Here is a 72089-nt window from a genome sequence, read left to right on the forward strand (position 1 = left end):
TCACTCCCAACCACAACTACAATTGGCAGACATGGACCCACCAATCTATATAATGTGTGTTATTGCACTATTTTGCAATCCAGAAAAAAATTCCTATGGAGGATATCTAACAGAACTTGGAGGTCTTGCTAGAAGGAAAGTTACTAGATGCAGGAGATAGCATTGAAGCAGAAGCAAAAGCCATTCTTTGTGAGTTGCAATTAGCTCGTGGGAAAAGTATCTAATGCAAAAGAGCTAGTTGATGCTATTAATAATGGAGAAAGACAGTATCTTCAAAGGCTAGAAAATATTATTACAATGATTACTAATCTTCTTTCTGAGTTTAGTTGGGCTCAAATATTTCAAGATCTTCCTAAATTTGGTTGGGTTAAAAAATCCCATGATCCAAGACTTCAAAGAGTGTCAACTGAATTGGCTTGTCAAGTTGCTTCTCAAAGGGTCATTTTTTAGGGACATCCTCAATGTGTCAAATAATTTGTAATCTTACCTTTTTGCCATTTTATATAAAAACAGGCAACTCCTTCAGTCTTTTCAATGAGGGTATAATATTGTCATTTCACATGTATACTAAAAAAATATGCATGAGAAATATTTCTTTTGTGAAATTACATTAGTAGACACTCTATTATTATGTCATGGATTAAGATCTTATTCTGTTATCTTTAGCCATCAAAAAAAAATTTTTTTTAAATAGATTGTTTGAGTCATCAAAGCTTTAGAGTGTCATATAGACAATATGATTTGTTTTTGAGAAGTAATTAGTAACAGGGGATTATTTCTACATAAAATTTGAACCCTAATTGGTCTAGTGTCCAACAAACATTCTATAGTTGGACAAATGTATTAAAAATTTGGGAAGAAGAACCATGTTAGTCTAGTGTTGCATATGCCTAAACATAGGCTGACACAAAAGAATGTGCTGCCCCCCCCCCCTCCCCACCTGTGCATTGAAGATACTCCCGGGCGCCCTTCCATTGGCCCTATGCACTGGTTTTGCCTACACCAAATTGAAATGATTATTTCTTCCCAAAAAACTGTAGGGAGACAAACCCAGAGAAAATCACTAAATTAAAATTAATGCCCCACACCCCAACAAAATGAAAAATCATGCCCTATTCGATGCCTTTGTGACCTATCATTGCGAAGGGGCCACCCGAGCAAGTAGCTATCTAAAGGGAGGAGGTTAGCCATACCACCGGCTTTCCTTGAACTAGTGGTTCAACAAATGATGTAAGCGTGTCAACCTGTACCAAAAACAGAAAACCAAAACCAATATTGTATCAAATTACCGGTATCGAACCGTATTGAATTAACTCACTGCGGTATTGATATGAGGTTCCTGTACCGAGACACTATTCGGTACAATATCAGTATGGGATATGACTTAAAAAACACACTATACCGTACCAAATACCAATACCATACTGAATAGTAGTACCAAATACCGAACTGAACAAATTTGGTATGGTATCGGTATGAGTTTCCTATATCAAATCACTATTTGGTATGGTATTGATATAGGGTATATATGGCTTGTACCATATCGATACTGTACCGAATATTGATACCATACCGAATTGACACCCTTACTTAGATTGATACTGTTTCAAGGGGAAAAGATCTGGGCGGCATATCCAGCGTTCATCAAAATTAAAATGACATTCCAGGGTTGCAACCAACTTTCGGGAATGGTGATTTTCTTCCACAAATTACAATTAATCAATCAAACTAAACTATATGAAATCTTTCGTAATTAAAGAGCTGGAGAGGATCCAAATTCGATTCTGTTTAGTTACCTTTTTTGTTTTGGTAAGTAAGATTTTGTTAAGTTACTTCTTCCCATCTTTAGCTCTTTCCACATGCATCCCCTCTTATTAGGAAAATCTTCTAGCTCCACGTTCTCTCTTCTTTTAACTCCTAACACTTCTCGGGTCTGGATTCTTTACCCACATGGGTAGGTCATACTTTTGTCCGAACTATCCACAATTAATCAAAACTGTTTATCGAAATCTTAAGACCGTTTATTACATTGTTCGATTTTGATTTTAAATTTGAAATCACAATTCGATTTTGATTTTAAAGTTTCAACCGTTGGTAAACCGTTTAAGTCTACATACATTTCAATAAAAAAAATTTAAGTTTACAATAAACAACTATTAGGAAAAAAAAAACATATAACAGTAAACAATTCAATTCAATGTTACAATTTAATCTTATAATTCACTAAAAAATTTAAAGGTAAAGAAGTTGTTTGGATAAAAAAATTAGAAAACATAAGATAATGGTTAAAATTGTTTATAAATGGTTTGAGTTTTAATATATATATATATATAACCGTTTATTAAATAATTCGATTTTGGCATATCAATTTTTTTTTGCATAAAACCGAATTGAACCATCTAAATCGAAATTAACACCCTTAGGTGAGGCTTATCACGTCCCGTTGGTGTAGCCCAAACCAAGCAGAAACCGAGGTGTGTGTGTGTGTGTGTGAGAGAGAGACAGAGAGAGAGACGTGGGATGGTAGGAAAGATATTTAGTCAAAGTTACTTTCAGTAATTAAAGGGATTTTAATCCCCCTTCATAGGTGAAAACATCCTCTACCGCGGGTGCTACGAGCATCCGATGGTCAAAACAACATTGGGGCACGTGTCAATATCGTCTTGACAGTCCGATACTCGCCGCACCGCACACGTGGCAGACAATAATCCCTCCCCTTCATAGTATTGAGTAGTGTGTTAAGACTATGACTTAGTTTACTTAGACTCATATATAAACTAGGACTTCTATATGAATTAGGACTTCTATTTATATAATAACTAGGATTTCTATTTTGTTATAAATAAAGAAGGCACCGTGCCCTAAAGGGACAAGTTCATATTCCCTAATTGTACATGGTAGTTCATATTGACCTATCTCTTCCCATCTTTCCACATCACCAAGTTCTCTCTCCTTTTAAGCCCTAATTCTCTTTTTTATATTACATAAATAGCATCCATCTTCCTAACCTATTTTCTGGAATTAGAAAACTCGAGAAGATAATTAACACCAGAGATCATCTAAGTCAGATTAGTAGTGATGATAATGATCATGATTATCCATCAAAAGTGTTACCAGAAAATATTATTTTCAAAGTGTTCACGTTGCTCCCAAAGAAATGACTCCTCAGGTTCAGGTGCCTAAGTAAAAAATGGCTTCACATCATCTCCAATGATCCATATTTTATTTCCAAACTACCTCTTCTCTTCTCCATATCACAACCATTTCATGATCCAACTATTCTTCTCCAATCCTCCTTCGACATGGAAGGAAATTTGTTAAACAAATTCCAGTTGAAAAATTACTGTTCATGCTCCCTAGGGTTCCCTACCCGTTTCAATCTAGTATGTTTCCAAGACTTTGATGAAGTTATTGTTTGCAATCCAACAACACATGAAATCATAACAGTACCACCACTTTACCTGGATGAGGTTTTGGATACATTGTATCCATAGATGAGTACAAAATTGTTCATTTGATTCGTCCTTTCTCTGATATTGATCCCAATTCCCCAACAGAATGTAGGGTTTTCACGTTGGGGACGACGATGGGGAATGGCTCTCCTTCATCTTCTTATTCTTTTCCTTGGGGTTGGAAACAAGTAGATAATTCCCCATACAATGTCAAGGATGATCAACCTCCCGCTTTCGTCGATGGAGCTCTTCACTGGTTGATCGATAAAGAGCATAAAGTCATGATGTTTAAGTTGGTGAGTAAAGAATTTGCAGTTATCCCATGTCCGAATTGGTATCTTGATGAACCCAACTTGGAATATTTCCAATTGGTGGAGTTAAGAGGGATACTTTGCATTTCATGTTTTCATGATCAAGAATAGAAAATGGACATATGGATGCTGAGAGATTACCATAATAGGAATGGTATTTTTGCGTGGGTAAAAGAGTATAGTATTGATTTGAATATCTTGGATGATCCATATCGTAGATCTGATTATGGGTTCTATGTTCCAAGAGACATACAAGAGGATGAAGGGAATATTAAGGTGCTTATTGAGATGCGGAATAAGGAAGGATTTTTCTTGTTCTATTACCATCTCGAAACCACAAGTTTTAGTGGATTTATTCGCGAGGAAGGAAGAAAATGTTCAGAGTATTCATTCTTCAGTTTTTTTACAGAGAGCTTGCGTAGACATGTATTACAAGTATTGTATATAAAATGCACTCACTGATCTTCATGTATGATGTTCCTAGGTTGACACTGAAAGAGTGGGTTTATTCGCGAGGAAGGAAGAAAATGTTCAGAGTATTCATTCTTCAGTTTTTTTACAGAGAGCTTGCGTAGACATGTATTACAAGTATTGTATATAAAATGCACTCACTGATCTTCATGTATGATGTTCCTAGGTTGACACTGAAAGAGGGGTGAATCAATGGTTCAAAAATTTCCAAACTCTAGATTGGCCGGGGGCCCGGGGCAATTCCGTAATTACCAATCACGCAAACAACGACAACGATCTAGGAACTTATCCCTGCTTCAATCTGAGATGCAACTCAGACAAAGGCAACAAACTCACACCCTAAACAAGCCCCAACTTGCTAGGTTTATAATTTTAAATCAATGAAATAAAATCGCAACTCAATACATTACTGATCTAGAATTTCTCAACAATAAGCTAACTCTAACTCTAGAATACAAAATAGGGATTTCAAGTACGGATTACCTCAGCCTGTGTAATCCAGTTGATGATTTTTTATTTGATGTATAGAAGAAGAACATGCTTAAACCATCAACATAGCAGCAACAATACTCCCATTTTTTTCCTTCAAAGTGTGCTATATCTCACGCGCTCAATCTGTCATGCTTCTCTTCATCTATAGACAGCTCTCACTATTTCTCACTTCTCTTTTTCCTTTTTATTTCTTTGCTGCCTTCAATAGTAGACTAACGAATCTGCAACATGGAACTTTAAAGAAAAGCTGCAGAACTCACTCTCATTCTCGATCTCTTCTTATCGGGCTCTTCTCTTGATTCCATAAAGTCGCACGCAAAAGGAAACGAGTTATATCATAATCCAATTTAAATAACAGTTGCACTTCTATTCAATCTTAGACTCAAGCTTGGAAAACAATTGAATACAATGACCTGCTATCCATCTACTTCATGCGCAAAAATCTCCAAACTTCCCAACTAAGTTGTCCATCTGTCTTTAAGAAAAACAGTTATTCTGTTGTATAGAAGGGTCCCACCTTCTTTTTAATTTTTTTCTTTCTTTTGGACAGTAGTTGCTGTCCATATCTTAAAGGAGTCATAGTGACCCTTTAATTCTTCTTGGGTAGTAGTTGTTCACTCACAGGAGAAACCCATGTCAGAATAGGATTTCTATTTCAACTTAAAAACATGTTGATCCATTCGACTCCTTAATAGAGTAAACTTTAGTTGATGCACACGTATGAATGAAGAGTTCTTGCTAATCTCATCGCCATCTTCAACTAGGTTGCTGTCCATCTCATATTCGATTTCACTTTGAAATTGAACTAATCCAATGGGTTCCATTTTGAAATTGAACCAATCTAATTAAATTGAATTAGGCCAATGAAATTGAACCAATCTATTTAAATTGAATTAGACCAAGGAATTGATTGTGTTCCCTTCAATATAGACTCCATCACCATACAATCGCCAACAATGACAACAATTGATCCGATTTCCCAACAATGTATAACTAGTCATTGACTGATTTATTTGGCTTCCTCTTCATTAATGTTAGTTCTTTCATTCATGGTAACTGGTAAGGGTCATTCAAAGCTAGAGCTAGAGAGAGCAGTAAGGACAAGGTCTGAATATTGGGTAGATATTTGTTAGAATTTATATTTATTTTATTATAATTAAGTTTCAAAATGAAGTTTTTCTTTTATGTGTTTTATGACTTGTAATGGTGTGGGACCCTTAAGGTCAAGGTAGTGGAAAATGGTCAATAACACCCTATGGGTGCCCTAAATTCCATTCATGACCATTACCATGAGTAGAGAGGTGGCAAAGAGAATTGATTGAGATTAATTTTATTTACGAAATTAATTCTTAATTCATGCCATAGGTTATTGCCAAATGGAGGTAAATGGTCAATGTTATTATGTGGGTGCCTTAAAGTCCATTCATGGCCACTACCATGAGTGGGGAGGTGGGCTAGAAAATTGTCAATAACACCCTATGAGAGCTCTAAATTTCATTCATGGCCATTACCATGGGTGGGGAGGTGGGCTAAGGAATTGATTGGGATTAATTGAATTTATTGAATTGATTAGGATTAATTCAATTTATTGAATTAATTCCCAATTCATGTCCATATGACATTATTCTCTAATTAACTTGCCATTAGTTAAAGATTACTCTTAGGGAATCCAAGAGGGTGCAAGGGTTGGTTTTGGGTCTATATAAACCCAACGAAATACCTTGCAGAGATACACATTCACACATTGACACTCCATTTATTTCTACTCTTTGCAACTATAGAAGTCTTTTTCTTTCTTCTATTTTCTCTAAGTCTTGTGTAAGGTTAGAGGGGGCTATTGTGTTGTAGCTTTTTGCTCCTAAAAGGGACTAGAAGAATTGTCTCATCTTCTAGTGGAAGGTTATTTTATCTTAGAGGTAGAGATGCATAACAACTCTTGGCAGTAGAGGGCATCAATTACCTTAAAGGCAGCACTACAAGTGTGACTCAACCTCAATTCTGATCGAAGCTTCTTCAGTTGCTGTGGTGATGATTCAACATCTATTTGAAGTCTATCCACGTCTCATTTCAGCCAAGGATCAATACTACAACATCATAGTAGTTTCTACTGCAAAAACTTTATATTGTAATTTGTTTTATTTTTGTAAGAAATTGTAATTCATTTACCCAACAATATTTCGAGAGTGGATCAGGTTCACGTACGAGAATGTACGAGAACGTTCCTGGTCCATGGATTTAGAATCAATTTTCTCTCTCATCATTTAATAGATTCTAAATCAATGGATCAGGGACGTACAAGAACATTCTCATTCGGGAACCTGATCCGTTCACAGATTTTTCGCTCTAAGAATTTTTTGCCTAGCTTTTTCACAATAAAGTTTATGCCTAGGGGACTATGTGGAATAAAGTGAATCCAGTGTATAACGCACTAGTTGCAGCCTCAACCTCTGCTTGAAGAGTAGGCGCCAAGAGTGTAGATGCTCGGAGGATCGATTTACATGTGTTCCCTCCTTTTCTGTCACCCCCACCCCCACCCCCACCCCCACCCCCACCCTTCCTTTTCCAATGAGAAAGATCCTCTCCAATTTATTGGGATCCTAATTAGGATCTTAGGCATGGATCCCAATACATGGTGCATATCCCCTGGTCCTCTCAGCCACTGGATCACTAAATGAGCATCAAATTAGTTGGAAAGGAGCGGAATCCTGATTCAAGGTGAACAAGACATCTGCATACCTAGGCATCACCTAGATGCCTTGACAACTATGCTCCATAGGGGTAGATGGAAAAAGTGAGAAGTACCCAATAAAACCCCTAGTTGTGTGGGTTGTAATTTTGGCTAGAGTATATACTTATATGCATACAAGAGCCCTCTTAGAGCTATGTTTCCAATCCTTTTTATGGGCAGTGTTATACATGGACCATGTAATACTTGTTTTCCTTCTCTTTTAGTTTATCCATATGAGCTATATAGCCTTCTCTATATGTGAATTAATGAAATTAATATCATCAGAACACATTTTCTAATATTATATATGGATTTTATGCATGTTGATCATATAAGAAAGTCTAGAATTAATCTAGTCTTTCACTAAAGCATTTATTATAAATTGATGCAGAGAAGTTCTCAGTTTCATGATAAAAATATTTGGGTTACGCACTCGCAGTCACAGCAATTGGCATGCATAATGGACCCACCAATCTATATAGTGTTTGTTTTTGCAATATTTTGCAATCCAATACAAAATGCCTATGGGGGATATATAACAGAACATAGGGGTCGTGCTGTTGTAATCGAAGGGAAGTTATAGATGCAGGAGATAGCATTGAATCAGAAGAAAAAGCCATTCTTTGTGGGTTGCAATTAGCTCGTCAGCAAGGTATCCAACGCATTGGTTTGGTTTCTAATGAGAAGGAGCTAGTTGGTGCTATTAATACAGGAGAAATACATGCTTTTCAAAGGCTGGAAAATATTCTTTCAATGATTATTGATCTTCTTTCTTAATTTAGTTGAGGTCAAATATTTGAAGAACATTCTGAATTTGATTGGTCTCAAATGTTTCATGATCTAAGAACTCGAAGGTTATCAACTGGATTCGCCCGTGACATTGCTTTTGAAGTTTTACGTAATGGAGCTTTTTTAAAAGAAAACCCTCGTTTCAAATAATTTGTAGCTTTATTTTTTCACTCTTCTAAAAAAAATATGCAAATATGGCATGACTATGTACTTTCTTTTTATGAAGACACCATGACTATCTTTATGCTTATAAATATATATATATATATATATATATACAAAAACCTAAAAATGCAACTCATTCTAATGAGGGTAAATATTGTCATTTCACATGATTGTTCTAATCCTATAAGGTGTGGAAGTGGTCCGTCCACTGGGAAAATTGATGACCACCAGGTTATCGTTCTTGATAATTAGTTGAAAGTACCTGAGTTCAATAGCCATCTGTAGAGCTTGACGAACAGCGAGAGCTTCAGCGACAGTAGCAAAATTAACTCCTATCCCACATGAGAAACCAACCCGAAATGAAGCATTATAATCGCGAAAATACGCCTCCAATACCGGTTATGCTTGGATTGTTGTTGCTTGTGCCGTCCACATCGAATTTAAGGAAAGGAAAAAAGGGGGAGGACTCCAAGCTACAGAAGTGGTGTGGGACGACATGGGATGAAGGAGGGAGGAACATGGTCCTTGGCATCTGAAAGAGCATTGAGCAGGATTTTTCTTGGATTAAAATCTTCTAGGTGATACACAAAGCTCCAGTATGGATTTTCCAGAGTAAATGCTGCTTCTTTAGGGTGGTGGGGAGATCCATATCTTAAGCCATTTGTGGAATTAAGTTGGGACAATACCATTCAAGGCTATGCTATAGGCTGAACCTACTAAAAAGGTTCCACTAGAAATTGTAGCCCACAAAAATCTGTCCTCAGGGGAGAAGAGAGGATCCCAATCATAGCCTCAGTATCAAAGGGCGATAATGGACATATCAAAATTTGAATCAACAATAAAGTCTTATCGAGCGATGATAGGTTAAGGGCATTTTTACCATAGGCTATCAACCCAATTGGTAGAACTTTCTAACCAAGAACAGAAAAGTAGGACTTGTTTTTCAGTTTTTTGATTTGTTTGCTTTGAAAATGAAGGATAATATTGGTAATTCGTGTATAATAAAAGGAAATTAAAAGAAGAGGTTCTCCATCTAAGCTAGCGATTAGTGTGAAAAACCTTTATAGTTAAATATGGACGGTACGATTGTAAGCCAATTCGTCGATCTCCTGCCGTCGATGTTGGTGCCCTTTTGCAATCCTTCCTTTATCTTCCCAGGACTATTTTCTCTCTCTGGGATGCTACGATTGTAAGCCCCTGCCACGATCGACCAGCGACTTCCCTCTCTTCCCCAGAGACGCTCGGCTTCCTGCGACATCGACGGAGCAGCGACCATCATATATACTAGGACGACGGACGAGCGACGTCGATGGACCAGCGACTAAACCTTCCTGCTGGTTGCTGGTTGCTGCTTGGTGTAAGTAAAAGGAAAAAAAAAAAAAAGCTCCATTTCCATCTCCTGCTTGCTGCTTTCTTTAAATTTTGAAGTGCATTTCTTTTCTTCCCCTGTTCATCACCCTTACTCCCTGTTCGTGTTTTATTTATTTATTTATTTATTAGATTTTTCAGTTTATTCTTTTGAGATCTTTGCATTATGCAGCTTCACAGTTTCATGATTTTCATCTTTCGTAAGAGATTGATAGGTACTTTTCAGTATTCTTTTTGAAATTTCAGAAAATAACCCAAAAAGAATGGAGATTCCAGATTTTATTAGGAAAAACTAGTGTCAGAGAAGTGGAAAGTTAAAGACTTTGAAGTTTTGGGTAATGGAAGAAATGATAAAAAAAAAAAAGTCAGTGATATTATTACAGCATTGAATTATGGTTTATGTTTGTTTTCTTTAGTTTATCTGGTAAAGCTTTGTATATATCTGAGACTCTTTCTCTCTCTGTCAAGCTACACCTTAGACATTCCCTCTTCCAGAATCCAGAATTCCAGATAGCAGGTAACTGCCTCGAAGTCAATACGTTTGATTATTTGACATAAAATTATTTGTTGGGGGAACAAACAGAACTAGTTGTTACTGCTGGCCAGATGACATTGAGACCAGATTTGTTTAAACTTCTATCTACCCTTAATTAAGAGCTTGTGGCCACCTTCTCCAAAATTCCATAGTTTCTTTAAATATTACTTTGAATTTTAAGAGTCCATTTTTTATTAAGGTCCATACGGCTCAGGAATGGTTATGTGAAACCCAGAGTAGTGGGTTGTTTAAATATGAAACTTTAAACTAATGCCCTTGTTTTTTGTGAAAGCTTAAGATGGTTTTCTTTGAGCATAATGGAAATGTGAAACCCGCTCAAAACATGTTTGTGACAATTTCTAGGAACTGAAATTTGCTTCTTTGGCAAGTAAGACCTTCTCTTTCTAGTGTTCAACTGCCCACCAAAAAAGAAAAAAAACTCTTGAGACTCCCCATCACTTGCAATCATTGGAAAAGGAAAAAATCTTGGAAGCTCAAGCTTTTCCCTGATTCCTAATTTATATTTATAAGTTTGTTTGTTCCTTTAATTCTTTATGGATGTTTAGATCTTTTTTCCGGCAATCATCAGGGTGACAAGTTGTGATAAATCATGAGGCTTTACGATACTTGGAAATCCATTCTGAGGATACAGAAGTTCAGGAGAATCGTGTCCTACACTGGATTTTATTGCTTTGCTTCCCTGTTGAGCTATGCCTACACAAGCAATACGTGAGTTATTTTTTAGTGTTTTGCATTATGCGTAAGGAAGCTATTGTATGGTTCTCCCTTTAATTTTGGTTACTTGTTTGTTTTGATTTCTTCCCTACAGAACTAGAGCTGGGATCTCAAGAGCTGACCAGTTTTATGCATCATTTCCAGCTGGCACAGAGCTGCTAGCTGACACTGCAAAGGTATGAGTTAAACCTCAATTTGTGGCTTTGGCAGGTAGCATGCTATTTGTTTTCTGACCTCAAGTATTGGATATGGATAATAAACTATGTTTGTCTGCAGTTATATAAAGCTGCACTTGGAAATTGTTTCGAAATAGAAGAGTGGGGTCCCATTGAATTCTGCATCATGGCTAAACACTTTGATCGCCAAGGGAAACCTCCTTATGCATACCATTCTGTAAGTTTGATGCCTCTCTATGGACAGTGTTACTATATTTGTTTCGTCATCTCGTAGCCATTGTTGAGATGCAATTATAATCCAATGATCTCTTGGGAACAAACACCTTGTCTTCTTGTTGTTTCATAACATCTCTAGCTATGGCCTATGTATAGAGCTTGAGGCCCTACACATGTCAATCAACTTTGGGATCAATTATAGTGTATGAACTTTGATGCAGGCCTAATGCCTCGAAAAGATGGAAGAACAGATTTAAAAAAGGGAGGATAAAAAATGTTATTTAATTGTTTCCCTATCTCATCAAGTTTTCTTGGCGAAAGACAGCAACGCTCTAGTTTTCCATTCATGATTTTGTTTGGACCCTATGAAGCAAACATAAGTTCTTGCTTGATGCTCTTGATCTAGTGCTTGGATCCAGAGGAAGGAATGAAGCAAGGGTTACTTCTTGGAGGGAAAAAGTAACTTCTCAAAGAACAATTTTTTTGGGGGGCACATGGTGTTCTTTTGTAGAACAGAGGCAGGTTTGCAGTTCAAATGTTGGGAAAGGGAGGATGCTTGGGTTTGGGGGGTGGGATGAGAAAAGGATGTTGAAACATAATCTGTTTATGTTTAATCAAAATGTCCAAGTGAATTACTGAAAAAGAAAAGGAAAAATAATGTAGTCTAAGCTGGTAGCAGTATTCTAATTGAAGAATTAGAAGGCAGGCATTCGTTTGATCTCTTAATTATTGAACACAGTTGTCTCCTAACCGGAAGGAATCAAGATCATAAGTGGAGTACACTGAACAGTAGGCACTATTTCGGCTCTATCAATGGTGCTTATTTGTTTTGAAAGAAAGAATTAGATACTATTAAAACTGGGTCAAAATGTCAAAAGCGAAAATAATAAATGGCATTATATAACAGAGTCACTGCCAGTATTTGTTGACACTATCAACGCTCACAATGACCATTGTTACTATGTTTAGAAGGATAGAGGTGGACCACATGTCAAGATAAGCCGAAGCTTTTTATCAACCATTTCCGAAAGAGTTTGTTGGATAGAAATCAGGCTTTTCGTATTTGATAAGAAGCATCCACTGTTCAATTCTTCACATTTGCCATCCTTTTTTTTGTAGTGTTATATAAATACTTGAAATTCTCAGGGTTTTTTCTATGCTTTTTCCAGAAATACATGGCACATCTTCTTTCTCATGGGGAGCTTGATGGGAGTGGCTAGCCATTGATCAAGCATTCACCACATCCAATTATAGGTATGCAAAATATAGTTTGCATAGAACTTTGAAGGCCATAGGAACTCTTTCTTGACAACAGAAGCTTTGCCACAATGATAAGTACAAACATAAACTACCACTGAACCCCAGTTGTTTTGTATTAGATGAGGCTGTGGACATCTTACTCGAAAAGTTTTGGTTTCCTTGCATGCTTAGCAATTTCTTTTGTTTCAAATTGTTGTGTTCCAAGTGCCTGCTTAATTCTAGTATCGCAAACATCAATTACGGCTTCGTTTCCAATATTAAGAATCTGTGGATATGTTGTATGTTCAAGTAATGGGATTAATATTCATTTCATTTGGAGCTTGATGTTTAACGATGATTGTGAACTAAAATTGCATATCGTAAATTATAAGTAATAATTTTTTGGTAATAAATTGCAATTAATTAGTCATAACTCGTCAATCTTTTTGGAACTTTGCGTTCGTCTTTGCTTAGAACCTTCATGTAGCCGACCCCATTAAATTGGGATAAGCTTTAGTGGTGGTGGGATGCTTCTCAGCTCTTTGAAATTTATATCATTTGTAATACAACACAAATACCTTTTCATCTTCACATACAAACCCCTTGTATTCATTTTTTAACTGTAATCCACCCAAGGTTTAATGACTGGCTGGGAACGGTTAGACTCGGCCTAACTCAATCGAAATTGGGATTATTGTTCATTGATTTACAAAACCCTAACCTATCAAATAGAAGAAAAAAAGATGCCACGGAAGATCAAACAAAGTTGCCTCTTTAATCGACTGGATAACCATTTGGAACCCATATCCGACTGGGTACAATGGGTCATAATGTTGGTCCCCGAAATTCATGGAACCATGTCCTTGGAAGCCTACCCTGGAAGTCAGTCTCCAAATACATCATCAGCAAACCCTTTTCCAGCGTCGCTCCCCGGCAGCCAAGCAGCCACCAATGCCTCCACCATGTCCACATATGGCTCTATCATAACGGGTCAACCCGACAAGACGATGACCAAACATTTCACGTTGCTGCACCGTCTTAATCATCTTTTCACCATTGAATAGTAGCCAAGGTTACAGATCACGAGTTGTGAATCAAATTATTATTATTATTATTATTATTTTTTTTTTTTAATCAAGGTGTCTGGGTTAGTTTACGTGCATTTTGACTAATCCTTGAGGAGACTAGTGCAGCAATCCATCGAAATTCATGGATAACCCACAGATGGGTAACCAAACTACTACAAACACACACTGGGCAGATCACGAAGCCAGGAAGAAACACCCTAGAAGTAAATTTAAGAAGTAGCAAGGCAAAGCAATAATCAGTAGTTGGGACCTTTGTTAGTTAATTCGCGTTTAAAACGCGTTTAAAATGCCGTCCCGTTTTTTTGCCGTTTTAAACGTCGTTTGCCGAATTTTTCACAAAAAGTCGATAAAAAATGGGAACGGGACTATTTGAAGTTTTTTTCCGTTTTAAACGTGTATCCGTTTTTTTTATAGTAAAAAAAACGGATTTTAAAAAATATAAACGTTTTAAAATAGAAATGTTTAAAACGGGGCTATTTATTTTGATTGTTATCTAGGTATTTAGAGAATTATTATGCCAATTTATGTCTATATATTGCCCTTTTTTTGACACCATATTATTTAAATATAAACGTTTAAAACACGTATCGTCCGTTTTTTATTTTTATTTTTTTTTCCCCCGTTTTTACAGTATTTGACCGTATTTTTGACCGTCCCATTCACGTTTTGATCCATTTAAAACATGCCCGTACCAAACAATATTTTTTTGCTGTTCCCGTTTTAACTAACAAAGGTTGGGACACAATGGAAAGCTTCAAGGGCATTTGGGGCGGTTGCTGTGGGTGGGCATTTGCTCTGAATGCAGCACAACCTTGTTGGAATCATTGGGTTTGATCACCTTCAAAGCCCATAACGATGGATCTGGCCATGGGTTTTGCAAGGTGGAAGAACAAATTATAAAGATAGATGAGGGGGAGAGAACCTTCATCGGAGAGTAAAATTGGTAGATCTCTAAACGTTTGCAAGATGGAATACTTTTCTTCGCCGGAGGGTTGGAATAGAACCTCCGCCGGATAGTTGCATTTTGCCGAAGCCTTAACATTCAGCTTGCTTCCGGCAAAACTCTCGATTTGGGGGTGAGTTATGTTGAAGATGATCAAAGGGTAAAATAGTCATTATAATTAGGACTGTAAGTTGGATTTTTGAAGTGAGGGTATAATATTCTTTCAAAATATAAACTACCAGAAGACCAATGATGTGGGTGTGTTTGTTATTTTTCAAATATAGAAGACTTGTTCGTGTTAGTTTTAGTTAGAAACACGGGAGGACATTGATTTATGAGCAAACAAAAGGAGAGAGAGAAGATGCTATTTTGGACCATTTCACCTTTATCTTAAAAGTGATCGGTACAAATTGATATTAGGGATTGATTTTGGCCGATATCAATTTAATTTGGAAGATCTAAATCAGTCTGGTTCAATTTTTAAAACTATGATCACCAAGTCATTGGTTCATACTTGGAACATTAATCTTTAGGAATTAGATTTCTTTTAATTTTTTTACCTTTGATTCACTACGGGATGAGCCAGGAATTGGTATATTCAATCCATTACTTAACCCATGACTCACAGTCTCACACAATGCCTAAAAACTCGGGATTGGTCATTTGGGAGGATTGACTTACTCTTGTCTCTTTAAAAAAATCGATTTGTTGAACTTTTTCACCCTCAGATGGTATGATTGGATTCTTATCGAATCGATCAAAACTTACAATTGATCTTGAATTCTTGATTGATCCTAATTCTATCCAAAGGGTAGCATAGTTGGTGAGCAACGAACTTAACATACTGAATACATCACTTTGGAACATGGTTTGGATCGAATCAATATTAGCTTTGACAAATTTCATTCTTAATCGATACCACATCGACGAATCAGTATATAGATAAAAAAAAGTGACTTTAAAAGTAAAATTAAGTATTTTTGTCTGATTTAGGGTGATCCAAATTAATAATGAATCAGTATTAGGACATGTGGTAATCATCTCTGTGTGGAACCAAATCCGATTCAAATCCTCTCCAACCTTGCTGGGCGTCGAGCACACATTTAGCTGGGAATTCCTTCGGGTATGCACTCAGGTGATATGGTGCATTCTCAGGATGCTTTCAGCCACTGGATTTGGCTGGGCGCCCAACATGAGTAGAGAGGATTAGAATCCATCCAAATTTATATCTCGCTCAATGTTCTAAAACTCGAGAATGATTATTGGATTGGTTAAGGTTGATACCATTCTTATATTGGTTTGAATCGAACCATATCAAACAAATCTACGCCTATTCTTTTTTTTAAAAGATCACTTTTATTATGATTTTGCCCTTGGACCATATAAGTGGATTGGGATTGGAAAAATCAGGATTGACGATCGATCAAGGTCAAAAATATTTCAATCCAATCGATACTGATTGTTTCGCTCCGCTTTTATTAGAACCATGGTCTCACTAATATCCTGTTTACCCTCCATCTTTCCAGTGTTTCCCCTTCAATTAATTCCGGGTAAATGACACATAATGCACCTTATGTTTGCAGTGGCATTTTATCTTTGGGTACCTCACTTTAAATTGCACATTCCAGGAATTTTTCCCATATTATGATCCAAGAGTGATTATTATTAGTGATCAAAATTCTCAAGAGCACCAACAACTCCATCCCTTTTAGGATTTCAAATATCATATCTAATTATTTCCTTTTGTTCTTCTCAAAGATATTTTGTTGGTCGGAATAGCTCTCCCTCTCGTTTTTGCTTCTTTGACTGTGTTTTACAAGGGCCATAATCTTCCTCTCCCTCGTAGAATGGGTCATCAATAAATTTCTCTTATCCACCCACCCCCAAAAAAAAAGCCCCCCACATTTTACCATTGTTGCATTTGAAATACCACAATATAATATTCCGTTTGGTATCGTTCTAAAAAAACATTTCTGGAGTTTTTTCGTTCTATTTGAACGAAAAAACTGAATCTTTTGTTTGGTGCACTTATGATCCGTTTCTGTTTTTTTGGAACAAAAAGTGAAAAAAAAAAAAAAAAAAAAAAAAAACTGAAAAAACGAGATTGGACGGAACTCCAGTTCTACCCAACCCACTAACTTCACTCCTGTCTGTCCAATTCCTTCTCTCTATTCCTTGTTGTGTCGCCACCGAGAGGGCGAAGAGGTGGGATGGAGACCACCATTGAACAGACTCTAACAAGTTACATTAATTCATCCACACTTGGCGGCGGATTGGGGTTTCGCCCAGCCCGGGCGGCAAATAGTAAACTTTTGACCTCCCTACCTAGGTAGCTTTGACAAGCTTGTATTTTTTCTTTTTTTGGGTAAAGACAAGCTTGTATTTAATCCGAATGGAAAGCACATTTGAAGACTTGTGGTACCCATGGTTTCAAGTATTGATATCATGTCGGTGGTATTGACCATATCGTATCAGTATTGGCTGAGAATAATTTTCGATTCTTGATTGAGATCAATTGATTACTCATACCATTGATGGAGTTCTCTAATTTGAGCATATACTAATTAGATGTACTTAGAACTTCTAACCGATTTAGATTTCCTAAACAAGTTGTATAGACTATGCGTTACCAGAAAAAAGACTCACCGCAAGAGGTGCTCTCAGCTCTCAATTGAATTAAATAAAAATTAAATATTAAATTCTGGGCACACATCCTGAGGTGCTCTGAGTCATCCAGATCCTACTGGTGCAGCAGAAAATTTTTATACATGCCTTACATGCTATCTAACTTCCAACGTACGGTAGGAGTCGGTTAGGACTTGGGAAAGTGTACGGCTTTTTTGAATTGGGATAGGATTTGGATTCCTAGTCATGTTTGGATACGGAAAAAAAATAGAAAGATTAGGCAAGAGGGAGAGTTACCTTGCAAGAGAGATTGCAATAGATCGAAATCTAAGTTAAGTTCCTTAATTCTCCTACCACATCCAGTCCATTCCTTTTTCATTGCATTAATCTTGCTGGGTATTATTAGATCGACTACTCAAGAAGATGATGATTGGTACCAGTGGTCTTCCAAGTCGGATTAGGGAGGAAGAGGAAGAGGAGGATGATCGATCAATAGTGATACCAGAAGAAGTATTGTTCATAGTGTTTTCATGGCTCCCAGTGAAGTCCCTTCTCAAGTTCAGGTGTTTAAGTAAACAATGGTTTGATGTCATAACCAGTGATCCTCAATTCATGCACCTCCACTCTCACCATTCCAAGTCCAAATCACCTCTTCTCTTCTCTATATCACATATATTTCCAAAGAAAGTAGGAAAAAAATATTTTCCAACACCTATTTATCTCCAATCCTCCTTTGACATGGAAGGGAAGTTGTTAACCAGATTCGAGTTGAGGTCAAGGAAGAATGCTTATTCCTGCAACCTTATGTTGCCTACCCGTTTCGATCTGGTATGTTTCAAATCTAATGGTAGAGTCCATGTTTGCAATCCAAGTACACATGAACTCATAACATTGCCACCAATTAGTAGGTTTAGCCGGTTGGAAGGTGATTCCATTGGTTTTGGATATGTTGAATCTACTGATGAGTATAAAATAGTTCATTTGATTCGTAGAGAATGTAGAGTTTTAACATTGTCTTCTTCCCCATCATCTAAAGCTCCATGGGGTTGGAAACAAGTAGGAAATTCTCCAATTCTTATGGAGCATTCTGAAATTATGGCTTTCGCGAAAGGAGCTATTCATTGGCTGATCAAAGAAGAGCAAACAATTTTGGCTTTTGATGTGGAGAATGAAGAATTTAGACTTGTCCCATGTCCTAGTGGGTGTTTTGATGCACCAATTTTTTATGATAGAAGTACACGTTTATGCAATGATTTTGAATTGGTAGAGTTGAGAGGGCTACTCTGCATTTCACGTGTTAAAGGTGAAAAAATGGACATATGGATGCTAAAAGAGTATCATACTCGTACTAGTACATTTACGTGGGTAAAAGAGTATAGTATTGATCTGAGTACCTTAAATGGTCTATACCGTAGTGGTATTGGGTTTTATGTCCCTATCGACATACAAGGATATGACGAGAATGTTAAGGTGCTTATTGAGACATGGGAGGAAGGAATATTGTTCTATTATAATCTCCAAACAGCAAGTTTTAGTGGATTTATTTATGAGAAAAAGGAATCAACATTTTTCAGTTTCTATAATGAGAGTTTGCGGTCACTAAGACATATACTACAGGTACTGAACCTATTTACTTTGATATGTTATATATAGGTTCTTCTTCATTCTTGGATGAAATCTTTTTTTTTTTTTTTTTTTTCTGACAATTTAATTGTTAAATTCATTTGATTTGACCTAATTAACACATTTTATTTGGATGTTATTGTAAATGTATTTGATCTAAAAGTCTCACATTCTTCAATATTTTTGCTTCTTTTCCATTAGATATGCCACTATATATTTTAGAACTTGGATGCACATCTTTGGAAAGGCTTTCCAAAGGCTCATATTCTTTAATTTCTTCTTGGTGGTTGAAATCATGAGATGACTTTTTAGTATGGTGTCAAGAAGCTGTGCCTAAATTGTATTTATTGATCACATTCTTCAATTTCCCAAAGTCTCATATTCTCTCTCTTTTTTTTTTTTTTTTTTTGGCTAAACAAGTCTCATATTCTCTTATTCATGTAACATTGTGACTAGTAATTAACCTTCTTACATAAATCTTTTAATTCTCTACTATTGCTATAGTTTTGTAGGATCTATCAAACCTAGAGCTAGGGATGACAAGAACAAGGTCTGAATATGAGTAAATATTTCTTTTAGAGAATTTGTTAATAGCTTTTTTATAATGGTGTTGCGAGGGAACTGGGAGAACCATAGCATAGTTATCATGGTGTCTAGGCAACTCAAGGTTTTGGAGGAGGCCTAGAAGCAAGGTGACGACCAAGGCACCTAACTAGGCATCGCCTAATTTCCTCAACAACCATGGTCTAGAGTGGTAAATGAGACTAGTGAGGTGATGCTTAACGAGGGAAGCACTTAAACTTTCCCTCTGATGTGTGGGTTTTAATTTTGTCTAAAGAATATGCTTTTTTGATGTCTTATTTGCATACAAGAGCCCAATAAGGCTTGAAATTCCTTTTGAGGCCAGTGTTACAGATCATGTAATACTTGTTTCCTTTCTTTAATCCATATAACACTTGTTATGTAATTAACTAGCTATAGTCTCTTCTGAATCTAGTCTCACTAAAGCTTTATTTTTAATTCATGCAGAGAAGTATCGAGTTTGATCAAATTAATGGAGTTATTCGCTCTGAATCACAGAGTAGACAGAAAAGGCCCTGCCATTCTATATAGCACGTCCTGATGGACTATTTGCGATCAAGTTTTACGAAAAAAAAAAATTATGGGGAGTTTTGTATCAATAGATCTTAGAGGTCCACTTTTGTTATCGAAGTTTTTTTTTTTTGACGAAAAAAGGGTGCTCCATGGCAATAGTTCCAGACCCAAGCCCCTATATGACAAGCAATGATTTTACAAGACCATCATATGATAATAGGACATGCTGCTCCGAATTTACAACCAACTGACTTGAATGGTGATGAGACAAAGGTTTTCCTTCCTCTAGCAGTACAAGATAGCATTGAAGCAGAAGCAAGGGCCATTCTTTGTCGACAGCAATTAGCTCATGAGAAAGGTATCCAGTGCATTGCTTTGGTTTCTAATGCAAAGGAGCTAGTTGATGCTTATTACTATTGGCTAAAGGAAAACCTTTCAAAGGCTGGAAGAGATTTCTAAATTTAGTTGGGTCAAATATTGTATGATTGAAATTTTCATCTCAAGTGGTTTGCAACTTGCTTTTAAGGTTTTATTTAAATATTGGACTACACATTTTTTAGGAGAGGACCTTAAGTGGTTCATAGATGGGTGAACCACATAATTAAGTGGCTTCTAGAAGCCTACAATATTTATTTATTTTTTCTTATAATTCATTAACTTCTCTCTACTCATGTATATTCCAATTTAATGCTCCTCATTTGGCCCAACAATGTAAATGAGATGAAAAGAAAAAAAGAAAAATGGAGGGAGAGAGAGAGAGAGAGAAGCCTGCGGAAACAGACTGCAAGGGCCAAAGTTCAGGCTGAGCTTGTTAGTGTCAACACATACACAGTCTGCGCAGGTTACAAAGATGCCTGTGACAATGTGGTAGCACCAATACAGGAAATTTTGTTATTCGAATACAGTAAATTATAGGTACAAGAACTCTTAGCCTACTCAGAATATAAATTTCGTTCATAGTAAACATAATTGGTACAACCTTATATACCATGGTATATATAGCACTTCAAAAGAAAAAGGCCTGTATGCTGCAGTGGTGTGCAAGTATACGGCAAAGAACATTTTAGACTGGGAAGATAGCACTACAACCTATCACGATTTGTTCGGACTAACTTCAGTGGGACAGTCTCCATGGCTAGCTGTAATCAGAGAGGTGTAATGTCATCATAATAAATAAATAAATAAATAAAAGAGGTAAAATCTTTGCCGAAGTATAAAATTTATCACTTACCCAGAGTCTTGGAGTTTTGGGATCAGATTTTGGATGCAGTTTTGATAGATCTGACTGGAAATTGATTACTATAGATACTTGAAACTCAATTGAAAATGGACTGCGCACGGGATTTAGACACCCTTGTTCAGATTTCAGCAATAAACATGGGCATTTCATACGAAAACAATGACTGAAAATACATGCCATGTGAACCAATACACAGTTATACCTAGATTAAGAACACTAGATAAAACTAGTACAGGCTGGAGGACTGCAAACTGATGACTACCTGAAACTCAATTGAAAATTAATGCTAGTGTAATTCTGTATCAAAGTTCACCCCTCTCCCAAGGCCCACAAGAAACAAAATTGTTTAAGAAGGTTTCCAGAAGTAACATAGAAATTATCCACACATAACCATCAGTCTCACGTGTGGTCAACAAAGCCTCAACCAGGCCAACTTATATGGGACTATGGGAGTATCAAACAACTATTTCTGAAACTAAGATTTTATGCTAAGATGAGCCAATACTCAGTGATTTTGTATTCTTACTGCAAAGTAAGCTATCATTAATAACTTCAAAACTCTTATCAGATATAACATGGTTTCGGATGATCCTAATGCAAAACAAACCAGAAGAGGTAAAACAGTCCTGATTTAAGGGTTAAACCAGTGCTAAAACAGAATCGAAAACAGAGGCGTAAAATTCCAGATTAGTGAGAACATAGATAGAATGAAATAAAACAATCAGATCCAGCTACAAGTCAAGTTCGAGTTTTCCTTTAGAGGGGTATAAACCTTGCTGCAAGTTTCAAAAAGATCCAATGGCTAGATCAGAAAATATGAAAGATTTCTAGTGACACTAGGAAAGGGGCAAATCTGTCGAGCACTCAAACAAGAACTCTGATTAATGACCAGATTACAGAATCATGAAACCCAATTAAAACTTGATGTATTATATTAAAGTTTGATGTAATAGAACACTGTATGAGGTGTATCGAATATTGATTTCAGCATTCAAACCCATAAAACCAATCCTAATCAAAGTACGGCCATGACAATTAACCAACAGAATCAGGATCTGAAAACAGATTATGAAAGAAGCAGTATCGAGTGAAGAATTCCGAAGCCAGAAATTAAGTCATCTTCAAACCCAGCATTCCTAGTGAGAATAGGACTGGATAGTGCGGGAAGCAACAATGGACAGAATCGCAGGGAAATAAATAACAGAACAGTACCTTAATGAAGATAATGTAAGAACAATGGCACATGGGCTTCCCATCGCAAGGTTTAAAATTGGATTCGCACCAATCACGCCTTGATTCCACAAGGAAGAAAGCACTCCATGCAGAGAGGCAGCAGCAATAGCTTTAACAAAATCAAATTGTGGGCTATGAGAGCCCCTTGGTCTTTATTTATAAGAACTACTAAAAGTAAAGTTTGAATCTGGCTAGGAAAACCCCTAGCCAATACCTATTACAACTCACCATTACTTTTTAAAGTCTAAGTGGCATTTTAAATGGATGTGGACCCAAACTTAAACATTCAAAACAATAATAAAATATCTTACCCAAACTGAACTAATTGAACCACCAGTTCAACCAGGTTTGACTCGAAACAATTTAAACATAAAACAAATGGACTATATATAGAACGCATAGGCCAAGCCTTAAAATAGGCTGGGCCACACTAAGCCTGGGCTTTTTGGACCTTCTAAGCTGGTATATCTTCAGTATTGCATCAAGAGGTCAAAGTTATTTAGTCCAAAATAGAAATTCTCATAACTATATTGAGGTCTAGGCCTATCTTTGTATCATTTTATTTCATCCTAAAGGCACAATGTGCAATAGAATGAAAGGATGTTTATGATGAAAATTGTAGACATTTTCTGCATGGATAAGAAAAAATGACAAGTTCTACTTGCGGATTAAATAGTAATGCATGCACCAAAATATAATCCAACTGAAATAGTACGATTGCTGATGTTAATTTATAATTTTTGAATAAATTAGTCACTAGTTTTGGCCACAAAATGAAATAACCTTGTGAAGACTCTAATTTTAACAGTACTCCCTGGGCGAAAAATACTAAATATCTAATTGGGGTACGTTGGTAGAAACAAGAAATACAAGTCCTTTTGGTTCAATGAAACAGGTAACTTGAGATCTCTTAAATTTCCTCATGGAAGATAATTTCAGTTATCAGGCAAGCGACTATATAATATCAACTGGAAGTCTGGAAGAAAATAAAAGGGCAAAAAAGGTACACAGAAACCTCATAAAACAAGTAACATAAGACATACAAGGTTCTATGATGCAGAAAACATAGAGCAGGAACTAAGACGAGGCATTCAAGAGAGCAAAGCAACAACTCACCCAGCATAAACTGTTGGACAGGTCAAAAGACGTGGAAGTATAACATAGATCGGTAGAGTCATGTTACGGCAAACATCTCCATCTGCAATCTGCCAGGGAAGGAACAAACCTGTGACACTAAATTCAATTAAAACAGAATCTTCTTGAGATGTTATGTTACATGCCTGTGTAGTCTGAATAACAGAAGTCTCAATAAGAATCTTCTCTCCAGCAAGAACAGACTCCACTCGGAGTAAATGGATGTCAATTGAGCGTATAGGAACTGCAGATGCTTCTACTGTCAGCTCACCGTTAATAGGACACAACAAAGAACATTGAGTGGAGATTTTCCCAGATATCCGGAATCCACCTATCCAATGGTCTCTTCATGTTACTACAAGAACTGTATATGGAAAAAACCAACTTTGAACAGATAAAACTAGGGAGGAAATTAAGAATTGAGTTTAGGATCAGCTGAAACTGATAAACAGACCCAAGCATAAATCTAACTAAGCCCCAACTAACAAACAGTACAATGTGGGTTTGGGCAGGAGATGACATACAGAAATTCAAAAACTTCAAATTATAATGAAGTCAAATAGGTATCTTATGGGGATTAAATATGTGACCCAAAAACAACTATAACCAGCAACAAAAGCCATGGGCTATGCAGCTATCGATCTACAACAGCTCAATAACCACACCACAGGGGGAACTATATTGAGGGTCATATCCAAGCCCATAACCTGGCCCAAATTGATTAATGGAGGGATGGTTAGTAGATTTTCCAGGATTGGATTCACATACTTCTGCTCCCACATCAGTGAGAAATGCCAGATCCGTAAACTGTTCCACAGATTTATTTTCCGCACTTTTTAAAATGTTTTGAGGGATGACTATAGAATTTTACTTCGGAATTTGCCTCTCTGGTGGCCGTTTACCCTAATTAGAGATGAAGGAAACCAAGAAGAGGAAAAATTACATTACATGATAAGAGATCAAGGGACAAACCTGATCGCAGTTCAGGAAGCAAAGGATGCTTTTGTGTATCTTGAGTAATATAAAAGATCACCATTTCGGGAGAAACAGGTGCCTCAAGAAGATTTCCTGGAAAAAGAAAGCGGTGTGGATTTGGAAGACAATTGATGAATACTTAATCTAGTTATGCATAAAGACAATGCACAGAAAGAAATGTATTCTTACCCTTTTCACTTTCAATTATGAATTCCATTGTGGCAGATAAAGATTTATGTAGGTACCCTCTGTTAATATCTACAGTTATCAGATACTATTGTAGGAAGTAGTAGTCATCCAGCGTTGGTAACATATTAAATATGTGGAAGACAAACGAAGTAACAAATATAATTAGAAGAGAAGATACCATGCAGAACAAATATTATATGATGATCCAAAGACAAAAAGTAACCTGCTGGTGAAATACACTTTTTAAAGAGAAAGTTTAACACCTGAATGCTGATATTTGCTCCATGGAATGTCTCATAAAATAGTTCAGAATTATCTTTTCCTTGCTGTCTCAAGGTCATGGAAAATGGTATCTGCAATGAGATTTTTAAATTTCTAAATAGTTGTAAAAAAATAGAACATCATAGTCAAAATTACTTAAATAAAAGCTAGATTGGAAGATTAAAAATAAAATCTAATAACTAAAGCAAAATTAAATAGCAGACCCAAATTACAAAGGTAATCCACCAAGTAGCTTCAAAAACAATCAATGGACTACATATCTAAGTGTATCTTCAATAGAAATTAATGCAAAACGACAAGAAGGAAACTAGAACAGCAGGGAAGCTCAAGATACAATACATTAGATGTCTCTCTAGCATCCAGAAAATTTGATGTACAGGAATCATTTTATTTTCATTTCATATAAATTTTGTTTTCAATATGAATATCTACCCCTAATTAACATTATAACATCTCGAAAAATGTACCACAAACAATCATCCAATTATTGATTTGAAACTAAAAGCAATTGAAGTTTACCAATATTTTTCTTCAACATACTACCTCGTTTGTACCTGAACCTAGCTTCCCAGAAGATCTAACTTCAACACTTTTATTCCTGTTTTCAAGGTGGCACGCCCAAATTAGACACTGAGAAGGAAGAAAATGATATGAAAAGAACAAGCAGATAAAGTTCACTCATACACAACCATTTCAACAGAACCCTATCAAAATATAAATTAAAGCCAAGTGGAAATGATTAATGGAAAATAAATGAGGGCGCATGCCAATATTACCTCATTTTCTCCACAAAAAAAGAGTCCCCACTCTATCCATTCAAGATGAAAAAAGACAACATACTGAACCAAATTAAAAGAAAATATTGAAAAGTTATTGGAATTCATGTTGGTACACTGAAGCTAAAAACACAATCTCATGTCTACGGTTTGGTACATCAACTAATCAAGCTGAAGGCTTGATCCCTGGTTGTTACGAAATAAAATTTCACTTTTCACCATTAATTCATCCTCTGATGATTTATTGCCTCTCCACAATTCAGGCGCCTAGGCAAAACCAAATCCTTAACATGAGACTTTTTTTTTTTTGGAGGGGGGGGTGGGGGTGGGGTGGGTGGGGGTGGGGGTGGGGTGGGGTGGGGGAGCCATACATAATCAGGTCGTGCTACTACAACCACCACGGAGGTTACCAATATCAAAGAGAGGGAGGGAGAGGGCTGGATGGAGAGGGGACTCAAACATTGGTATCTTGAGATGCCGCAACAACCTTTTGGGCCCCAACAAACTGTCTGGAAACTGTGGTGGCTATATGAAACCAAAACCCTAACTGAAGAAATTAAGGTTCAATGGCACAAGACTAATTGGGGTAGAATAGGGCTGGCTGTCAACAGTTTGAATAAATACTAGGATTAGAGGACTCAAGCGAGAATGTGAGAGAATAAAAAGGTCAGAAGCAAAGGAGACCTAATGGTTCATAAAGATACCTAATGGTTCATAAGCTAAGGCAGAATTTAGGTTTGAATGGAGATTTTTTATGGCTGATAAGGGTAATTGTGTTTAAAGTAGTCTGCAGCCAAAATGGGGGAAGGGTGGAAGTAGGGTATGTTGGAATTTTTGGAATTAAGGTTTTGATTGTGGAATTTATAGGGAATTGGTATGCAGAGTAGAGGGATGAATTTTAAGGTAGAACAGAGCTGGTTCTGAGTTATGAACAGGGTATAAAGGTTAGGGAAAAGTGATCAGATCGATGGGCTTTAGTTGAATGATTTAGAGGAACTAAAGAAGCAGAACAGGGCTTTATATCATAGCAACAACAATGGAGATTTAAAGAAGCAGAACAGGGCTTTATATCATAGCAACAACTAAAGAAGCAGAACAGGGCTTTATATCATAGCAACAACAATGGAGATTTAAAGAAGCAGAACAGGGCTTTATATCATAGCAACAACAATGGAGATTGAATCCTCCTTATTGTCCAGGGAAGCCACCTAATAGACCAAGGAGAATTAATGCAATCTGAAAATCCAAAGGATTATGGGTCTCAGATGCAAACAGGACCCAAATAAGTTGATATGTGCGATAGATAGAGGCTTGATAACAGTAAACAAGTTCAACAAATGGAATAGAGAATCAATAGAAAGAGGAAGTTCTAACTTAATTGACATATCATTGAAGATGCAGAATGCAGATTCTGAGAAACAGAATACTAGCTATGGTTTCAGATCTAAAATCAAAGTAGCAGAATAACAGATACCAGATCTGAAATAAAACAGAAATTTAAGAATCAGAAACAGAACTGACAAAAATTTCCAGCTAACAGACAGATACCAATCTGAAATGAAACAGAAATTTAAGAATTCAGAAACAGAGCTGACATACAGAATGTAGAAGTTAGTAAACTAACCTGTGGTGACAACAGAGATGCTCCTGCAGTATATGCAACTGCAAAGAAGCCTGAACAGAAAAGAAATAACAGAATAATTCAGGGAAGAAGAAAGGAGGAAAAGAGAAGTACTAAGGGAGAGAAGCAGATCAATGGAAGAGAGATGAAGAAAGGAACGAAATCGGGTAGTAGCAAGATGCCACAGGATGGAGAAACAAAGAAGAGAGATGAGAGATTGCAGGAGAGGAAGAAGAGGAGGGATGAACAGTATTTGAACAATACTGAGAGAAGAGAGAGATCCAACTCAGTTTTCAAATAAAAAATCCAAATTTCATTCACCCATCATTTTGGGGGTTTTATAACTCTTCAAATAAAAAAGGAAACTAGAATTCCGTAGAATTGGACTTCCCAGTAATAACTAATAAAGACTTAAATAAGACTTTTTAAAATAGTAAAATATTACCTAAACTGATCTGCAACCAGAACTGGGCCCCACAACTATTTACCGCTAGCTATTAAGAAAATAAAATAAAATTACATAAGACCCCAAAGAAATAAGGAATTACATAAAAACCACAAATAATTACAAGGCCCCCCAACTTAAAAAATACTTGATAATTAACACCGAGGAGCCTTGGACTTGGCTGATAGGCTAGAATGCTTGGGCTTTGGCTTCTGAAGCCTATCATCTTGATTCAGTCAATCCAATGCTACTATATCTGCATCAATTCTGGTATTAGACCTAACCTGGCCATGGGTACCATTTTGTTTTCTAAACTAGAGTTTGTTTGCCCAATGGGAAGACTTTTTCTTCTCTATTCAAAGTTGAAGGGCTTAGTAAAAGTCTAGTTTCTCGATAGGTTAGATATTTTGTTTATAACTGGTGAAATCATCATTAATTCAGCTTATATTATTCTTGTTGAGTTCTATATTTACTTTTATTTTGATGAGGCACAATGTTGCATGTTTCCTTTTTCTAAGCATTCCATTGCAGTGGATTAGTCATGGATTGAAGCTCAACAACATGTTTGCGATCCTAGAGCAAATTTGGAAATTAAATCCCTCTCATCTATATTAAAATATTGTCTTGAAAGGGCTGCAACATTATAGTTCTTTAAAGCCGTTCAGAGCTCCACCAATAGTCAAGCCACAAAAAATTGAAAGAGGTCAAACAATATCTTATTGAATGAAAGTTGTTCATTCCATAAGTTCATTTTTCCTTGCACGTTTCACAATAAGGACGTGTGATCAAAGCTTCTCAGCCCCTGGTTTATCAGGGGAATAGCCTAGACCAGCTTGTGTTGCTGTCAACCAATTCGTTGGTTCCTAACTTAGGACTAGAATTGGCTAGCTGCATCAAGAACCCACTCTTTATATATACTGTGAATCCAAACAGAGGAAAAGCAGCAACAGACTTTATTAATCAAAACAGTGACTTACTATAAAGGGGTTGATCCCCATTTGTAGTACAGGGATCACCTCAGTTGTTTGAGACCCAATTATAAAGCTTTCCAAAAACTATATCAGGGCACTAAAAATGGAAACTAGCTTAGAAACAATTGGAAACTGGAAAATAGAATTGCTGCAGAGTCTAACAGCTATAAGAAGTTGCAATCAGACTTCTAGAACCTTATAACAGAAATAGAAGCCAATATCCTCAGCTGCTACTGTTGGAATCCTTCTAGAAATTCTAAAAAGGGGTTAAATCAAAGATCAATTTAGGGATTTCCATCCTTTTCTCCTTGTTGGCTGCATCAAGCTGCCTTCAAGAGACATACGTAAATTTATTAGTTAATAAATTAAGATTTGGTTTTCATTATTTCTAGGTAAATTTGGGCAATATTGGCCAGCAGTGTTCACAAGTTGAATTTGCAGGAAAAAAAGTGGTGTCAATCATGAAGGCATTGCTTCGCTAATAACTAAAACGAAATGAAATAGTATATACCTCCTTTTTTGTGAGCGGGATGGCCCCAGGGAGGTTTTATCCCTTCTGATTTTCTAATTTCACCACCTTTGAGGGCGAAAGACTCAGACCTCTAGTGTTATCATAAATTACAAGAGATTACAACCCTCCTTCAAGGCTTCAACTATAAGAGCCCTCACCAGTTTAACTACACTTCTAGGTTCCAATTCATGGCAAATTTTCTATGGTCATTAATTCTATCAGTTGATAAAAGTTGGGACATATTAAAGTGAATGCACTTGAGGAGTGGCTTCCATAAAACCCTTTACTCAACGCCAATGAATGGAAATCATTGGACTGTTATATGCTTCAAGCACCTTAAGGAGAGTTATTATTTAGGTACATTTTTTGTTTTCTGACAAAACTGCTGTATTAATTTATTTATGTGAAAGAAATTAGAGCATTGGAGCATCTAATATAAGATACAGGTTTTCTAAATCAATGTGGATGAGTCCTTTTAGTTTATTCTTTTAGTCTTTATGCTATTTGTTTCACTTTTAATTGAATGGATAAGATAAGTAACATGCTGGTGCTTGTGATTGTGAAAGAAAACACGAAAGAACTTATTTCATTATAACATCAAATGAAAAAATAATTTAAAGTGAATTAGAAGATAGTCATAAAACTTGGGGTACATAAAAATGCCCAGCCTATTTGCATCTTGTAGAATTTATGCTTCACATATACTTCTGATCTATTTCATACCTGATCAATATTCCAAAAGCTCTAGAGGAGCTGATGGAATGTGTAAAGTCAGGCCCTCTAACCAACCCCTACCATGTTGGCCCAATCTAGTGCATGTATGGATGTACTAAAGATTGGGTCCCACCAGCACATAACATGATCTCCCTACTGCAAATTACTCCAGACTAATAAAAGATGCTGCAGTGTTAGATCTCTTGATCGAAGCACTGATTTCTTTCACTACTAATACAACGCCAAACAGTATTAATTAATGTGGTTATCTGTTGTATCAGTATCAAAATCTTCTTTAGACCTTTTACTTAGTTTTTCCTCGAATACAATTGTTGTACAAATATCAGTAGTAACGCAAAAATTTGAGTAGTAACAAAATAAAATGAAAATGCTAAAATTCCTACTAGCAGTCTTAGTTGTTATGGTGAATTCTTAAGAGAAGAAATCCAAATTCATTCAAATGGAAACTTGAACAGCAACAAAACAGATACTTACATTATGGATATAGGCTTTACAACGCCATAGAACGAATCAATTACCCCAGCCGTTCCACCACGGACCTTCAGCAACAATAACAACAGAAAAATCAGAAACACCAACCAAAAAAATAAGAAAAACAAAGATCTAGCTTTTAAAAAAATTTAAGGAAATGAAGAATCTAACGGAGATGGTGAAATTGTACCTGCATATTAACGGTTCCGGTGGCATTGAGGCGAATTCCTTGATGATAAATCGGAGAAGGAAAATTTGTGATGATTTTTCCTTCAAGAAGCTCCTGAATTTGAAAATAATGTAGAAAAATATGATCAAAAGATTCGAGTGATCGAGAGAGGATTAAAGAGCAGTCATTGAGCCGAAGACAACACTTACAGAGGGGCGATAGATACGATTTGATCGAGATAGCTTAAGCTCAATCGACATGGCGACGCCAACGCCAGTGCAGAGTGAGAGAGAGACTAGCGATTCGGGAGCGGGAACTACTATAGAGACGAAATGACGCCGTACCGTGGGAGGAAATTTCAGCGAGGAAAGGAAGGTGATTTTAATCGATCGTGCCGGTTCGAAGTATGTCCTTGGAACTGGGCCAATTTTGAACCGGGTTGCCTTCCAACATTTTAACGGTGGTCTGGTTTAATTGCGCGCATCACCATCAACGACTAAACTAAAAGCGTCAATGTGCTGGAAGAGGCACAAAAGAAATGTTTTCTACCTCAAAAAAAAAAAAAAATTAAATGCCCCAAGTCTAGCTCATAGTTATCTAGGCAATCGACACATGTCAAAGTATTGATCCAATGGTTCTAATGAGAAGAAGCACAACACTTGGATCACCGCTTAGACATGTGTCAGTCACCTAGGTAGCTCTAGGCTAACCTAGGCAATCATCGCTTAGGAGAGGAGCTGGATTTGTGTTTCTATACGTAGACACAATGGGTGTGAAAATACCGAATTACCTTGCATTGAAAATGTTTGTATGTCTTTCTATTGTTCATAAAAAAAAAAAAAAAATTTGTTTTCCATTGGTTTATGCATATTGGAGTGTACTTATGCTTTTGGGTAACATTCTCTTAACCCCCTAGAAAAAAAAAAAGGAGGAAAAAGCACTACCTAGTCACATGGCCCCTGCACGAGTGGGGTGATGAAGAGGTTGTAGGGCCATGATAGGGGTGGGTTATTGTCTTTCACAAGGTTGTGATGTCATTTTGCTATTGTCTTTGGTTACAAGGCACCATGACCAACTAGTGTTAGACTGTGTTTGGTAGTCATATAGAAAACATTTCTGACGTTTTTTTGGTCTATGGAAACAAAAAAACGGAATAAAGCATTGGATGTCCAACTTGGAAATAGGGAGAAAAAGGGAGGGGGGGACTAAAAACACAAAATGTTGATAACAAAACTTTGTTCCGTCATTTTGGTTTCATTCAAAAAAAATGAACAATTAAGGTAATCGTTTCTGAAATTAAATGACAACCAACAGCAAACTTATTTCCCACCCCCCCCCAACCCCAAAAAAAAAGTGAGGAACTCTAATCAATCGGTTCGTTTTCAATTATTTGATTTGATTAAGATACAAATTGTAAAAATTCAAATTGAACCAAACTGAAAATAGAAACACAATTTGAAACCAAAATCGAATCAACTTTAATTTCTATTCGGTTCCATTTTGGATTTCTTATTTGGTTTTAATTCGATGTCAATGTGAGATAATTAATAACAAAAATAAAATATTTAGTTGTTAGAGTTATGATCTATCAAATATTTATGAAATACTAAAAATGAATAAAATTTGTCATCAAAATATAATTTTATACGATTTGAAAATATGTAATTCTACTTTGGTTTGGTTCAAGAATTGTAGTAATGAATCGAACCGAATCGAACCGAATCGCACCGAGAAAAGATTCTAGCTACCGATTGGTTTATGCCCATTTCAAGGGACTGATAAGCAAAAGTAGCAAACCCCGCCCGCCAGCTTTGTGCTTTGCAGCTTTCGTCAGAGACAGTTGTGCCTCTCTTTCCTCTCCCCCAATTCATTTTCGCTTTCTGCTTCCCAAACCCTTCTCTGTGCAAAGAATACCAAAGCTCTAGCAAACCCTTCAACCACACCGATGGTATTCTCTCTCTTTCTCTCTGTATTTCAATTTTTTTTTTCTTGTTTTCCCGCTAAATTTATGGACAATGGCCGTTGGTTCTTCTTCTGTTTTTGTTTAATTTAAGGACTCATTTTGTTGGGTTTCTTGATTTTTAAAGGCCGGTGCCGGGGACGATGTCATGAGTGTCCATGAAACAAAGCCTGACTCATCAGAGATCTTTCTGTAAGTTCTCCTAGATTCTTAACTCGTTCCCTGTTGATTTCTTTCTATACATATTATTATCTCTTCTCTTTATGCCTCTTTCTCCCCACCCCCACCCAAAAAAAAAAAAAAAAAGAAATCTTGGGGTGTTTAAAGACAGGCTCTAGGGTTCCTTCTGGAATGAAGATATGGGAATTTTTTGTTGAAGATATGCATATTTAAACTGAATTGTGATTATTTACATCTACATTATAAATTTTGTTTGTGGAATTTCATGTTTGAGACAATTCAATGTACTACCTAAATTTCTATTTTTGAAGTTGCAATTGCATAATGTTCTTTACACAGTTCAGTGTAGACAGGCTTGTCTTGACGGTGCACCTTGATCTGCCACGTGGCAGGATGATTTGGCAATTCAAACTGCTGGATAAATAGGCCAAGGTCTGAATTAGCGATGTGTCAAATTTCAGAACCAATTCTGTCATAATGCTCACATGTATCGGCATGCATCCTTGAGTTATCATGTACCTTCTTCGCACTATACTTGGCTAGTTCTGTTTTGGTTGAAGCCTGACATGTGACTAGGATACCATGGGATTTAACTGTCCGAAAATTTGGCTCTATCTGAAATGCCACGTGCTAAAAAAATAATGGGGTGTAGAAAAGGTAATCTCAACAGTCATAAATTTTAGTCATCTTATAGAAGAAAGTACAAGTGCTACAGTTAGAAATTGTAAATGAACAAGAATATTCCCTAGGATTCTAATGAATTACTTGGGTTCAGCTGCACAAATCGTAATCCACCATTCCTCTTTAGAAAAATCTTGGACACTGCCCTCTTTAGTGTAGAGTTTCTTTGTTTGATATAGGCTTAGCCAATTTTCAATTTCTTTGTTCCATGACATATTTTAGTTTCCTGTACCTTATTAACTTCCAATTTAATTACTTCAACTATCAAAATAAAATGTATAACAACTTTTCTTTATATAAATAGATTTTATTAGGGGAAAGCAGTTCAATAAGGAGATGAAAGGAGATGAAAGCATGTCATACTATACCACACAAGGCCACAAAAGTTACCAACAGGGAGGAAGATGGTAGGAAAAGGACACAACTGTACTGAAGCCTCGAGAAGAACCTTTACCGAAACATAAATTTCATTCAGCCTGAATAATGGATGTTGTCAGCCCTCTAAACTATCACAATTTGAAGCTTAAAGTAAGAAGATCCCTCAATTTTGGAACATTACCATACCGGTAGGTTCAAAAATGGTTTTGAAAGGTAGGTTGGTTCCTCTCACTCCAAATGCACTAAATGGCTACAGCTGGAATAGAGCTTCATGGTTTTATTGACTTGTCATCAAATGCCCTTCATGACAATACCCCCTGACTTTATTGATGAACCCAAATTGACACTAAGAGGAGGGGTGAATCAGGGTCTTCAAAAATTTCCAAATTTTTTCCACACACTACCCAACACTCCCCTTTGTTGTCCCAACACTGATGACACTCACTCACTCCCAATACCGCTGCACTCACAGGCACTTGCTGTTCATGCATTCACTATCATAACTGACACACAAAACCCTCTTGCAATCTTGTTCCTCACAACACAACTATTGGCACTGTCTGGGGCTGTAGACTTGCAAACCACCACTAGTTGGGGCAGTCCTAATTTTACCAGCTACAGTTCATGTTCACTCCTGCCTTCAACCAACATTGGCTAGGTCTACTAGGAGATGCACATCCATTCTGCAAAAATCACAAACACTTCCAAATACACAATTTTAGATCCACAACACAGTATGTATGTGATTCGGCGAAGTGCCTACATCCTCGGAGGTTTGCAGCTCAAGTTTAGCAGCTACAACCCCCTCTTCACTGTGAGGGTGCTATGAAGCCCAAATTTGTACAACCCTTTTTAGTGTCTAGCCCCATATAGAACACCCTCATCAAGAATATCAATAGATGAGATTATAACAAAGCCCAACATTACATGCACAATTCCCTCAATTACACTACAAACATTGACTACATTTTAGCAAACACAGCCTACAATCAATATAACATGAATGAGAACTTGACAAAAGGTTTGGATTACTTTCCTGGCATAATCCCACTAACACATGATTGTTGGAGATGCGTAGTTGCCACCACAAGTGTGCTGTCCTACTCCAATGCACTCCACAATCACCAACACCCATTCTCCCTGCTGCGTGCTTGGTCACCAACCCTGTGTGTTGTGTGCATAGGACATGAGCCCTAGTGCCACAACTTTGCGGCCTTGTGCTGTGCCATGGTGCCCATGCTGTACAGCATGGCCTTGCAGCTGGGCGCATGGCTGTGTGGCCGTGAGCATCATGCAGGCCATGTGGACACGGCCGCCACCCCAGCATGACACCTGTGCCTGACTATGCCAAGACACCATTGCACCGAGCCACCTGTACTAAAACCTGAAATGCCACCTCATCTATCCACTGCTGTGTCATCCATTGTACGCCCATACATCATGACCATGACCGAACCCATGCATGTTAGTGTTTGTGGCTGTGTGCCACCATGGCAATGTGGCCCGTGGTGGCGCCCATGCGTATACTGTTATGTCATCCATTACTATACCCATACCTTCATAGATACATATTGCCTTTTATTTAAAATTTTTTTTTGGGGGGAGGGGGTAGGGAGTGGGGTCCCCTGTGTCAGGCCTTCAATTATCCTTCTATTTTACTTGTTTTAAGTATTGGTTCCAAGGTTCATTGAATTAGAAGATGAGCAACATCCCTTCAACGGAAGATAAAATTACTGGGTGATATCTAGATCCTGGAAACCAAATGGTTGATTGTGACGATACCATACGAAGCCCAAATCCAAATGAAGAACCAAATGTTTGAACTAATGCCAATGGTTCAAACATATGAATAGCAGGGGGCTGTCAACAGATTAGATTTTGATCTGGATCTGAACCCATTGCAGGAAGTTGATAAGGCTCTGATCCAATACGATTAAGAATGATCGGATTAGTAACTTTTTGGAATTAGGTTGTGCCCCCATTCAACCTGATTATGATTGGATCTGATATTTTGAAAATTGTATATTGTCTTGTGTAATTTCTTAGAGAAAATTATAGATTAATACTGAAATATTACATAATCGGATCGCATCTGATTTAAATTCTCAAATATAGAACACCTTGTGAGTGATATGTCGGATTATCATATTGGACCAGCTCATCTCCTAATCAGAATCGGAATATGGATCTGATCAGGAGTTGCCCAATTTGAATTGAACCTGTTTGACACCCTGATGAATGGTAAAATGAATGGAAGAAGGCATTGAGATCTGATCTCAAATAAACCATATTGATTTGAAATGAAAGAACAAGATCTGTTTTATCAACCCAATTAGTTGGGTTACTAGGACATTCATGACCAACATTTAGGTGCTAAAATTTCTTGATGTGGCTTATTGGGTCACTGTACACAAAGGGCGTACCCAGTGCACGAGGCGCCGCCACTGCGGGGTCTGGAGAGGGCCATTATGTATGCAGCCTTACCCCCAGTTCATGAAGAGTCTGTTTTCTGACTCGAAGCCATGCCTCCACTAGATTGCAATGGAGCAACCTTACCCGAAGAGGTCTGCACTCTTACTAACCCTGTGCACGAGGCTCCCGCTACTGGGTCACTGTACGCATCAACTTAAATTAGATTTATGTAAGATTTATTTACTATCTCAAATATTTCCATAGAACTCCAATGGCAAAGTATAATCTGTTCTCCTTCCTATGCTGCATCATATCTTCTCATTTGATGTGTATTTTCCTCATAGGATCTCCGTTGAATAAACTAGATAGGAGCCAAGGTGTTGGAAATTTCAGGTCTCCCAAGGCCTCAATTGTCCTTATGGAAACTGCAGCTTTGATGTCATAAACCTATTATATGCCTCAGGCCTTTGCTTTTCTGTATTCTCAATCTTAGAAGAAGCATGCTTTTTTAAACTTTAAAATGTTTACTCTGTTTGGTTGATAAATGACCCCACATTCTTGATATTTTCTAGTGCTTCAGAATCTCCAGATTGCACTGAGAAGTACAAGAAATATGAAGCTGATTATGTTCATCGGCTGAAGGCCAAATATTTTTCCAGAAAGAACCTGTATGGAGGTAACAATCCATTTGTTGATCCAAAAAAAAAAGATCCATTTTGAGATGACGAAGTGAGGTAAGGCTATTGTGCACTTATTAAAACATAGGAATGAGGATTATTTTCCATTTTCTTTTCTTCTTATAGTTAGAGGTTGTAAAAGGCAGTCCAGCTGGCCTGGGTGTAGCCTCTAGCCAAGGTTGGTCTGCTAGACCTCACCTGATGTAAGCTGGGTCAAAATAGAGGGCCTGGATTTGACGTATGCAAGCCTGCCTTATCATTATTTGTGCGTATGTAATATACTTTATGTTTATATATATATATATATATATATCAAGTTGGGATAAGGCTGAGTTCTTTGTTGTGTATATATATATATATATATATATTTGTGTGTGTGTGTGTGTGTCTGTGTGTTACCATTTCATCAAGTGTTGAAAACGTATGGTTACATAGAGCTTAGCCGGGCCACGCTCAGGGTAGGGGCGTGCTTCAGTTCCGGGTCAAGTAGTTGGGTTTCCTTCCACCTCTCAAGTACTTGCAGTGCCTTACTTCTTTTTCTCTCTTAAATTCACTGGAATTTATTAACTCAAAACTCACACATGCTTTTCTACTTTGGTTATTCTACCACAGATGTCATTGTTTAGCTGCAGATGAATGACTAGGCAAGGAATATGTGGAATGTGACTCCCAATTGAAATAGAAAAGTTACTTTTTCACTCTTAGAAGATTCTTACTTAAGCAAAGTAACTGATTCTCTTTGGGGCAAAATAGCACTCTCAGTTGGAATGACAATAAATAAACTAATAAAGACACTGAAAAAGGAAAAAGGTTTCCTACAACGGATGGTTTTTCCTGCCATTTGGACTGATGATTTGGTCATTCTGGCTGTTGGTATATGGAAATTCTCTGCAGGAGGCAACTTGTCTGGAGGCTTTTTCCTTCATTTCTTTAATGATCCTGTTCTTCAAATATTCGGAAAAAGGATTTACGTTTCCAACAATGTTCAAAGCATTTTATTGCCACGTGAATAATTCAGAAAAACTCTGTAAGCTGCCCCGAGGGGTTGGGGGGTGACGAACTTTACTAAAGGGACAGTATTTAATTTAAGGGATGAAGAATGTTAAATGGTCGTGTTCCCTACGCTCTCCACTGGGGGAGTGCACATGGGTATCCACCAGAAAGCACACAGTGGGGTCATTTCATGGGACCCTCTGAGAAGGCGTAGGGAACAGGACCAGTTAGTATTCTTTTTCCCTTAATTTAAACACTCCTATATGGCTATACCACTGGCCAATGGTATTATAATACTCCCAGCTTGTACAAATACAATTTAAGGGCCATTATTTAAAGTCAAGCCAAATCAATTGCATGTGATGGCGCTCTCTATCAGGTAAAGTCCTTCCTATGCTTATTGGTATTATTATATTTTCTAAAAGAACTAAGCTGGAAAATAATATATGTATATATATTTTTTTTTTTTAATAGAAGGAAAGAAGAGAAATATAAACCACTTATTATCTCGTCTCTCTAAAATTTATCGAATGAAAAGAGATAACTAGTTTATCTTACTTGGTTGCAGGTGTTATATTTGACAGTGAAGTTACCATAGATGGCGAGATTATTAAGTCAAGCGGGTATGCATGCATGTTAAGAATGTGTTTCCTTAGCCTTTGATATACAAGTTTTGATAGATTATTCTGTTCTCTGCTGCCTTTCTCAGGTGGCCTTGTACACGATCATTCACAGATCCAGTCCAGAGTTTCAAAGATCAAAGCATGTTTTTGGCTTCTGCAGCAGAAAACTCTACTAATCATCCAAACAAGAAACACAAATGTAAGAGGACAGCAATCAATTGGCTCTTGCCTTTCCAAAGGAACCATGGAAATGTGGAGCTTGTGAGTTCTGCCCATGCAGTTCCTATAATTACCACAGGAAATGAACCAAAATTTTCCATCACCTTTAACTCATGCATGAAATGGATAGTATATATATATATATATATATATATCTGTTGTGACATTTTCTAGACTGGCAATCCATGCCACTTTCATTAGAGAACCACTATACTTATACAACCCCAATCTCCCTCAAAAAAAATTCCCCTAGGACTTATTACATGATGAAATTTTGACTGACATATACTGGATATCTGGTTAGCCAATCAACTATGTAGATAAAGAAAAAGATTACCATGACTGGAGCTTCCATTCCTTAAAACTGGTTTGAGCAGATGTTTTACCAAGTTTGTACTGACTGAATTCAATTATGGTATCATTTGATTTAATAACACTGAAGATGAAGAACAACCAAAAATTCAGTGATAAGCACCATGTTACAGGATAGAAAATAACCCAAATTGTGATGGGAGATGATTATCTGTTGGGCCTGCATGGTACCACAAGTCAATTCTCTGTGGGTTCAGCTAAACCTACCACTGTGAAGAGGGCATTCAATGTGGGCCAACAAACCTATACTTGCGCCAGTTGTTGCTTTACTGCTAGATTCCTTTCATCCAGCTGTTAACTTGTATGTTGTGTTGGAGTTTGTGCTTGTCAACGCATGATCAAACTGGTTTTAGATTGTGCATTCTCTGGGTTGTGACGCAGTCAATAGTTGTCTATACTCTTCATTGACCGGAGAGACATACCAAAAGAAGTGCTAAAACCATTCCACAATTCAGAGAATAAGCCATCCGGTTCTGTCAGTTCAGATAACTTGCTTGTTACATTCTTCATTACCCTGAGAGCCTCATGAGGATATCATGGCTAATGCACTGGTTAGTTTTCTTATATCGGAAAATGTTTGTTTACAGGGCTAAGATACCCTTCCAATTTTTTTTTTTTTTTTTTTTTCGCCTCATGAATGCTTGAACAGAAAAGCTCCCTGAACCAACTGTACTAGGTGGTTTTCCCTCTCTTGACTCCAGAAACAGAAATTCACCTACTGCAAAGTCTTGTTATAGGAATAATTGTATAATTGATTTTCATCAGTCAAAGGCTTGGTAAACACATAATAGTAAAAGCCAGAAAGAAAGTCACTTGTATATTCGTGTTTCATATAGTTTTATTTGAAAATGAAGTTCAAATTTACCTATCTATATGTGTATACATTAATCTTAAGTGCATAAATAGATGAATGTCGATAGCAATATAAAGAGCAACTCAGTGCACGAGACTCCTGCTACTGTAGGGTCTAGAAGGGGCTAGTGTATGCAGCCTTACCCTTTGCTTCGTACGAGAGGCTTTTTCCAAATTTTGAACATGTGATCAACACGTTGCACCACATGGTGGCCCACTAATGTCAGTAGTAATACGTACGGTTTTGATTTCTTAATCTAGTGCTTTTTTATTTTTAGTACTTGTGAATGTGATCTAATTGTTTCCTACAGCATATATTCTTTTTGAAGATCCAAAAGATGCAGCTTCTGTTGATATGGATAAAGTGGACCAGTTGCGGGCATCTCTTGATGTACCTTATGTGACAGCTGATCCATCAGTAAACTCAGAGGTGGAAGCATTGTCAGGCCCAGAAGCAGAAACCATAGCGCAACCCTCAAGCATGGAAGTGCATGCTGAAGAACAAACAATGCGACTAGAAGGCCCACCAGTAGATGAGTTATCCATTGAAAATGCAGAAGCTAGTGAAGTAGGGGCTGCTGATATCCCATCCACTAGTACTTGCCCACCATTGACTGTAGAGGCAGCAAAATCATCTAAGTTTATTCAAGAGAGAGGAATTTGATAGAATCTTCATCTTAGAAGATAATTTTCATCGTGAGAATCACCAGGCAGCACCTAAGAATGAGGTTGAGGAAGAGAGAGAGACCCATTGTAAATGTTTTGCATAGACACTTATTACTCTTGTAAATGACTTCACTGATAGCTTTGTCTGGTGAATGTCTTCCATGTAAACAATTTCAGTAGTACTCCCTTCTTATAGATAGTTTCTTCAACCTAGTTGGGATAAATGTAAGCATAGCGCCAGACTCGAGACAAAACAGTCTAAATGTTAGCTTAATATTGTGATGTCTTATTCTGAGTAACTGTTTTTAATCTAGATTTCCCATTGCTCTTTGTATCATTATGTTTTCATTGCTGTGTGAATGTTGTTCAATGGAAGAGTGCTCAGAATATCAGAAAGAAGTCAATGAAAGATTTGGATATTTGAACCCATCACAAGTATAATGATGGGAAAACAACAAATCTTCTAGGTAGCAAACTTGAAATCAAGTTTTAAACTTTTAAACTATAGATGAATTCCAACCCTTACCCAGCTTGGGCCTGACTCGGCCACCAATGGGCATTGCCCGGGCACATAAATTCCTTTATGAGGTCAGGCCAGGCCAATGCTAAGGTAACATTAGGGTGGGACTGCGTTCAAAGTCGCAAGCTCAAAACCCAATTGCACCCCATGGCAAACTCTTTCTGCTGAAACTTGACATGACTTGAGGGATCTTGAGGTCTACCTATCTACCAAATTTTAGCTCCGTCTGTCTGACTTGTCATACGATACAACATATATCATATGATAATATTATCATAATATCATACCATATCATACCATCAATCAAACTATTATTTAAAATTATATACTATATTTTTTAGTATACATCTCATTGAACCAAAATACCTTATATAATATATATTTTTTTATTTCTCATCTCCTCCTCTCATCTATCAAATCTTCCTCTTACTAGAAAACCATATATTCTTACATAATTTCATAATTTTTTTTTTAAAGAAAATCACTTTATTTCAAATTTGAATTTAGGGAGACGTTTTCCTTCAATGCTCAGTGAGGTTCACCACTCCATAGTCCATCCTAGGGTTCACAAAACCCTTACAAGAATTTTCTCTTTCTCCTTCATTTATGTTTTCTATCTCCCTCTTATAAAGAAACCATATATATTCTTTAACTACTTTCTTGTTGGGTCCCCTTCTCTCTCGCCCGGTTCATAAGTCATAGAGGAATGCGATCCTTTCTACCAAAAAACAAAAGGAAGGCGATCAGAAAATAGGGCAGTCGATCAGGCTAGAGTTCATATGAGTCACGTCTTCCCCTCCCCTCCCCTCCCCTCCCCTCCCCTCAAAGGACTCTCCCTCTCTCCCTTGGTGTTGGTTAGTGGAAGATTATTGTATAAGACCTAGGATTTGAAGTCAATAATGGCGGCTCAGAAGAAATTAATGGGACTGGGATGAACCCGGATTGGAAGATCATTAGCCCAGTCTGACTCCTCGAAGAACGCTTTCGCTACCAAAGTCCAGAAATTGAAAGACAAAAGTTCAGGTCCGTTACTTTCTTTCTTCTTCTGTTTGGAATTTATTTAAGGATTTTGTTTTGTTCTCTGATGTAATCATAAATCATCCAATTTAGTACATTGTCTTGTAGTTGCCCTTGAGCAGTGCACAATAGGATCAAGAGGTTTCTTCCATGAAGATGGAGTGTCTTACCAGAGGTTCGATCGGCAGATTCCCTACTGTTTTTTTCGCCTTATCGGATCTCTTTTTTAACTATTAAATTCCTCAAAATAATTTTGATTTTATATTTATTTTCAAAGTAACATTTTGTTATAAAAAAAATAGTTTTTGTGGGGTAACCCTAAAACCTTAGCCCTAAATCGTAAACCAAAAACACTAAACCACCACCCGCCTTGATGTTAATGCGTGTGCTCCCATTGTCCCTTATGCATGCATACTCAGGGCCAACACTTTCCCTTCCTTATTACATTATATATTCTCTGATCTTTGGATTTGAATTGATGTCGTTTGCTTTTCTTTCTTTTATCTTTGATTTTTATTACTGTTTATGCATTATGTTCATGTTTATTCAGTTTATTTTCTTATGGATCCAAATGGGAGAAAAAGTTAAGCATCATCGTCCACCTTTTGAGATTATCTTAAACATATTGTCAATGCTCCCCATAGTCTCTTATGCGATTCAAGAGTGTGTGTAAGAGCTGGTTCAGTTTGATAAAAGAAGACCCATCATTCGAATTGCAGCTTGAAAGATCAAAGAATCGACCCCACCACTTAATTCTTTGGAACGCTATGGGGCAGATAAGATACTCTTGTTGGACAGATAAGGGAAAAAACTGTATGTGGAAAGCAAGGGACCTTGAGCTTGAGTTGGAGTATAACAGGGATTTCAAATTTCAGAACAGAAAAAATAGGTGGGAATTCCAAGTTGTTGGGTCTTGCAATGGTTTGATTTGTATCTGCATTCGATACAAATGTTTTTGTGGCATACGCATATGGAACCCAATCACAAAAGAGTGTGTCAAGTTGCCATCAATAGCTTGGAGATTTGTTGGTCCAATTGGTTTTGGTGTAGATTCCACAGGAAAGTACAAGGTGATTCAAATATTTAAGAAGGAAAATAAATATTCCAACTGGGATAGTGATTATGAGGGAGAAGTGATGAATTGTGAAATATGTGAGATTATTACATTAGGTGAAAGTTCATGAAGAGAGATAGAGGCCCCTTACCAGTTTGTTTATACCCAGTCTGCTAATAACCAGATGGTATTCATGAATGGGGCAGTCTATTGGATTACCACCCAGTTGGGGCAGCCAATCATTGCTGTGTTCGATCTCTACGATGAGAAGTTTTGCACCATAGAGTTTCCTCCATCTATAAAGTTGCCCAAGTTTCATGAACTGAGCCTAACATTAATCAAGGGTCACCTAGCTTTGCATCATCGTGAATATGGTGCGTATGGTGCTAAAATATTTATCATTCATATATGGTTCATAGAGATTAACAAGTTTGAGGGCAATGACTTGTACCGATGTGATCCTATTCATATGGTTGTGAAATGGCCTTTTTCATATCGTGATGATGCCGATAATTTGAAATTTGTGGGTATGCTGAGCAATCACATGTTCTTGTATAGGCTAAATATCAGGTATTCTGATTCCAGATACCTACACTCATTTAGGGATAGCTATCTTCTTGTCTATTGTACAAAGAAGAAGAGATTTATGCGTGTTCTTGTGTCTGGAGGAATTCCACAAAGGTTCCGAGCAACAAGTTTTGTTCCAAGCCTTGTATCTCCTATTGTTATTGCTTGTGGCAAGTCAAAGAAAGATACCAGCCACAGTTTTGAAGGGCTACACTTGGAAGTGGTGGGTTACTCCTCCTTACGGGATTTAATAGATTCTTGCTCTGTTTGTTACAGTGATGAGTGACAGCAGTCTCTCTTTTTGTCTTGTGCTTCTGTTGGTGGTTAAGAAAAAAAATTTAAACCGTGATTTTTGTACAAATATGTCTTTTGGTTTTCCCATATAAAGAGAGACGATCCCTACTTCAAAAATTATTTTTTGGTTTTCACTATTTTTGTTTTTCTGAACCATTGGACCTAGTCTTAGTTTCCTAAAGACTCTCCAAAGGATCAAAGTATGTGTCCAATCAGACCATGATTAGTGATTGTTTTATATTGGTGGTAAAACATAAGTATCCCCAATTGTTCTTTTGTAAAGGGGGCATTTTTTTTTCTTGGATAGAACTATACGGGGCATTTCAGACCTTAAAGTAGAATATCTATTTTTTATACGACTCAACTTATGTGGTTCGTTGGCTTCCACAATCGGTGCTAATCTTCTCCAACAGCTCATCTTGCTTCAACTAAGGAATGCATTTCAACAATATCAGTTTTGTGATTCTCAAAAATTTTAAAAGACATAATGCAAATTATAATTTTTTTTTTTTTTTTGGGTTAGAAGAAAATATTACCTTATAAACCTATAATTAAAATTGACCAAGCAAACTTAACTTAGCATCGGCAAATTTTTTTGGATGTTGGAAATTAATGTCCAATAATAATTTCCCTTACCAACTAAAAATTCTAAGGTCTTTATAGGCCGCCCTCCCCCCTCCCACCCCCAACCCCCCACCCAAAAGAAAAAAAAAGGAAAAAAGAAAAAAAGAGATCCTAAAAGAAATGGATAGCTATTTTCTTCTCTATTGTATGGAGAAAAAGCAATTTATGAAGATTCTTGTGTCTAGAGGAATTCCATTGAGGTTCCAAGCAAGAAGTCAAAGAAAGATACAAGCTCCAGGTTCCAAGGGCTACACATGGAAGTGGTTGGCTACTCCACCTTATGGGATTTAATGCATCCTTGCTCTACTTGTAGTAGTGATGAGTGACGATCTTCTTCCTTTCTTTTGTTAAAACGTCACTTAAATCAATGGCTAAATTTACCATATTAGTAATTAAAATTGAGCAAGCAAACTTACCTCTCCCAAAGGATCAAAGTATGTATCCAATCAGACAATAAGTAATACCTTATAAACCTATAATTAAAATTGAGCAAGCAAACTTACCTTACCATAAGCTAAATTTTTTGAATGCTGGAAATCAATGTCCATTGATAATTTCCCGTGGCAAATAGAGATCCTAAGGTGATGAAGCTGTTTACAAACCCCCACCCCCCACCCCCCCCCCCCAAAAAAAAAATCCTAAGGTAATTAAGGTGTTTATGCTCAACCCTAAGGTCACCTTGTTAACTACCGAACCTAAGACGGATTTGAATAGAAAAAAATAATTTGGTAAATTTTTAGAAGATAAAAAAAAAAAAAAATGCGTGCAAGAACCTATCACATTTCCTTATGTGGTTTCACACCTACTTGTTCCATATGAAAAGTAATGAAGCAATTTTAAGCTTAGGATACTTGGAGATTGGTTTGGATCAACCACGTGCCAAATTTTCAGGTTGTAATTCAAGCATTTACTCTCCAAATCATGGCAAATTCTCCCTTGTATAGTTGTATATGCATGCATCTTTTTGCGGTTCATACCTCCTTGATGGTCCATTATTTTTTCATGTAAAAAAATAAAGGTGCAACTTGGACCCTAAAAAACCCAAAGTCTCTGGGAATCATAAACAAAAATTTATAGGCTGGGAGTAAATTTTTTTTTGGCTTGTGGGCATGGCTTCGGCTTGGAAATCTTACCCTGAGATTGGGTTGGCCTGTGCTTGGGGTTGAGACTACAGTTACAATAAAAATAAAATAAAAGAGTAGGTGACATTGAAAATGAAAGATTAGATATTTCAACCCATCAAATCTTTAATGATAGGAAAAACTACATATCACAAATGTAGCAAATCTTAATTCAAATTTGAAACTTACAAATTATAGATTCATTCCAATCCTTATTCAACCTGAGCGTTACTTGACCACCAATGGGCATTGCCGGGAGCATCAATCCCTTTATGAGGTGAGGTGAGGCGAGGCTAGGCCAACTCTAAGGTAACACTGGGTGGACGTACGCCTTCAAAGTCTCAGGCTCAAAACCCAATTGCACTTGTGGTAAACTCTATTTGGATTGAAACTTGACATGGCTTGGGGATCTTGTGGTGTTTCACTTTCCTTCTTCATCACATCATTCATAATTTTTTTTTTATGGAAATCACCTTATTTCAAGATTGAAAGACCAAGTCCTATTGATCTCAAGAATCTTATTTCGAAGGACTCTCCCTCTCACCCTGGGTGTTGTTTACTTGGAGATTATTGTATGAGACCTAAGATTAAACAAAAAGCAGGTGGGTTACTTTCTTTCTTCTTCTGTTCGGAATTTATTTTAAGATTTTGTTTTGTTAATCATCCCAGTTAGAACATTGTCTTATAGTTGCCCTTGAGCAGTGCACAATAGGTTCAAGAGAGGGTAAAATAGGAATTTTGGTATAAAACTGAAAGCATAGCAACCTTAAATGGCTTAAACCCTATTTCTTCTTCCACGAAGATGGAGTGTCTTACAAGGTCCGATCGGCAGATTACCTACTGTGTAGTTTTTTTTTTTTTTTTTTTTTCCCTTAAACCGATCTCTTTCTTCAACTAGTAAATTCCTCAAAATAATTTTGATTTTCAAAGTAACATTTTATTATAAGGAAAATGGTTTCTGTGGAGTAACCCTAAACCCTAAATGACCACCATTTTTCATGTGTAGATATCAGTATACAATGTTGTCTCACTTGTTTGAAGGATATAGTTTATGTCTTTTCTTCAAAAAAATTGAAAGTTGTGTTTATAACTCTTTTTGTAGGGAATTTATTGATTTCTCCCATCCCCTACCCTCGAAGGCCCCCCATTGATGACAAGTACAATGGCTTTGCTATATTCGACTCCTTGATTGATTCAGTTTGATAGAAGTTCGATCATTCGTTGAATTACATCTTGAAAGATCAAAGAATTGACCACATCGCCTAATTCTTTCTGAACACTATTGGGTAGATAAGATACTTTTGTTGGACAATGATGAAGGAAGAAATTATATGTGGAAAGCAAGAGACATTGAGTTGGAGTATGACTGGGACTTCAAATTTGAGAATATAGAATATAAGTGGGAATTCAAAATTTTTGGGTCTTGCAATGGTTTGCTCGATATGGTTTCTCGCATACGATACAATTTTTTTTATGGCATAAGCATATGGAACCCAATCACAAAAGAGTGTGTGGTGTTGTCAGAAATAGTTGGGAAATATGTTGGTCTAATTGGTTTTGGTGTGGATTCCACCAGAAAGTACAAGGTGATTCGAATATTTGAGGTTGAAAATACACATTCCTACCGGTATAGTGATTGTGAGCAAGATGTGTTGGAATGTGAGAAATGTGAGATTATAACATTAGGTGAAAGTTCATAGAGAGAGAGAGAGAGAGATCCCTTACCTGTCAGTTTATAACCGGTTTGCTAATAACCAAATGGTATTCATGAATGGGGCACTCTACTGGATTACCACCGATTCGCGGCAACGAATTATCCTTGTGTTTGATCTTTATGATGAGAAGTTTTGCAATATAGAGTTTCCTCCATCTATAAAGGTGCCCAAGTTTTTGTTGGTATACGATGTCTTGTATTCTATCACAGTTAAATTCAGGGAGTACTAGTGCAGCGCCTCGACAGGCAAGACGATTTCCGGATTAGAGTTTTTCGCTATATATTTGTAGTGAAGGTTTCTCTCTCTGTAATGCAAGTAACACTGAGAGGTGTTAGGATGAACGTTGTAACCTTATTCTCCATTGATAATGAAGTATGATCTCATCTCACCAAGGACATAGGTAATCTTTCTAAAACTCGTAGATCTGTGTGCATTGCTTGTTCTTGTTTTTCCATTATCTTCTGCATCGTTTAGGGTTGCGTTTCTACAGTTTCATGAATTGAGCCTAACAGTAATCAAGGGTCACCTACCCTTGCATCATCGTGAATATGATGCATATGGTGCTCAATTATTTATCATTCATATATGGTTTATAGAGATTGATAAGTCCAAGAGCAATGAGTTGTACATCTACGATCCTATTAATATGGTTGTGAAATGGCCTTTTTTTCAGATCATTATGATGATGATGATTTCAAACTTGTGGGGTATGCTAAGCGATCATATGTTCTTGTATAGGCTAAATATCAGATGTGGTGACTCCTATTATCCAGAAATGGATAGCTATATTCTTGTCTATTGTACAAAGAAGAAGAGATTTATGCGTATTCCAGTGTTGGGAGGAATTCCATCAATGTTCCAAGCAACAAGTTTTGTTCCAAGCCTTGTATCTCCTATTGCTTGTGGCAAGTCAAAGAAAGATACTAATCTATTTTGGTAGAGAATCATAGATTAAACCCCATTAAATCTGAACTGTTGAAAAGTTTCCCTTGCATTTTACACGAGACTGTCTATAGAAGGTCATCCTTTAGTAAACCACATCTAACTCTTCTTCATTCTCTCTTGGACTTATCCCACAAAATCCCCTGTTTTGGTAAGTCGAATATCTTGTCAATTGACTAAAGTCTTTCACTCTGCGTTTTCTTCTTCACAATCACAAGAATAGAAGCACAATGTAAAGAATGAGAAGCAAACTGTGAGATTTATTATTATTATGTATTGAGTTTGAGACAGATTAGTGGGAGTAAAACACACACACACACACTAAGAGAGAGAGAGAGACAGTTCTTGAAGCCCTAGATATGTGTCTGAGGTTTCTTCTTCTTTGAAGATGCCCAAGTGGCTAAGCCCCATTCGATAGGCTATTGTTGATTGTCTGTTGCTAAACAGTTGCTATTTGAAACTGCAATCAATATGTCTGTTTGATGTTACAACCATGTGATTATAGGCCACCACTGGCTATGCATAAATGACACCATCTTGATCCCTACATTGATGGCGCCAACGACCATCTTGGACCCGAAAATCCTCAATTGTGGCTTCTCAAAGGATCGGTTGCCTCGACTGACCCATCATGATTTGAGACCAGATCAGGCTCATGTATGATAACAAATCTACGGACCAGTGACGTATGAGATAGTTCTTGTATGTGAATCTGATCCGAATTCAATTTGATTTGCATTTCCTCGTACTTGCATAACGATTTTTTTCGTAACTTGTCACCAGTTATTCTTTGAGAGTTCAACTTGAATTCAAAATTTCCTGGAATATTTGCAATAGATGATGAAGAAGAAGAAGCATTGGGGACGACCAGGTGGTTCTATGCAGCTATGAGCCTGACTGCCCTGATTTGTATTGAAATGCAGGCAAAAAGTGAATACATCATTAGAACTTAATATCTCCCCTCTTCTCACACACATGAGATAAAAGAAAAGATGAATAAGAGGACAAAGAGGTTAGAAATCAGAGCTGATTAACTTTTTCAAAGACGATGAGCAAAAGATTTTCTAAGATTTTAGGGCTTCCATTCATTTGCAGTTCTTGATGGGGCGGCAGCTGAACCCAATTCACAGAAATTGTGTCACCGTGAAAGCAAGTAATCGGTGATTAGGTTCATATTTGTTGGACGGCAAGGATTAATCCAATTACACGTGTATGATTATTTTTAGAGAAAGTGAAAATAAGTTTGAGGGACGGACGCTCTGCTACCACTAAAAGACCTCCTAAGGTATAGATTTCCTTTTATTAGAAAGAATGGACGTGAAAAAGAGGAGGGAATTTTTCTAAAAAGAATTCTTTTTTTGGTAAAAAAAACTTTAAAATCTAGATTTACTTTTTGGGTAGAAAAATCTTCTACAATATAGAAATTTTTTTTTTTTTTTTTGAAAGATATAAATTAAAAGAGAAAAAAGAGGTGCATGACGTGAGAGAGAGAGAGAGGGGGAGAAAATTTTGGACCATTTTGTTTTGGTAAAAAAAACTCCTAAAAAATAGTTTTTATTTTTACTTTTATTTTTAGAAAGATATAGATTAAAAGAGAGGAATGTGAGAAGGAGAGAGAAAATTTAGAATGATTTTTTTTTTTTTTTTTTGGTAATAACAACACCTAAAATATAGATTTTTTTTGGGTAAAAAATAACTCCTAAAATATAGATATTGGAAGAGAAAAGAGAGGAACGTGAAAGAGAGGAGGGAGAGACTTTCGAATAAAAAAACTAAAATTTAGAGAATATTTAAAAATTAAAAAATATTAAGGGTACCAAGAATATCAGAAAAATAAAAAGGATTGAAAAAAAAATAATGAAAAATATAAGATATTTAAATAAACAAAATGACTAAAGTAAAAAATTATTAGTTAGGAAACATGAGTATATGTACTTATATAATAGTATGATATGATAATATGATAGTAAAATATTTAAATTAGACGGGATATTACACTGTTGTAAGGTGCCACATGTGATTCCATTTTTTGTCAAGACGGCCTAAGTGGAAAGTCAAGTGGAAAAGGCCACAATGGGCGAAATCCAGAAAAATTATATTTATTATGTTTTGATTTTGCATATAAACCCTGTCCCAAAGATTTGTATTACACATAAACCCTACAAAACTACTCTCTTACATAAACCACCTTAAAATTTTAGTACTTTACACAATGCCTCACATCTCTAGTGTAGAGCTGGTGTTGGATGGAGAGTTTTTGGTATGAGTTGTATGACAAGATCAAACCTTTCCTTGCAACTATTTCCACTAGAATCTCTCCCTACTATCAGGAAACCATTTATATTCTAACTACTCTTAAGCATTTCTATATCTTCTTTAAGATCTCTCCTCTTTCAGCTCTCCACGTTGTACTTACTTTCTATTTTTATACTTATCTCTCTCTCTCTCTCTCTCTCTCCTTATTGGGTTTCCTTCGCTTTCACGTCTTTCCCTCTTCATCACATCACTCCTCTTGTTAGGAAACCTTATTTATTCCAAATTCTTCATTGAAAGACCTAGTCCTATCGATCTCTATAATCTTATTTCAAAGGACTCTCCCTATCTCCCTTGTGATGGTTAGTGGAAGATCAATGGAACTGGGCTGAGAGCCCAAATAATTAAGTCGTTTGTGCATGAAGATCATGACTCCTCGAAGAAAGGCAGTGGAGGTGCGTTCCTTTCTTTTTTTGATGCTTTGATTTATACTTCTTTTGTTAGGAATTTATATAAGTAATTATTAAAAAAAAAAATTATATAAGTTCCTTTCTTTTATTGGTTGCGTTTGGTAACGTACGTTTTGTTTCAAAATCGAAACAAAAAAAGGGTGTTTGATGAATTTGTTTCTTAAACGGTTTTAAAACACAAGTCTTCTCTCCTCTTTGTGAGCGAAATTGTGAAAAATGAAGAGCTAGAGCGAGAGACAAATTTATCAAGAACAATTTCCCTAAAATCCTACAAATAGTATTTTTTTTTTTTAACAAAACTGGGAAGACGGAACAGCTATTCTAGTTTCTACTGGTCTTTTTTTACTTTTTGTTTCCAAAAAAACAGAAAGTCTTCTATGATGCACCAAACATTTTATTCCATTTTTTTGTTTCAATAGAATGAAAAAACTCCAGAAACATTTCAATAGAACGTTACCAAACGCATCCTAAGTATTTTTTTTTTGCTTTGATTGTTATTATTGTTTATGCATTTTGTTTATGTTTATTTCGTTTATTTTCTTAAGGATCCAAATGGAAGAATAAGTTAAGTATCATCATCTACCTTTTGAGATTATCTCAAACATATTGTCAATGCTCCCTATAAAGTCTCTTATGCGATTCAAGAGTGTCTGTAAGAGCTGGTTCAGTTTGATAAAAGAAGACCCATCCTTCGTTGAATTGCAGCTTCAAAGATCAAAGAATCAAACCCACCGCTTAATTCTTTGGGAACGCTATGGGGCAGATAAGATAATCTTGTTGGACAATGATAAGGGAAAAAACTATATGTGGAAAGCAAGGGAGCTTGAGTTGGAGTATAAGTGGGATTTCAAATTTGAGAACAGAGAAAATAGGTGGGAATTCAAAATTGTTGGGTCTTGCAATGGTTTGCTCTGCATGGTATCTTATTTATGTTATGGATCCAAATTTTTCCGAGGCATATGCATATGGAACCCAATCACAAAAGAGTGTGTGGTGTTGTCAGAAATAGCTGGGGAATATGTTGGTCTAATTGGTTTTGGTGTAGATTCCACAGGAAAATACTTCGAATATTTGAAGAGGAAAAGACGCATTCCCATTGGGATAGTGATTATGATGAAGATCTGATGGAATGTGAGAAATGTGAGATTATAACATTAGGTGAAAGTTCATGGAAAAAGATATAGATCCCTTATCAGTCAGTTTATACCCGTTCTGCTTATAACCAAATGACATTCATGAATGGTGCACTCTATTGGATTATTGATAATCCCGCCCATTCACAACAGCCAATCATCCTTGAGTTTGATATTTATGATGAGAAGTTTTGCACTATAGAGTTCCCTCCATCTATAAAGTTGCCAGAGATTCGTGCAGTGAGCCTAACTTTAATCGAGGGTCACCTAGCCTTGCATCACTATGAATATGGTGCATACGGTGCTCAATTATTTATCATTCATATATGATTCACAGAGATTAATAAGTCCAAGGATATTGAGTTGTACCGATGTGATCCTATTAATATGGTCGTAAAATGGCCTTCTTCAGATCGTGGTAATGCTGATGCTGATGCTGATGCTGATGCTGATGATTTCAAACTTGTGGGTATGCTGAGCAATGACATGCTTTTGTATAGACTAAACATCAGGCCTTTTGGTATACCCCATTTCCCAAACCCACTAATGGATAGCTATCTTCTCTTCTATTGTACAAAGAAGAAGAGATTTACTCGTATTTCAGTGTCCGGAAGAATTCCATCAATGTTCCAAGCAGAAAGTTTTGTTCCAAGCCTTGTCTCTCCTATTGCTTGTGGCAAGTCAAAGAAAGATACCAGTCACTAGTTTGAAGGACTACACTTGGAAGTGGTGGGATACTCCTCCTTAGGAGAGTTAATGGATTCTACTCTATCTCGATGGGGAATATGATGTGGCCTTTTGTCTGACTAAGAAAATGTGGCGGGGTATACTATGTTACTTCTCTATAATACTTTATTAACTGCATCTTATTCTTAATTCCCCCCCCCCCCCCCCCCTCCCTATAGATAGACAAAATGAAGAATGAAGACAAAACCATTGGCATCACCTGCTGCCTCTTATGGAGTGCCCACAAATGAACCAAGGTCTTAACGTGCTGCTACTGTCTCAAATGGAAAGCATTAGAATGTTCACTACACCAAAGACCAAACCCACTAATGCTATTTGCTTGGAACAACAGTAGTAAATCCAAAGACAGATGACAGTATAGACAATAAATATTGTTATGAAACATCAATGTAAGACATCATCACAACACCCTTTAAGAGTTTGAATAATTTTTATAGGATCAAAATGAACTTTATGCAACCCTACTGTAGCTACCAGCAACTAAGCCACCAAGAATCGAGAATGTATAACATCTTTTTTTTTTCCCAACAACGGGTATCCTAGTCTTCAGCTTGACTAGTCCTGTGGATCCATATTAACCTCACAATCGCATGGATCGGGTTGAATAAGAATCATACACCCCGTATAAGTGATCTTAAGGAGATAAGAGGAGTCGAACTCAAAACCAAATGAACCCTAAAATCCTAAAATCACTCTAAAATCAAATACAAAATTTGGGAAGAAGCCCTACCTTTCGAAGACCCTCCTTTCCTCCTTTGTTTTAACAACCCAAAACAGGAAATGGGGAGAAGCCAAATCGTTGGCTTTCCACTGTTTCTCCTTTCCTTCTTTTCTCTCCAATAAACAAAAAGAAATGGGGAACTGCCATTTCATTTGCTTCTTCGTGCATTTGCAACATCACCATTGGGCAATTAAGCCCCTTAATGTATAAAACCCCAAATCATTTATATAAGGCGTACTTACCATGTCATTCATTACATGTATCAAATGTACAAAGGTAATTTCTCAATTACCTTCGCACCTGAATGCCCTCTCAAATCCCGCATCACCATTGCAAGAAGAGAAGTTTTGGTATCATTCCTGCAATGATCCAACACACCCATAAATTAATATGTGAAAAATTAGACGGGGTATTACATTGTTGTCAAGTTGCCACCTTGGGATCCATGCATTCTCTTAGGGTCAAGGCCATTGTTAGCAAAAGTGGGAATGGCAAAAAAAATGGAAATGGACGGTATGGATTTTAAACAGTAAATTTTTTCGAATGATACAGGCGGTATGAGTTTTAAACGTGTAGATTTCAGACAAATGGGACTAAAAAACGGTAGTATACTCATATAAATTAAGTAATTATTATATGAATATCTGCATCTAGTCTTCAAAACAACTACAATATCTAACATTAATTCCTATACATCTCATGTCTCATTATAAGTTATAAGACATATCATTGAATATCATTACACCAATTCTAAATTCATACACCACACATGCCCAAAGTCTTATTGAGCAATATGGCTAGGTTATGGTATTGTTCATTGATGTCAACATAGTCAATACACTCTCGAAGTATTATATGTTCAGTTAGAGTTAAGAGTCATCACTTAAGAAATATTTTTCAGCAAATACGTCAATTTATTTCTCAATTTCAGGGTCCTTGAATTGAGTTTGAGTTAAAAGTAATATCATGAGAAATATAGTCTATTATGTTAGCTTCAAGTAGGTGAAAGAATCAAGTAGTTCGGGAGAGAAATATATGGTCAATTAAGTAGATATTGTGTTAAAAAATCAAGTTTTAAAAAACGCCATAAAAATGGAATGTGTTTAGGACAGGAATGCTTGGAGGTTGTTGTTTTTTTAACTATTTTTGGGAAACAAATGATAAAACGTGTTTTAAATAGTAAAAAATGAAAAACTTTTAAAATGTTTTAAATGCATTTTTATTGACAGTGGTCAAGGTTAGTAATTGCCTTTTGTCAAGGCGTCCTACGTCGAGAAATAAGAGGAAAAGAGCCACAATTAGCGAAATTCAGAAAATTACATTTTTTTTTTTTTTGATAGAAAGTGAATCTATTGAGAATAACGGATTACACTCAAGTTGTCTAGAAACACAGGCGTAGACAAACAAGGATCGGAAATAAGCCAAACAGTCCTATTCGTAATGGATTGGGCCTTCCTAGCAAGGGTATCGGCTATAACGTATAGGTCAAACATATTAAATTACATTTAATATGTTTTAATTTTACATATAAATCCCATCCCAGAGATTTGTATTACACGTAAACCCACTCGAAACTTAGTCTTTTTACGTAAACCACCTTAAATTTTTAACACTTTACACAATACCCCACGTCTCTACTGTGGAGCTGCTGTTGGATGACGGGTCTTTGGTATGACAATATCAAACCTTACCTTGCAACTGTCTCCACTAGAATCTCTCCCTCCTATTAGGAAACCATATATACTCTAATTTCTAACTACGCTCTCTCTCTCTCTCTCTCTCTCTCTCTCTCTCTTTTACGCATTTCTAAATCTTTTTTAAGAACTCTCCTCTCTCAGTTCTCCACGTTTTACTTTCTATTTCTATACTTATCTCCTCCTTCCCTTGGTCCTTACTCTACGTAGTAAATCTCTCTCTCTCTCTCTCTCTCTCTCTCTCTCTCTCTCTCTTCCCCTCTTCATCGCATCACTCTTTGTCAGTTAACCTTATTGGGTTTTCGTCTCTCTCACATCTTTCTGTCTTCATCACATCACATCACTCCTCTTGTTAGGAAACCTTATATATTCCAAATTCTTCATTGAAAGATCAAGTCCTATTCATCTCTGTTATCTTATCTCAAAGGACTCTCCCTCTCTAAGTCAAAAGTGCAGGTGCGTTTCTTTCTTTTATTGGATTTTTTTTTCCCCTGTGAGGTAACCATCTAAGTTAGAACAGTCTTATAGTTGCTCTTGAGCAGTGCACAATAGGAGTAATTGAGGGCAAAATAGGATTTTTGATATAAAACTGAAAACCTAGTGTCCTTAAAGGTTAAACCCTATTTCATCTTCCATGGAGATTTGAGTGTCTTACCAGCTCCAACCGGCAGATTCCCTATTGGGTATACTCTATTTCTTTTTCTCAGAACATCTCTTTCTTCAACTATTAGTATCCTCTCTTCGCATTTCAGAAAATAATTTTGATTTTTTATTTATTTTCATAGTAGCATTTTATTATAGGAAAAATGGTTTCTGTGGAGTAGCATAGGACTGAACCCGGGAGAGGGTGAAAAGACCACCCATATGATGCTATTGCACAGGAACCACACTTCCCCTTCTTTATCATAATATATATTTTTCTCATCTTTGGATTTGCCATCCATCAAGTGACTATGTTTCCCTATTACCTTTCCCTGTTCAATTTGAGGTTTAAAGATTAATATAGTCCACTAATATAAAAGATCATATTGACCGGTGTCTGTGATCTCTTGTGCATTGATGCTTTATTATTGTTTGTGTATATGTTCATATTTTCCTTTATTTTCTTAAGGACCCAAATGGAAGAAGAAGTGAAGCACCATCATCTAACTTATGATATTTTCTCAAAAATATTGTCAATGCTCCCCATAGAATCTCTTAAGAGATTCAAGATTGTGTGTAAGACATGGTTCAGTTTGATAGAAGAAGACTCATCATTCATTGATCTGCATCTTGAAAGATCAAGAAATCAACCACCCCGCCTAATTCTTTTAGAACACAATTGTTATGGTAAGTTATTTTTATTAGACAGAGATAATGGAGGAAAATATATGTGGAAAGCAAAGCACATTGAGTTGGAGTATAAGGGGAAGTATGAGGAGGAAGAAAAGAAATGGAATTTCGAAATTGTTGGGTCTTGCAATGGTTTACTCTGCATGGTTGCTCCCTTCAATTATGGAATCTTGTGTTTTTTTATGGCATATCCATATGCAACCCAATCACAAAAGAGTGTGTGATGTTGCCACCATCAGCTGGGTGTGCTGGGTGTGGTGTTGGTCTAATTGGTTTTGGTGTAGATTCCACTGGAAAGTATAAGGTAATTTGAATATTTGAGGAACCATATTTTGATGAACAAGATGTGCCAAAATGTGAGATTATTACATTAGGTGAAAGTTCATGGAGAAAGATAGAGATCCCTCACCCTTTAGTTTATTTCAACAACCAGATGGTATTCATGAATGGGGCACTCTTTTGCATTATCAAGAATCCCTCCACCAATTCGGAGCAACCAATCATCCTCGTTTTCGATCTCCATGATGAGAAGTTTTGCACTATAGAGTTCCCTCCATCTATTATGTTTCCTCATTTTTTTCAATTGAGCCTAACTTTAATCAAGGGATACTTGGCCTTGCATCATCATCAATTTCATTCTGATCATCGTCACTATGGTGGTATTGAATATTCATGTCACTCGTATATGGTTTATAGAGATTAATAAGTCCAGGGGCAATGAGTTGTACAGATTTGATCGTATCAAGATGATTGTTACATGGTCTGATTCTGATGAGTTCAATCTCGTACATGGCAAATATCTGGTGTTGTGGTCACACCAAATATCCACCCTGTGTAAAGGTTAGTCATCTTCTTCTTTACTGTATAGAGAAGAAGAGATTTATGCGTGTTCAGGTGTCTGGAGAAATTCTACTAAGGTTCCATGTAAGAAGTTTTGTTCCGAGCCTTGTGTCTCCTATTGTTATTGCTTGTGGAAAGTTGAAGAAAGATACTAGCAGGTTCCAAGGGCTACACATGGAAGTGATGGGCTACTCCTCCTTTGAGGAGTTAATGGATTCTTGCCAGTATGACCTCACCTTCTGGGAACAATGCTCTTTCAATCCCCACTGCTTTTGCAGGTTTGGCCGAATCAGAGTTCGCTTGGGGGCTGCGGATGCATAGTTTTAGTAGTGTTAGTGATGGTTTCCTCCTTTCTTCCCAAAATTCTCTTGTAATCCAGTAGGTGGTTAAGAAAATAAAGTGTTGAAGAAAGGTTGATTTTTTTTTGTGTTCATTCAAGGACTCGTGAAGTATGACCTCAAACAGAGTCCATTGGAGGCCACGGATACATGTATGGACCCATTACTATTGGCCTGAAACTTGACCCATTACTACTAGATGGTGATTTGGAAAATTTGTTGATACCCAAAAAAGAAAAAAAATTGTATACAAAGTTTGCCCCATTAGATACTACCATGTGCCATGAACACTTTGTTATCTGACCCAAGTGATTGGTGGGGTGAAAAACTTTACCTAAGAGATTGTATTTAATTTAAGGGATGAAGAATGCTAACTGGTCTTGTTTCATATGCCCTCCAATGGGAGAGCGCAAATGGGTATCCACTAGAAATCATAAATTAAAGTGTTAGATTAACATGTTTTCTAAAAGGAACTAAGCTGGAAATTATATTTTTTGTAATTGAAGGAAAGAAAAGAAAAATAAACCAGTTATACTTATTATCTTGTCTATCTAAAATTTATCGAATGGAAGAGATAATCAGTTTCTCTTACCTATTATGTCATTTTCTACACTAGCAATCAATGTCTATTTCATCAAAGAACCACTATACTTATACATGAATAAGTTGAGACAAGATAAAATTTTGACTTATATATACTGGACATCTGGTTAGTCAATCAACTATGTAGATAAGGAAAAAGATTTCCAAGACTGGAGCTTACATTCCTTGAAAAAAGTTTGAGCAGATGTTTGACCAATCATGTACTGACTGAACATGAACTAATTCATTACTCCTTATTTTGAAGCTGCAAGGTAACATTTTGAGCATTCACATCCCAAAAATTGATGGAATTGCCCTCCCACGCATAGCTACATCTTACTTTACCTCAACCCATTCATTCCCTTAGAGAGTCAAAACATATCTTCCCTGCTGAGGACCCTCTTAAAGAGAAACCTTTAAAGTTGCCAATTGTCACATTTTGCAAGCAAATATTCAAACTTCAGCTGACTGGTATTTCAAACTAGGAGAACGTCCAACGTGTTAAAAGGGAAACAACCCACCCCACAGCCAAGAACAGCAGCTAGGGTTCATTCCTCTTACCAAACATGATTCTATGGTGGAAATTTATCCTAGGGCACAAGAAACCTTCACTCTAAGAAGGAAAAGCTTCAAGTAAAAGATTTTCTGATCAGAAAATTTATGCATAGATTAGAATATTAACTGCCAATTGGAGACATGAATCTCAGTGTTTGGCACTATGAAGCTCCCAAGCAGGCTCATGTCTCACTATCAACAACATCCAAAACCTTATCCCAACTTAATGGGATCAGCTACATGGAGATTCCAAACAGGCTCATGTCTCATCGTTCAACAGAAATTTAACACTTCAAAGGCTACAATGATGAGGTAGGGATGACAATATCCCTCAAACGGGTGCCCCTAGGCTCTCAGAACAACCCTCTAGAACCACACTAATCAAACTGAGAAACTAACGTAAAATTAAGGGTTTGAACAAGTCCTCTCATTTCACACCATCTGACTTTCCTCACAAGTAAAGGATGACATACCAACCATAAAGCTGCTTGAGCATTTATCAAACTCTCAAGGCAAGAGCAAAACCATATTTATTCAAACTCAACGACCTTGTGGAATGTGTTGAGATAAAGTGTGTTGAATGTCGCTATCCAAAAAGGTCACTTAACGTTACTGTCATCTACATTTTACACAAGATTGAGAAAGCACTGCATTAGTTTATTTACCTTCTTGGAGCTAATAAGGGCAATAATCTCATGCCCAAACCTTAGAAGTTGAATTATATGATCCATGCAAGGCTTTGACAAGCCTGAATGAACACATCTTAAACTCACATACAATTTGCACAACAAATATTGAAAATTAGTTCAAAGGCCTCGCAGATCGCAGATCACACTCATCAAAGCTTAAACAAAACAACTTACTGCACCAAAGTTAACAGACTCCGCGTGTGTGGGTGGGTGGGTTGGTGGGTGTATCATGTATGGAAGAACTCTAAAAACAAAACCAAAACAAAAGATATAGAAGAACCATATAGCCAGGCCATCTGTAAATTATATTTAAACCTCTAAAGCTAAAGCATCTACAGGAGTTGGAATAAGGTTGATGCTTACAGATGCCTAATGTGAAAAACCTGTTGAAATGATGGTCGACTTGAAGTGACTTTTTCTTTTCTTTTGAAGTCCAAAAAGCTTTACAGATATAATTTAACTCAAAATACACATGAATGCCAGAAACAATCAAAGGACATTACAATACTCTGGCCAACATAAAAAAGACAGTCGCCAAAATCAATTACCGGAGACACTCATTACTGTCTCCCTCATAATAGTGCCACCCCATACAAAGTACCATGAGTAGCAAAAAGAAATAATGAACTCGTAGATAAAAACAAAATCTAAAAGTTCAAGGTAAGTTAAATAATAATTACCACACATAATCCTCCAACAAAAATTCATACTCTGCTAGGACCGAAAACAGCTGTCACAAACTATTGGCATCTCACATACCAATGAAGGGCAAACAGAAAGATTTTAGTTCAGATTACCACCACCCTATGAAAGCTTGTACAAGAACACCTTTGCCGCAGCATTTCACACGGCTACAAAGCAGCTTTTCAAATTTGGCATCTGGAATACTAATGCCACGTAAAAGACAGCTGAGATGTTCATATTACATTCCCATCACTCTAGGCATGTTGGTAATGATGCAACTTGTACAAGAACACTTTCCCTGCAGCATTTCCCATGGCCACGAAACCTCCACCAGGACTGAAATCTAAACATCTAGGATAATGCAGAGTCTTATTTGGTGGGGGCCAGTTGGAAAATACAGTGAAAGATGGAATGTGAATTAGTTTTAAGCTATTCTTCTGCATAGTTGAGCACATAGCCAATATCTGAGCATCATTATTGAATTTTAAATAATCCACCGCCGTAGTTAAATTCTCAATAGTCTTGATTGGTTTTCTCTTGTTCCCTAAGATCTCTTCTCTGTTGTAAATATTGACAATCCCGGTTTCTGAACCTGCTGCAAAAAGACTTCCATTTGGAGAGGTACAAAGAGCTGAACCATAGACACAACCTTCGTCGACACCCTTATGAAAGCATGTCCTCCTTCTCAAGTCCCAGTGGTAGACATGCCCATCCCCACCAAAACTCAACAGTTGCCTTCCATCTTCAGCAAAAGCCAAAGCTTTAGCAGTCCCATTCATCTTCAGCGTGCCAATCAGCTCTTTTGTTTTCGTTGAAACCAAGAGAATATAACCTTCATTACCCAAAAAAGCAATAGTACCAGAATCAGGGGATACCTCAAAAACTTCCAAGCTTTTCTCCTCCCTGCCTGTTAAGGGTCCTATCTTATCAACACTTGCTTTCACCAAATCAACACTGTAAAAGAACTTACGCCTTCCCCCAGCAATAACCTGGGATCCATCAGGTAAGAAAATGGCTCTGCGAACGGGACAATCCTCGAGGAAGATGCTTTGTATCTTAGTGTTTCGTTTCCCATCAATTTGGAAAAATCTTAGCCTTCGATCTAATCCAGCAGCAAGTAATAACTGAGCATTTCTGTGGAATTGAACTGAATTTATGGGGCCACTGGAGGGATCCATGGCATTTGCATTTACCAATCTCGAGTACTCCAGTAATCCAGGTAACAACTTTGCACCACTCTTCACAACAAGGTCTTCATTTGACCGAAGGATATCATCATCAGCTTCAATATTCTTGTAACCCTGGGCCATCACGATACCATTTTCTTCATCAGATTCATCATCAGAAGGATCATAATCACTTGATCGTGAGCCAAGTTGCGCCCACTCTGTTCCTGGGTTCAGTTTGGCATGCTGAGCCCTCAACCTTGACACATAATCTGAACCAGAAATCAAACGATCATCATCTTTCTTCCTCAACTTCCTCAGTCTGCTAACTTTCATGATATCTACAGTTGTTTTTTCCTCCTCTTCATCCACCCATACAGGTTTCTTCTCCATTGTTTTGACTTCATCATTGCCCTCCTCCTGAAATTCCACCTCCTTCTCATAAGCTGAGACTACCTCATCTGCAGATCGATCTGTAAAGAACAAAGCAGGACCCCCATCAGTCAAATCTCTCACTTCTTCCTCATCTTCCTTTCCAAATACAACTGGAGAGTACAGAGACCCAAACAAGAAGTTCTCCAGCCTCTTCATTTCCTTTTCCTGCACAATCTCTAACTGCTTCTCATCTTCATTTTTCTCTTTCTTTCTCTTTTTACTCTTGAAACCATCAGAGTTGGGTTCTTTTGTAACTTCAGTTTCTTCATTCCCTTCCAAAAATACAGGCTCTTTGGACTCCTGGTTTTCAACCTTATCAACACTTTTTTTTGGAAGTGCATTTTGAGAAATTAAACTCATTGTCTGATCAGAAAGCTAAATCTGCAAAATCAAGCAAAACCAAAATGCATTAAACAAAGGACTGCAACTGAAACTTGAATGACCTCAGGTTTCAACTACTAAAAAACAAGTTGAGAGTCTCAGGCACCCTATAATTGCATTCTTCAAGGTTCAAACATGATACAATAACAACAAATCAATACACCACTGAACCCGAGGAGAACTCATGGTCTGAGGTATCCCCCCACCCCACCCCACCAAAAAAAAAAACACCTTGCTTTCTGCAAAAACTCAATTAGTAACTGAAACTGACATTATATAAGCTCCCAAAAAATCAATTTCAAAATTTTCCTTTCCATTTTATTCATAACATCCACTGAATGTATAGGCCCAGAATTACCAATTTACCATCACGGTAGAAAATAACCATACTGATAAATGCATGAATTCAATCACTGCAACTCAAAAGCATGAAGAGCAATAAATCCCTGCAGGAGCACCCCCTTCCCTACCAACCTGGGGAGGACAAGGGAGGATTTTAGAATGATCAAAACAAACCCATTAGTATTGGGAGGGACAAAGATATTCTTTCAGCCAGCAAAGCACCAAAACAGTAGTCATAAAGGCTATTGTTTTTCAGACGGGCCTTTAAGGCGCCTGGTTTGGGTGGTATTCCAGCAAAATTTTATCATTGTCATTGGTGTATTATTGGGTAGGATGTCATTAATGTTGTGAGTTGGTTCAGTTCTGGTCATATGCTTAGGAACTTGAGTAAAACAATAATTGTTCTTATTCCTAAGCAAAAAGTTAGTCACTTCAGGCCTATCAGTTTATTCACTGTCATTTACAAATTCATTGAAAAATGTCTTGTAAATCGATTGAAACCCATCTTGCATATCATCATTAGCACTTTCCAAAGTGCTTTCATTCCTTCCATAGTCATTTCTGATAACATTTATGTTGCTCATGAAATGTTGCATTATATGAAAAATTCTAATTAAATGTAAGGATAGATTGATGGCACTTAAACTTGTTCTTTGCAAGGCATATGATAAAGTTGAATGGATTTCCCTTGAGCGTATGCTTGTTAGGCTTGGATTTTGTTTTACTCGGGTTAATTGGATTATGGAATGTGTTTCTTTAGTGTCTTTCCATATCAAGGTTAACGGCTCAATCACTGGGGAGGTGGTTCCTCATAGGGGGCTCTGTCAAAGGACCAAGTTCTCATTCAACTATGGTGAAGAAGAAATCTGATGGAGTAGCCTTAGGGAGAAGAGGGAAAATCGCACAAAAGAGGGAAGGGGATCATACACCACACACAAATTCACTAATCTAAAAATTAAATTCACTCTAAAAATTAAACATTGAGTTCTGTAAGTATATAAAAGGAAAATAAAAAACTACTCCTACTTAGACTCTAATACTGAAATAAACTCCTACTTAGACTCCAAACATAAACCTACTTCTCTACCTCCTACGTATCCTACTCAAAGACAAATAAAAGACATAATGTAAAACTAATTACTACCAGCCCTTATTGGACTAAAAACCTAGGCTGGACCGGTTCTTCTTGGCCCTTGGCTTCCACAGTCGGTCTTGCTGGTCCAACCAGGTAAGTGCAATTGTATCTACATCAGCTCTCCCATTCTGAAAAGAACTCGACTCCGTCAAGTTTGGATGAAGTCCAAGAATGCCGTCAGAGTCGATGCATTTGATAATAAAAGTATCAACTGTCTTCTCGAGCTTGAGAGGGGGAAGATACTTTTCTGGAAGGAACTTCATCTCGAGGCCACCATGCTGAAAAGTGTATGTATTCTCATATCCATAGTGCTTGGCTTTCTTGTCGAACAACCATGGGCGACCCAATAGAATATGACAAACTTTTAGAGGGAAAACATCACATTGAACCTGATCAATCAGTCCACCAATGGAATAAGTGAGCAAACACCTTTCATGAATTTTCAGATTATTGTTGTTCACCCATCCAACCTTATAGGGATTCGGATGAGGCTCAGTTTTCAAACCCAACTCGCGAACGGCATCTTCAATAACAACATTGGTACAACTACTGGGGTCAATCATCACACAAACTGTCATTGTATCGCACCCTGGTTTGAAAGATACTGTTACGGCACCAATCGACCTCCTCAAGAATCTTCTGTGTGGTCAAAAGAGGATGGATCACATAGAACGATCGAGGCTCACCATCACTATCACCATCATTAATCTCATTAGGATCATGATCACATTCAGCCTCCAGATTTATTGTTCCTGTTTTCAGTTACTCTTCTGGTGCATAGGGTATAAAATTGTCCTTGTCGATGTAGGCTAACAACCAGTTAAGACATTGATTAGCTCTATGCCCGTAACCCTTGCATGAGAAAAATTGAATAGCCTCCTTTGGAAATGCTAAGTTCCTGTCATAACCACGTTGAGATGAGGAGAATGGCTGATTAGGTCGTGAAGATGACATGTCTGAATCATGACGAGGTAGAGAATACAGTCGGCTAGGTCGTGAAGATGCCATAAATGAAGCACTAGCCTATGGTCTACTGATTGACTTTTCCTGTTGAGATGATTGTGGCTGAATAGAACTAGAACCCCTAGGAAAAGCATCTATAAATGGCCGCCGATTGTATGGACATTTTAGACTCTCCTCAACCTGATATGCTACCTAGATAGCGTCTTTCATTGTAGGCAATCAGCTAGAGGCAAGGGCAGCACTAAGTTGAGGGTGCAAACCATTGCGAAATTGTGCCAACACTACTTCATACCACTCAAAATCCGAACAAGTAGCTAAATAATAGAACCTAGCAAGTAGCAACATATTCTTCCACTGTCAAATTCTTTTGTTTCAACTGTGCAAACCTGAGATGCATGCGTTGCTTGTAATTAGAAGGCAAGAATCTCCGGTTCATGACTTCATGCATTTCAGCCCAAGTAGTGACTAAACCAACGCCTCGGATTCGGTTTTGTTGCTGTTGCTTGATCCACCAGATTCGGGCCGTGCCTTTTAGTTTGGCCTCTGTAAATAGGATCTTTCAGGCCTCAGTCAACCCCTACCATCTGAAGAATCTCTCTAGGCTGTGAATCCAGTCAAGGTACAGTTCTGGATTATTGTCTCTATAAAAATCAAGGACATGCAATCTTGCTGCTCTTTCTGCTCCATCATCATATCTACCAATTCCATATGGTGGTGAAGGTGGTGGCGGTGGGGTATGATGTGGTGGTGGATCCTCTGGAACGGTGTTGGAAGAATCCCCAGATTGAATGGGACTCTTTCATTTATCTGCTGCCACCAAACGATCAATAAAAGCTTGCATGGATTCCATCATTGTCATAATAGCTTCAATTTTTGCATAATTTTCTCCCTTATAGTAGTTCAGTTGTTGAACAACTTCACTATTGGCTACCATGGTGGAGATGGGCAAGATTACACTTGAATATGATGGTAAAATAGTAAACAGATGGAAACTTAAAGGAGAATGGCAGAATGGTAATTATCTCACCTTTTTTTTTTACAGGGATGGCAGAACTGTGAATAGTGAAAGTGCACTTTAAGTCACAAAGGAAGACACATGTGGAGAAAGGGTCTAATTGGAAATAAAGAGAATTATGGGAGAAATGGAATTAAGAGATGAAGAAGGGGTAAAGTGGAAAAAACTGAACAATAAAGTAAATAAAAGAGAGGCTACGAGTGGGGTTTGTGTTACCGATAAAAGGAGTGCTTCTCCTTCTTGGAGACAGAACGAGAGGGAATGGCGGAGTTCGACGGAAGAGAAGAACCGATCGAACCAGGTATGTTCCTCTTGCTTTTCTCGCCTTCTCTTCTTCTTCTCGTCACTCTTATCTTCTGTTCTTCTTCTTTCTTCTTTCACTTCTTCTCTGAATCTTCTTTTTTCTGATTTCTGTTTCTCTTCTGTTCTTCTTCTTCTTCTTCTTCTTCTGTCTTCTATTCTCTGATTTCTATCCTCTTTTTTTCTTTTCTTTTCTTCTTCGGCTTTTTCTTTCTTTTGTTCTTCTTCTTCCTCTCCTCGACTTTCTCTTTTTTTTTTCGCTCGCCTTCCTGCTGCTACCTTTTCTGTGCTACTACCCCCCCCCACTTTTTTTTTGGTGCTACCGGAACCTTGAAGAGGGGTTCAATCACAAGAGGAACTTGGGAGAGAAGGAGGAGAGAGGTGAAACAAGAGATCGTTTCTGGTTCTCTTGGACAAAAAGGTTTTTTTTCTTTTTTTCTTTTCAGTCTCTGTTGGAACCAGAACAGGGGATGAGAATGGAAGAAGAGAATTGGAGGAGGAGGAATGGGGATCCTTCGGCTCCAATACCAAATTGATAGAATAGCCTTAGGGAGAAGAGGGAAAATTGCACAAAAGGTGGAAGGGGATCATACACCACGCACAAATTCACTAATCTAAAAATTAAATTCACTCTAAAAATTAAACATTGAGTTATGTAAGTATATAAAGGGAAAATAAAAGGCTGCTCATACTTAGACTCTAATATTGAAATAAACTCCTACTTAGACTCCAAACATAAACCTACTTCTCTACCTCCTATGTATCCTACTCAAAAACAAATAAAAGACATAATGTAAAACTAACTACTACCAGCCCTTGTTGGACCAAAAACCTGGGCTGGACCGGTTCTTCTTGGCCCTTAGCTTCCATAGTCGGTCCTGCTGGTCCAACCAAGTAAGTGCAACTGTATCTACATCAAAATCCTTTCGCCAGTGGCCACTATTACTCTTGGATGAGACTCTGGGAAGAGTGAAGGATAGTTTGGACTTGGACAAGATTTGGGCCGAGTCAGACCGACTCTCATTGATTCGTTTGTTTTTTTTTTTTTCCTGAGTCAAAGAAAACTCGCCAATTCCGGTAAAAATCAAAAGACACTAAACGATAACAAAACCCAAACCGATAAAAGTTTCTCAGGAGGGTTTGGAACAAACTGAACTGTAGAACCCTAACCTTCTTTCTTCTCCTTGGCGAGTTGGAGTTTCCTGCTACAACCTACTAGCCTACAACTCCCTAGCTGCAAATCTCTCTCTAAGCAAATCTTCTATCTTTTTTTGTGAGATTTTTAAGTTTTAAACTTGACAATGGAGTTAGACACTTGGCATTACGATAGCATAATTTAATTTACTTTTCCATTCGTCTTCCTCTCCCATAAGCAGAAATGAAACAGAAAAAGAGAAAAAAAAAAAAAAAAGAAGGTATCTTATTTCTGTTGCCTTTGAACTTGTGACTTGAATGGTTATACGGAATGTTTGGTCAAGCAAAAGCTCTGAAATTTATGGTTTGCCATCTTTGAACTTTAAAGTGATTGTTTTTCAAGTTAATGACTAAACTTTTGTTAATCGCAATCTATATAACAATGATCGATTGAACTATTTTTAATTTTTTCTGATTGAAAATAAAAATGGAAGTCTTGTTAGAGTTAAAAGTCTGGCAAAGTCTGTGTCGTTAATTACATGAACCTGCTGAACATTGAATTAGATGAGGTGTCTGCGTAATGGGTATCAAAGATAAGAAATTTGAAACTCTTTTATTCAGCCAGAGTTCAACGCCCCTAACTTGTCAGTTCTTACAGTGGTATATTCTAAGTCACTAGTGAATAAAGGATAGTTTTTGACTAGTCACTGTCGTTCTTACATGTTGCTAGTCTTCATTAATTAATTCATACTGCTAATACACATCACAACAGACCAGTCAGTATATGCAATTTTGCTTACAAGCCAATAAAATTTAGGACTGTTAAGGTTATGGACAGGAGTTTCACGTAATTTGTAGAAGATAATTTTTTAGGCCAAAGACATCATGCTCTCTGAATGAGAAACCATTAGAAAATTTTCCTTTTTAGTTCTCACCCAGTGAATAATCTCGATGTGTTCTCTCTTTCATGTACAGTTTCTGGCCCTTCCTCTGTATCATCACTCTTAGAATTAATTATCTTTTTAAGGTTTTATTTGCACCTTGTTAATGTGTGCGGCATCTTTAAAATATTGGTTTTTAAGAAAACAGCCATAAGTTGAATGATGAGTGGAGTTGGAGAGTCGCAATCTTTAGAGACACATCTAGCTGATCTACCCCTCATATCAGAATCCTCAGCAATAAACTGTCCAACGCTGGCTGAATTAAATTGATCAGTCCAAGAAGATGGTGTGGGCCTTAGATGGTCTCTAATCCTTAATTAGGTTTTTACAAGTTATTTTCTGTTCTGGTAGCCCCTGCATTTTGTTTCATGTTTGCTAACTATGGTTCACAGACTGACTATCTTAGCAAGGATCACAAGAGAGTTAGCTAGAGGTCAGTGAGAAGATGTGAGTCCCACTGGACTAGAACCCATCTTGACTTGGAGAAATAAGGAGGCAAGTCATTTCTCTCCTTTTCTGTCATCATGGATTTGGACATGTTGGAACAATTTATGACTACTGTTTTGGTGCTTCGCTGGCTGAAAGAATATCTTTGCCCCTCCCAATACTAATGGGTCAGTATATCCAAGGAATCAAAGACAACTATAGACTATAACCACTAGAGGAAATTCAAAAAAGCATATATGAAAACTCAAAATCACGTCTACAGAAAAATTCTGGAATAAATTCAAGGAATCAAAACCAAAATCAAGTCTACAGCTTCAAGAGAGAGAATCGTGGGAGCTGCAGAGTGCAGACAACCAGGATAGAAGCAATGTGAAACCTATTTAACCTATTTGAAAACTAATACACAAATGGGAACCAAGACAGATCGAGATGAAGAAAAGAGAAAACTTATTTGAAAAAATGTACCACACAGATGACAGATTCCTCTGTAGCACAAAAAAAAAAGGGTAATAAACAGGGAACCACATCGTACTTCATACCTTAGGGTTCAGTTGCAGGAAACTCTCTTACAGAGCTCAGTTGCAGGAGTTCGCGCTCTGAACCAGTTGCAGGTGCGTTTTAGTTCGGAATCAGCCACAACGGATCGAATACTGTTCACCAAATGAAGAACCGAGAGGGAGAGAGCGAGAGAATGTAAGAGAGAGAGATCAGTGAGAACATGTAAGAGAATGAACGGTCCGAGTATGGAAGGGATACAACAGAGAGAGAAGAAGACAGAGCGAGAGAACGAGAATGAAAAAGAAAAGGGGAAGCGAAAGAGAAGGGAAGGGTTTATCGCAATGTAGGGTTTCAGCGATTTTGAAATTCAAAATAACAATTCGTACGTTTTGATTGGGTTTGGTCGATTTGTTTTTTTGTTCGGATCAATTTAATCGAACATAAATCGATACACCTCTCTTTATTTTGACTGTCCATATCAGCGGCACCAAATGTCGCACTCTGCACCTAGCATTGCATAAGAATTGCAAAATTGGAAGTGCAGAGGATCTCGATCCCACTACACTACACTACACCTACACTCCTAATAACAATATTAGGGATTGGTCTCAAGCCGATATCGATTTAATTTGGATGATTCAATATGATGATGTCTTATCTTGAGTCCCTGACTAAATTTTTTTAATCTAGATTTCCCATTGCTCTTTATATCATTATATTTTCATAATTGCAATGTGAATGTTGTTACTCAACCACCAATAGGCATTTCTCGGGTGCATAAATCTCTTTATGAGGTCAGGCCAGGCCGATGCTAAGGTAACACTAGGATGGGCCTATGCCTTCAAAATCTTACGTGCAAAACCTAATTGCACCCTTATAGAAAACTCTTTCTGGGTTGAAACTTGACATGACTTGGGGGATATTGGAGTCTACCTATCTACCAAATTTCAGCTCCATCTGACTTGCCATATTACACAACATATATCATATAATATTATCATAATAACATGATATCATACCATATCATACTATCAATCAAACTATTATATAAAACTATATACTATATTTTTTATTATACATCTCATTGAACCAAAATACCTTTTATAATATTTTTTTATTTCTCATCTCCCCCTCTCATATATCAATTATATCTTCCTCTGACTAGAAAACCATTTATTCTTAACTTCATGGCATAATTTCTTAATTTTTTTCTTAGAAAATCACTTTATTTTTCCATCCTAGGTCACAAAACCCTTATAAGGGTTTTCTCTCTCTTTCTCATTCATTTTTCTTTTCTATCTCCCTCTTATTAGGAAACCATATATATTCTAAACTACTTTCTTGTTGGGTCCCCTTCTCTCTCGCCCAGTTCATAGGTCAAAGATGAAGGCGATCCGATTATAAGGTAGCCGATCAAGCTAGAGTTCATATGAGTCACGTCTTCCCCTCTTCATCACTCCTCCCCTTACTTCTTCGTGAGGGGATTCTCCAGTAGCCAACCCCTTCAGAAGACCACATTGAACTGGATCAACGTCAAACAACATGAAGGAGAGTCACTGCGAAGCTACATGAAGCCCTTCCAACAAAAGAAGATCACGATCAGAGGTTTGGACCCGAAAGAAGAGTTCACGGCCTTGATGGGAGGCGTCAAAGATAAAGAGCTAAAAAAGTCTTTGGAGAAACATACACCGAAGAACCTAGCTGAGTTGAGGGCTCGGTATGATAAATATATTCAGATGGAAGAAACTCTCTAAGGTGATGAGGAAGCTGAAGCAAAGACGGGGAGTAAAAGGACCTCAAGAGGTGATGATAAACCTTCCGAGGGTAAGAGATGAAAGTCAGAACGTGATCGGGCACCCAGTCATCCGAAGAAGTGTGAGATATCTACGCCACTAAACCAAAGATGGACAGACGTGCTAATACAGATAAAAGAAACCCTAGATGCCAAAGTCATGAAGTGGCCTGGGAAGATGGGGACGACATCCTGAGAGACGCAATATGGACAAGTATTGCTACTTCCACAGAGACCACGGCCATGATACCGAAGATTGTTGGCACCTAAAGGGAGAGATAGAAGGAATGATCCGAAGATGATATCTAGGTCGATTCATAGACTGCGAAAAGGAGGATGCTCAAGATGGCAATGACCACAGGGACAACCGTCAAAGAGACGATAGAGGTCACTGTGAAAGAAGGGAGCCAGCCCATAGGGGCAATCAGGAACGGCAAAGGGATTGAACACCCGAGGAAGCTAACCATCACCCCCGTGACGATTATAAAAGCCCAACTAGGGTTATAGCAACTATCAGTGGAGGCCTAACCGCTGGAGACAGTTCTATCTCAGCCAAGAAAGCAAAACCCTATACGAGAAGCATGCATGTGACCAAATGGTCAAACAAGAAGGCAAGGACGGGGATGGTTATCTCCTTCTCAGATGATGACCTGGAAGGGGTGCAGATGCCACATGACGATGCCCTGGTAATCACTATAACCGTAGCCGATTGCAAAGTAAAAAGGATCTTGGTGGGTAACGACAGTTTAGCTGATATCCTATTCCTTAAAGCCTTCCAGAAGATGGGTCTAGATAAAAGAAAACTGAATAAGGTCGAACACCCGTTGCAAGG

The 72089-nt window shown here is 37.2% G+C and overlaps 4 protein-coding genes and 1 long non-coding RNA gene across 8 annotated transcripts; 3 read left to right on the plus strand and 2 right to left on the minus strand.

The window, feature by feature from the left end:
• Positions 1–9541: 9541 nt before the first annotated feature.
• On the plus strand, positions 9542–13029 carry LOC122074864. Its single transcript, XM_042639844.1, has 5 exons — positions 9542–9765; positions 10901–11040; positions 11141–11222; positions 11323–11439; positions 12608–13029. Exons 2-5 carry the CDS (start codon positions 10922–10924, stop codon positions 12656–12658), a joined length of 369 nt encoding a protein of 122 aa, XP_042495778.1. The 5' UTR covers positions 9542–9765; positions 10901–10921; the 3' UTR covers positions 12659–13029.
• Positions 13030–20833: 7804 nt separating this feature from the next.
• LOC122074544 (vacuolar protein sorting-associated protein 26C-like) lies at positions 20834–31162 on the minus strand. 3 transcript variants are annotated; one of them, XM_042639420.1, is made up of 11 exons: positions 31013–31162; positions 30825–30917; positions 30638–30702; positions 25648–25702; positions 25086–25175; positions 24823–24907; positions 24631–24726; positions 23805–23989; positions 23641–23729; positions 21283–21382; positions 20834–21190 (listed from the first exon to the last, which is right to left on the minus strand). In XM_042639420.1, exons 1-11 carry the CDS (start codon positions 31061–31063, stop codon positions 21134–21136), a joined length of 966 nt encoding a protein of 321 aa, XP_042495354.1. In that variant the 5' UTR covers positions 31064–31162; the 3' UTR covers positions 20834–21133. The 3 variants fall into 3 exon arrangements, with proteins under 3 accessions (XP_042495354.1, XP_042495367.1, XP_042495360.1); XM_042639433.1 differs by lacking the exon at positions 23805–23989 and having other exon boundaries at positions 23641–23749; XM_042639426.1 differs by lacking the exons at positions 20834–21190; positions 21283–21382 and adding an exon at positions 21400–21553.
• A 1436-nt stretch (positions 31163–32598) lies between these two features.
• Positions 32599–41153, plus strand: LOC122080015. The gene is made up of 6 exons (XM_042646870.1): positions 32599–32751; positions 32891–32955; positions 36987–37090; positions 38653–38707; positions 38794–38906; positions 40462–41153. The coding sequence occupies exons 1-6, from the start codon at positions 32749–32751 to the stop codon at positions 40812–40814; spliced, it is 693 nt and encodes a 230-aa protein (XP_042502804.1). The 5' UTR covers positions 32599–32748; the 3' UTR covers positions 40815–41153.
• Positions 41154–41831: 678 nt separating this feature from the next.
• LOC122076470 lies at positions 41832–44388 on the plus strand. Its single transcript, XR_006139489.1, has 2 exons — positions 41832–42359; positions 42462–44388. It is a non-coding gene; the product is annotated as an uncharacterized LOC122076470 (long non-coding RNA).
• Positions 44389–60543: 16155 nt separating this feature from the next.
• On the minus strand, positions 60544–69865 carry LOC122079184 (U3 small nucleolar RNA-associated protein 18 homolog). 2 transcript variants are annotated; one of them, XM_042645453.1, is made up of 3 exons: positions 69507–69865; positions 63057–63164; positions 60544–62690 (listed from the first exon to the last, which is right to left on the minus strand). In XM_042645453.1, exon 3 carries the CDS (start codon positions 62667–62669, stop codon positions 60963–60965), a length of 1707 nt encoding a protein of 568 aa, XP_042501387.1. In that variant the 5' UTR covers positions 62670–62690; positions 63057–63164; positions 69507–69865; the 3' UTR covers positions 60544–60962. The 2 variants fall into 2 exon arrangements, with proteins under 2 accessions (XP_042501387.1, XP_042501379.1); XM_042645445.1 differs by lacking the exon at positions 63057–63164 and having other exon boundaries at positions 69507–69864.
• Between the last annotated feature and the right edge of the window lie 2224 nt (positions 69866–72089).

The sequence above is a fragment of the Macadamia integrifolia genome, chromosome 1 (genome assembly GCF_013358625.1).
Source record: "Macadamia integrifolia cultivar HAES 741 chromosome 1, SCU_Mint_v3, whole genome shotgun sequence".
NCBI classification, from domain to species: domain Eukaryota; kingdom Viridiplantae; phylum Streptophyta; class Magnoliopsida; order Proteales; family Proteaceae; genus Macadamia; species Macadamia integrifolia.

Bases quoted from the DNA above. Each gene is read 5' to 3' on its own strand.
- LOC122079184 (XM_042645453.1), bottom strand. From the start codon at position 62,669: ATGAGTTTAATTTCTCAAAATGCACTTCCAAAAAAAAGTGTTGATAAG.
- LOC122074864 (XM_042639844.1), top strand. From the start codon at position 10,922: ATGAGGCTTTACGATACTTGGAAATCCATTCTGAGGATACAGAAGTTC. The intron at 11,041-11,140 runs GTGAGTTATTTT...TCTTCCCTACAG, and splicing joins TATGCCTACACAAGCAATAC to AACTAGAGCTGGGATCTCAA. The intron at 11,440-12,607 runs GTAAGTTTGATG...TGCTTTTTCCAG, and splicing joins CTCCTTATGCATACCATTCT to AAATACATGGCACATCTTCT.
- LOC122080015 (XM_042646870.1), top strand. The intron at 32,956-36,986 runs GTAAGTTCTCCT...GATATTTTCTAG, and splicing joins GACTCATCAGAGATCTTTCT to TGCTTCAGAATCTCCAGATT. The intron at 37,091-38,652 runs GTAACAATCCAT...ACTTGGTTGCAG, and splicing joins CAGAAAGAACCTGTATGGAG to GTGTTATATTTGACAGTGAA.
- LOC122074544 (XM_042639420.1), bottom strand. From the start codon at position 31,063: ATGTCGATTGAGCTTAAGCTATCTCGATCAAATCGTATCTATCGCCCC. The intron at 30,918-31,012 runs GTAAGTGTTGTC...TTTCAAATTCAG, and splicing joins ATCGTATCTATCGCCCCTCT to GAGCTTCTTGAAGGAAAAAT. The intron at 24,727-24,822 runs GTAAGAATACAT...TTCTTTTTCCAG, and splicing joins CATAATTGAAAGTGAAAAGG to GAAATCTTCTTGAGGCACCT.